This window comes from Calidris pugnax, unplaced genomic scaffold (genome assembly GCF_001431845.1).
Source record: "Calidris pugnax isolate Ruff unplaced genomic scaffold, ASM143184v1 scaffold13, whole genome shotgun sequence".
NCBI lineage: Eukaryota > Metazoa > Chordata > Aves > Charadriiformes > Scolopacidae > Calidris > Calidris pugnax.
This window is the reverse complement of record NW_015090810.1, coordinates 22262016-22333013: the sequence shown is the minus strand read 5'-3', so window position 1 is coordinate 22333013 and position 70998 is coordinate 22262016. Positions and strand designations below refer to the sequence as shown.

General features: G+C 40.1%; 3 protein-coding genes across 6 annotated transcripts in view; 2 read left to right on the top strand and 1 right to left on the bottom strand.

Moving 5' to 3' along the window:
- ROCK1 (Rho-associated, coiled-coil containing protein kinase 1) overlaps positions 1–19907 on the top strand; it is an 84703-nt gene extending 64796 nt beyond the window's left edge. For 2 of the 3 annotated variants that reach the window (XM_014938600.1, XM_014938601.1), the window contains 9 exons: positions 124–212; positions 537–725; positions 1214–1379; positions 7814–7884; positions 11186–11274; positions 12619–12697; positions 12817–13078; positions 13834–14041; positions 18377–19907. In XM_014938600.1, the coding sequence (XP_014794086.1) occupies positions 124–212; positions 537–725; positions 1214–1379; positions 7814–7884; positions 11186–11274; positions 12619–12697; positions 12817–13078; positions 13834–14041; positions 18377–18380 (1157 nt within the window). In that variant the 3' untranslated portion in view covers positions 18381–19907. Of the gene's footprint in view, positions 1–123; positions 213–536; positions 726–1213; positions 1380–7252; positions 7302–7813; positions 7885–11185; positions 11275–12618; positions 12698–12816; positions 13079–13833; positions 14042–18376 lie in introns of those variants that run through there. The other variant, XR_001411552.1, reaches the window with a different exon arrangement.
- A 5258-nt stretch (positions 19908–25165) lies between these two features.
- USP14 (ubiquitin specific peptidase 14 (tRNA-guanine transglycosylase)) lies at positions 25166–45302 on the top strand. The gene is made up of 16 exons (XM_014938706.1): positions 25166–25370; positions 27660–27805; positions 28449–28481; positions 30339–30443; positions 32089–32192; positions 34389–34447; positions 36348–36478; positions 36779–36859; positions 37573–37652; positions 38753–38867; positions 40211–40276; positions 41147–41239; positions 42181–42309; positions 43386–43446; positions 44332–44439; positions 44568–45302. Exons 1-16 carry the CDS (start codon positions 25355–25357, stop codon positions 44717–44719), a joined length of 1479 nt encoding a protein of 492 aa, XP_014794192.1. The 5' UTR covers positions 25166–25354; the 3' UTR covers positions 44720–45302.
- A 1951-nt stretch (positions 45303–47253) lies between these two features.
- THOC1 (THO complex 1) lies at positions 47254–68846 on the bottom strand. 2 transcript variants are annotated; one of them, XM_014938754.1, is made up of 22 exons: positions 68753–68846; positions 67812–67885; positions 67647–67707; positions 66927–66993; positions 65741–65859; positions 65038–65086; positions 64430–64525; positions 64053–64135; positions 63482–63555; positions 62777–62885; positions 61440–61571; positions 60429–60529; positions 58461–58527; positions 58241–58291; positions 57469–57539; positions 56581–56604; positions 56067–56162; positions 55084–55149; positions 51607–51690; positions 51244–51391; positions 49666–49744; positions 47254–47702 (listed from the first exon to the last, which is right to left on the bottom strand). In XM_014938754.1, exons 1-22 carry the CDS (start codon positions 68798–68800, stop codon positions 47407–47409), a joined length of 1995 nt encoding a protein of 664 aa, XP_014794240.1. In that variant the 5' UTR covers positions 68801–68846; the 3' UTR covers positions 47254–47406. The 2 variants fall into 2 exon arrangements, with proteins under 2 accessions (XP_014794240.1, XP_014794241.1); XM_014938755.1 differs by lacking the exon at positions 56581–56604.
- Between the last annotated feature and the right edge of the window lie 2152 nt (positions 68847–70998).

Here is a 70998-nt window from a genome sequence, read left to right as displayed (position 1 = left end):
ATATAGTGACACATCAGGAATAGAAAGAAAAAAACCACAAATTATGCAATTGTAGAAGTGATTAAGCTTAGAAATATTTACCTTGTCCTAAAATATCTCAAAGTTGAATATTTTTTTTAACAGAATACAAAATTAAAAAAGAGGAGGAAATCAATAATATTAGAATGCATTATGAGAAGAGCATTAACACTGAAAGAACTCTGAAGACCCAGGTATAACCTTTTATGCAATTTAGTAACAAGAATTACTTTGCATATCAGATATATTTTTGGTTTATTGTTTTTTGTGCAACTAACTCTTAGTTCCTTTAAATTTATATTAACCATGATGTATAATATGCATTGTTGATATTTACCGTTAAATGAGTAAGTTTTGATGCTGTAATTTTTCAGTATTACTTCTACTGCGAGTAAGGGCCATTGATGTTGGTGAAGATTTTTTTTGATTGAATCCTGTCACTAGAGGAGCTTAGAAGATTTGTATGAAACTTGCTGAAATATATAATTTTTCTTACTGGTTTTCCTTTTTCTTATCAGGCTGTCAACAAACTGGCTGAGATAATGAATCGGAAAGATTTTAAAATAGACAAAAAGAAAGCTAATACGCAAGATTTGAGGAAGAAAGAGAAGGAAAACCGAAAGCTCCAATTAGAGCTTAATCAAGAAAAAGAGAAATTCAATCAGATGGTAGTGAAATACCAAAAGGAGCTCAATGAAATGCAAGCGGTAAAATAATCTTATTTTTTGGTCACATTGTGCAATTCGCTCAGCAGGAAAAATGTGTAGCTCTTGGTCTAATTGAAAAAATAACAAGTTCTGTTTCTGAATTTTAGTGAGGCAGACAATCTGATAAGCGGGCAGCTGCGCTGCTTCTCATTCATTTCCCCTTTCTAAATTCTTAACTGTGGAAGTTACTAATATATGAAGGCTACTTACTACTTACACAGTTTATTTCACTGGTAGGTCGTCTCCTTTTCAAAACAGATGGTAATTTACTAGGTTAGTCAGACTGTTTTGTACTTGAATGTATTGCTGGATCTTTGCTATTTAACTTCTTTCCAAGGCTGAACCAACACTTCTACTATAACAATTTATGCTGACACAATCAAAAGTATCTAGAAATATAAAAAAAAAAGTAATGAGTTTTGTTTTCAGAATACTTTGCTGCCATATTTTTGGTGTCACAGTAACTTTGTATGTGTATATAAATACAGCAACTAGCAGAAGAATCTACATACAGGAATGAACTCCAGATGCAGCTGGATAGTAAAGAGAGTGACATAGAACAACTACGAAGGAAAATTTTGGACCTCCAGCAAGGAATGGATTCTACCAGTGTTGCTAGTCTCCCAACAGATGAAACAGATGGAAATCTTTCAGGTAAGAGGAAAAGCATATTTGAACTACTTGATTTTGTGATACACATAGTTTTGGAAGGTATCGTTTCAAACAAGTTACTTGGAAAATCTTCTGGCTGTCTCTTTCTATATCACATCTCCACTTCCTTTTTTTGGGGGGGTGGGGTGGTATTTCATAGCTTAGCTGCTTATATTTAAGTCTTAATTTCTTCTCACATCACTCCTCCCACTGTATAGCTTGGCATAATTTTTAGCTACTTTCATAGGAAGGGTATCTTTACAATTGCTGCTGTTTGAGTATAACAAATACAATGTGCAGTACCCAGTGAATAGAATACAGGGTCAGCACTTCCACAGCATCATGATCATATCTTGAATGCAAAATTGATCTTGTCTGTTCTTACCCACAGTTATATAGCACCTTTGTGACAAATGGCAATAATGGCTGATGTGAAAAATAATTGTAGGAATTTCCATAATCAGGTACTCTGATTTGGCAGATTAAAATAAGAACACAGTAATACAGTGTAGTTAGCCATTTCCATGTAGTGTCAGTTCTATAGGCACTGTATTTTGAGACCGTTACCCTGGTCAGTGATTCCCTCCTCCCCTCAGTGTTTGAAAAGTGTAACCAGTCAGTGCTTTCATGTGATCCACTTCTGTATCTCTAGATAAAGGAAAAAACCCCACCATTTAGTGGTAGTAAGTTGTGCGTTAACAATTTTCATGTGTTGGAGTTAGGTTTATTTCTTGTATTGTGAAGTAATTTTTATAATTCATCATGAAATTCTTAATAAGTGCTGGTATTACAGATTTATGGACTGATTTTTATTGTAAAAAAATATATTCAAACATATGAAATAGAATACTATTTAGGGTATTTTAAGACCTCAGTGTAATCAGATAAAAGTAAATAGAATCATTTTAGGTTTCTCTTTTCCTATTAATGCACTTCATGCTGCTCAGATTGACACATTCTAGAGTTTTTCCAGGGGTCTTAGAGTGATTTGAAATTTCAGGTATGTTATGAGACTTAGTATATGTTTTTCTGTAGTTGTTCCTTTCTGTGTCTGTTTTTGTGTCCTGTCTTTTCCTAGTATTAACTGCAAATGAAAATCTAAAAATATATTCCGATGAATTCTGTTCTAGAATAGATTTTCATTTGGATAATGACACAGTCTTTTCTTCACAACTTCTAGTCTGTCTAAGAAACCTTTTGCCCTCTGAAGTTTGATCCATAAAACCCTGAGGCAATTGCCATCTTGTAAAGTAAATGTCTCTTCTGCTTCTTTCCAAAACATCTTCTGGGTCAAAGTTCCATTGAAACTCAATATTGGGAATTCTTAAAGGTATTAGATTGTTGAAAGAAATTTTATTTTTCCTTAGCTGTCACCTGCTAGGAACTCCCTCTGGTATTTCTTAACTGGCAGTAGTCCTCAGGAGTTTTTCTCTTGGATACAAATTATCAAAGTATTCCATTTAAATGAGGTAAAAAAGAAATCAGAGGTGTTTTACTTATTAAAATGTTTTCTTTTTCTCCCCTCAAATTACGATTTGGAATCAAGCCTGGTGTTTGATAGTGTCTCCTAAAGGAAGAACGCTGTAGTTGATAATTTTGTATTAAAAATTTCTGAACTCCTGTAAATTGAGAGCTTTATTTTTTCTACAAGAAAACAGGCTAGATTTATTCTACATAAATGGGTAGTTTTGAACTTCCTTACTTTCCTTCTCTGCCATTTTCAGCGTAATGGCTTGTCTATTAGACTGAAAGCACCCGGTGCCTCCATCTGGCCATAGGCACCTCCCCTGTTTTGCTCTTAAGGGTAATAGCATGTAATTGTGACCCTGGTGTCTCTTAGATCTTGGAAAGACTGTAGGAGTAAACTCTTTCTTTGTCTGCCTTGTGAAGGTAGGGTACTTTTCAATTGTACCTGTGGAGATGTGTGCAGTCAGACTTCTGCCTGTGTGACCTGCCACTTCAGTTTTGGGGCAAGCATATCAGTATGTGCAGGATCTTTTCAAGACAGCTGTAACATTTCCATTGTTAATTAGAACATCACAATTACTGGAAGTTCTTATGGTCTTCCCCTTTGTCTTCTGTACTCGTGACCCCCTCTAACTATTTCTTTTTTACCAGACTTTCATTTCTCTTATCTTCTTTTTTGCCCTTTTCTCTATACATGCCTCTGATTTTTACTGCAGTTGTGATGCTGGTGTTACTGTTTCATACAGGTAGGACCTCTAATACATATCATTAGGACTTCTCTCAATTTGGATCATGTCCCTACATGCTGCTTTTTTTTTTTTTTTGGAGCAAGGCTCTGAGTTGATCGGGGTCTGAATAAGAAGCAATTTAGGTAATTAAAAGAGATTAAGTGACATTAGTATAGTCAGATTTCACGCATTTGTCAAGGAGCCAAGTAGAGGGCAGAGGAGTGCACTGGCCTAATAAGAGGGAAAGAAAAAAGCCAGTCTTCAAAGCAGAAATACCCCATGCCACAGAAGAGGAAATTATTCAGCGCGTGGTTATTTTTCTGCAAACCAAGTAATTAGTCTTCAAAACAGAAGGTGGCATACCACAGCAGTTCATTTGCTACAATTTAGTTGTATATGAAGTTGTTTGTCTTCAACTGTCATCACTTCTGCAGCCCAAACATAGACATTCCTTCAGAGCACCTTGAATAGCATCTTGTTTAAGAGATGGATCTGATGAGGAGTCAATAGGATTCTCTAGCAGATGCATCTGTTCTTAAGGCAATGGCATTCCTTAAAAATATTTAAGGCAAATAAATGGCAGAATTACTAAATAAGCAGATACAGAGAAATCATGTAGTAACACAGCTACATCTTAGTTGAAGGTTTTTGTTTGCATTGAGCAAGTTCTGGTAGCTCTCAGGGCAACGCTGCTCCCAAGGTAGGGACTGGCTTGTTTACTCTCAGTCTTCTGCTTCACCAGATGGGAAAGATCATGCCTTGGAGGAAGATTTTCCTTGTATTCAGTTCTAGGCATTTTTTGTAACTCTGGCTCCAAATTATTGATTCAGCTGGTAGCTCATGGCTCATTTCATGTCTCCGATGTTAATAGAGTCCTTGGTGAAACAGCTGAACTTTTTAATGATTTGCTTTTTAATGATGCCTTTGGAATTTCTCTTCCTCCTGGCTGGACTTAGGAAATCTTAATACCTACATGATTGTAAACAGATTTCTTTGTCAAGACAAAACATAATCAGGAACTTAAGGGGCTTTTTTTCCTAATTGTTAGAGGGCACTTAACCTGTTGTGAATTAATTATTTTCATCTGATTGGCAAGATAATTCAAGCAGTCGAGCTGTCCTACAAGTTTAACTGCAGCACATAATGTTTTCAGTGTATGTTTTAAATCATGTTTTACACAAAGATAGGATGGAATAGTAAATGTGGACTATTTAAGCCAACGTTTCTTGTGGGATATGGGACACAGGTAGGACTTTCTGAAATACCTGCTGTTAGCCATCACCTGAATAAACCTCAAAGCAAGATCCAGCCAGCAATCCTTGGTGAGATCCACAGGAAATTATAGTAAGACAGTCTGAGGAAGGAAAGAATCAAATGGGAAGGGCGGACTGGAAAGAATTAGCAAGGTGGTATCTCCAGGTTTTTGGTTACTATGGAAGAGCCTGAGGAGTTGGAATTTTTGAACATTGGAAAGAGCTGATCTACTGCTTGTGAAGGCGCCAGTATTACTTTGCTCCAAAACAACACAGTGTCTTATAAATCAGTACGGTCATGGTTGTCTCCTGTGATTTTATTGAAAACTTACTCTTAGAACTCACATTTATTATACTGAATCCTGGCAGTAAGAATGCTAACCATGAAGATGTTTAGAATGCAAATCTACATTTAAAAATATATTTGGAGATAACTATAAGATCTGTAGCCTTCATGGAATTCTTTCTTCAAACTCTATCCAGGTCCAGCTAGCCATCAGATATTTTGGGGGCCTATCTTGGATTTTCTGGATTGGAAATATGAAGTATCAATTCTGGGATTATTTCCAAAATACAGGGAAGTTGTCAGGCAATACTTTTGTGCCTATTTTTAAAGACAGGAACGGAAGATTGTTTTTCATAGTCTAGATATCCCATATTTTCTTAATTACTTAATCAGAACACTCATAAATATTATTCTTCTGGATCAAATCTTTATGAAATGGCCAGATGAGCATTTTGGGTTGTGCTAGCTAACTCTGTCAAGGGAAATTAAAATACGTTATAAATATTGTTTGAGACAAACCTTTGTGGCAAGGCTGGAATGAAAGGGCTCATCTACCCTTTCAAGAGTACATTTGGTTCCAGACAAACGTTAGGTTTGTTGAAAAGGAGTACATTCAGAAACTATTATTTTCAACTGCAAGACGTTATTCACAGTTCAGAAATCATCTCTCATGCAAATAGAATTTGCTCACTAAAATAGGTTTGTAGTAGACAGAAAAGAATGTCAACCAATTCATTTGTAATAGCTCATCCACTTTCTACTTCCTTTGGAATTTCTTTCAGAACGTGCTGAAATAGAAGTGAACTTAGAAAAACTCCAAGTTAAACTGTCTCTATAAGCAGCATAATACATGCTGCATCTTTTTAAAGTTTATCATTATTGGATCTTTCCAGATGCCACAATTTCCACAGATGCTTGCTTACTTCTTTTAAACCACAGTTGCCCATACTATTAGCAGTTAATGACTTTGTTTTGCAATGGAGGTCTTGAGTTGTAGGATATTTCTAAAATTTCTAAAAATATAAGAATCTTTTCTTCATGTAAAAATTAATCAAAGTATTCAAAATAGAGTAAGCATTCTCTGTGACACCTGTAGACATGAAGGAAATAGGATTCCTTGTCCAAAGTTACTGAATATCAAGAACTGGGGAGAGGTGTGGGGAGACAACCCCCAGCCCATGCAATTCTTATGCACATCAGAGAGAGAGAGAGATGAGAGAGGCAGAGAAATACAAATGATTTCTGCTAACATGCCTTTCTTCCAATTAGAATTCCAGTATTTCAGTGGTCCCCCAGTATTTTGAAGTTGTTCTGTGTGGAGAAACGTTAGGAAATGATTTTATATTTTTAAGTGTAGTCCACTTCTAAATATTGTATGCAGTAAGGCTAAGGTGCAAAGAAGGGTGTTTATGTCTAATTTTAATGTTTGTAGAAGACTAGGCTGTCAGTCTCATTATGATTTTAGATAACGAAGTGTATAGACAACGTGTTTTCTGTGTTTGGATGTATTTTCAGAGCGTGCTGGGCTGCACCACACAGAGAGTTATCCCTAAAGGATAAAAGGGACCAGTAGCTCCTCCTTACATAAATACTTGTGGAGAATGTGTCAGCAAATTTTAACTTAATGTTTTGGAAGGTTTCAGTGCTGTCAGTTAAGTTTATTGTAAAGAATACATACATTAGCTATTGGCTATACTTCTGTACTCTGAAACTTCTTTTACAAATCACATTTTTATGATTATTTAAAAAAAAAACCACAGATTTTTTTTTTCTCAATTGTAAAATAGATTTATAATTATGGAATGAAATTTTGATTACCTCATTCTCACATTTACAAAATCCTGAGACTTTTTACTGTGTCATTTCAGAGTAATGGAATCATGATAGCTTTTCACTGCTATTACCTGGCTTCATAATTAAAAAAAAAATCTCTCAAAAACCAGTATCAGTTAGCTGGAAAGGTTTTTTTTAATGTATGATTCACATTAGACAGAATGCTAATTTTCTTGTGATGCTTCTTTGTATCGTTATTAAATTACTTCAGTAGTTTCATGGTAGGAAAATACAGTAGTACGTTACTCTTTGGAAAATTGTCCCCTGAAATTTTGAATAAAACATATGTCTCTTATTCTTTATATCTAGTTGATTCTTCCTGCATTCCTTATTTATTTATCTCCTATGCTTATCTTCTGTGAGTAATGGGACACCTGTGTAGCTTTGCTTGCTGTTGTGCGCTCTCCATTTTTTGTTTCCCTTGGAAAATGTGGATCTGATTTGTTTTACTTGCTGCATCTTCCTGCTGGGTATTTTCATATAGTGTCCTATGAATGTTAAATTTTATTTATATTGAAAATCTCTTAATGATCCTCTGTTTAAGCTGTAACACATTTTCAAAGCAAAGTCTTTCCTGCCTGGCTCTTTGCAAACTATTTACATACAGTGATAGATGTTGGCATCAAGGAAAACGGCTTCACTTTATTTTGCAGTAGTTGTATCATGAAGCGTTAGCTTGTGGTGAAGCATGCAGTAAATGCTTATCTCTTCATTTTATTTAGCTGTGCTTTTTATTCTGCTTTGCTAAATAGGTAATTGCCTACTACTGCATGTAGTACATCTTCTTTTCTAGTAATAGTTTGGTTTTGTGCTATTCTGCTTGATTATTACAAATATATAAAATTATTTAATATTCATTTTTTAAACCAGAATCAAGACTTGAAGGTTGGCTTTCAGTACCAAACAAAGGAAATATAAAGCGACATGGCTGGAAGAAACAGGTACAAATAAATTTATTTTTATTATTTCCTCAACTCTCTTGGCAAGTTTTTTAGACGTTCAGTGAATTGGTTTTACAGCTCACATTTAAGAAACAAACAAAATAATTAGAGTAATTTAGTGTGGATACATTACTGAAGAGAAAAAGAAACCAATAAGAAAATTAAAGTTCAGTGTGAAATCTGTAATAAGAACATTGTGCAAATTTATGACAGGTGGATGGGAAAATGCTTTACAATGGGCATCTTGGAACAATTAAAAATCCCATTTCTCCTTCGAGTGAGCTTCTTTATAATCCTGTAACTGCAAAATAAGCTCTTTGTGCAACTTGACGGTGGAGAGTAGGGAATAGCACACATGTCCTGCAGACCTTGGAAGACTGTGTCACACTCTAACTTGTCGCACACGATTTCCAAGGACACTTCTCTCTCCCTGACTTTTCAAATGGTTGGTCTCTCTTGAAAAGTACTGGTTTAGTCTCAAACTGGACCTCTGTGCTGGAATTCCCACTCTAAACAAAGTGTTAAGCTCTGCCCTATTTCAAATAACGGTTGCTTAGAGTATTCTCCCAGACCTGCAGATAAGAGGCAACGTGAACAAGTGCCATATTGAAAATGCTTATCACGGTTTAGAACCTGGGTTTGCTACAGGTACCTCAAGTGCTTTTCAGTTGGTTTCTCTTTATTTGCATTTGACTTTGTCTCCCTATTAGCAGAACTGCAGGAAATTACAGGACAAGGTCAAGAATGTTCTTGGTGCGCCGTATTTGAGTCAAACACCTGCAGTGTTTGCATGTTGTTCAAGTGTCTTATGACACATAGCTATTTGTAAATGTATTCCACAGCTTGTTCTGTTCTATAGCTTCTCCAGGTTCCTCTCAGACTTTTGGCAGTGTCCTTGAACAGAAGTCACTGTACCTAGGCACAAGTCATACAGCTTTATTCTGCTCTGGATTATCTAAAATACTGGGTCATTTCCCTGTTGCAGTACCTCCAGCAGCCTTTTCTGCTTGTCTCGTAGAAATGGTGATCCTCTGATGATTAAAATTTTAAACTTTTCATGATTGCAGCTTTTCCAGTGAAAGACTGTATCGTAGCCCATTTAGGCATGCCCGTTATAGGCTTACATAGTTCCCTCAAGATATTTTAGGTGGTTACTCCATTCATACTTCCCTAGTTTGAATAATAGTTCTTGCGCTTTCAAGGAATTTGATGTACAGATGGATGCCTCTCATAAAATGGGTCATGCTGGGAAGATTCTTTAAACTAGCAGAGGTTTAATCCGGTGAGACACAGTAGTGAGGGGCCGTGTTGACTTAGGTGTGCATTCTGTTGGCTGCACTGTAGTGCATCTGAAACAAGCTGCCTTGTACTCGGCCTCCCCGGTGCTTCTGTTCCAAATTCTCCTGCGCTTTCAGTTTTGGGGTTGGTGGGAGTTATCCAGTCTCCAATACAGGCATGCCCAGATGAATTTAAATTAAAGGGAAAGCAAAATTGCATTAGTGGTGCAATTGGGTTGATCCCTGAGTTGTTATAACTTCATCTGCTGCATTTCTGACTCAAACGTCCGTAGCACTGATGGTTTTTCCCCGTGCCCTCCAAGTCGTTTAGCTTAAATTAGAAGGGGGTGAGTATGGAAAAACTCATTTTAGAAGAAACAGTTGGGTTATACCTCAAGATAACTCTAAAATGGGTTAGCTATATTTTTGGCTGGAACTTCATTTCATCCCAATGGAGATAATAAAAATATCATTCAAAAGCCACTGTAGAACAGAACTACTGGTAGGAGATTTTTTTGTATGTTCGCAACAGGATCTTGAGGCTGTTGGAGGTAACTTTTCTTTTGCGAGGTTAAATTGTTCTGTCACCAAGCTTATATACAGTGTGATAACTGAATTCCATTGCGGTCAGAATTTGCATTTGTTATAGTAGTCATCTTAAGCCTTGCTTTTTGAAGGCAGAGGTGCATCCTTCAAAGACAGAGAAGGCATTAGCTTTCTGTTGAAGTAGATCAAAGGAATTCAAGCACACTCTTTCTTCTTCCGTGGGGAAAATCACAAGAGGCTCACACCATTACAATGTAGTACCTCTTCCAGTTAATCGGGCTTTCTATTGAAGAATCCTCACTGAGGGGCTGAAGACACCAAAGACATTGGCAGCTCCTGGTGAAGAGCAACAGGCAATGAATTCTACAGGCTTGAACTCACTGGGAAGTGCTTAGGTTTGAGGTGTTTGATCTTAACTGACCTATGGGCCACCAAACTTTTTCTGAGCAGCTTGCTTTGTTGTTCCTGTCATATGAACAAATGTTTATAATTCTGTGTGATTGTGAGCAGCACTGGAAGGGCATCTGTGTACTTCAGGTTGAGGAAAACATCCTTGGGCTTTTTGGGGCAGATGGGCAGGAACTGCAGGTATACTCAGCGTTTGGGAATTCTCTTGGAAATGGGACCTCCAGTACACTCCTGCTCTAAAACTCACAGTGCCTTCCCAGTAGCTCTTGCTTGTTCCCCAGAATCCCATGTATTCTGGAGTACTCCACTTTTTCAGTGGCATGGGATATGTGTAATATATTAATGTGCAGATTTTGAGCAAGAACTTTTAAAACACTCAGGTAAGAAACTAATCAACGCATTACCAAATGTTTCTGTTCTTTAACATCTTTACCATTCTGTAAAAAACTGTGTGGTTTGACCTTTAAAGTGATACATAGCAAAAGAGCGGCCGTTTCTTTTCTCCTCCTCTGCAAACCTTTCCCTTACTGTCTCAGTGTGTTCCTAGATTTGGACTGTACGTCAGACCTCTGTTTCTGCTGATTCATTTTGGCTCTTTGTTTTACCAGTCCATTAAATTGAAAGTGTAGGGAATAGTTGGCTGGAGCTATGAAGAATCTCTCTGAGCCTACCAGTAGTTTGGTGCAAACTACCAGTGAGTCCTGCAGGTCTCTAGAGAAGTTATTTACAACTTTATCAGTAAGTGATTGATTCTGCACTCCAGGATTTTTCTTGGTGATACACTACATTTCATAGTGATATGCCAGAAACAACTGAAGTTTGTGAGTTTGTGTACAGGTAGACTTCCAGAGTCGTCACACACACTTTAGGGTGCTCAGTGACAATACAGACACAGCAGCTTGTAGCATTGCACAGCTGTCAGTAGTATAGCAGCCTCCATGATGATTTAAATATCTCCTGATATTAGTTTAAAAACTCAGGTTTTCTATGTGCATATGGGAGAGTACAGTAGGATAAATGTTGCTTTTTAAAATGCAATTTTAACTTGGTTTTACCCTTTCTTTCCCCAGTATGTTGTGGTGAGCAGTAAAAAGATACTGTTCTACAATGATGAGAAGGACAAGGACCAGTCTAATCCATCCATGGTACTAGATATAGAGTAAGTAAATTTACTGCTGGTTTTGAATACAATTTGGCAAGAACACGTTGTGTGTGAGATAATTGATAATGAATCTAGAAGCTTGGAATCAAGATTCCATAAATAATTTTTAATTTCCTGTACTAGTTTGAAAATGTCTGTTCATCTGTATTTCAGGGAGCTGATGTCCTACTGTTGCTAAAAGTTAAAGTGAAATATACAAGAGCGTGGCACAATCTGTAGTCACTAGTCTGAATTTACAGAAAGGAGGAGCCTCATCTCCTTATGCCAGAGAGGGGTCAGAGACAGTGGAACCTACATATTTTGCTATCTCTTTTGTAATGACTTGTTTTTCCAGTTGCTTCAACAGCTGATTCCTAAAGCAGGGCATGATAGTTGTGGGATAGGTAGGGAACTGGCTGTCTTATTTTAGGTTTCGTCCCTTGCTTTGTGCCTTTTTTCTTGCTGTCTGAGAAAGGATCAGCGTTGATCAAGCCCGAAGCATTTTTAACTTTTCCAGGTGGTTTCTGTTTAGAGTGACAAAATAAATTAATTGTGATCTCTTTACATTGGTTATACATGAGGAGAATTGTGTCAAATATCACTGCAGCCCATCGCTGATACATGACTGAGGGTGATGTTTGAACAGCTGATCGACATTATGGGACCTTGTTGAGTAGTAATTGAAAAAATTACTGTGAGTAACAAATACAGTGGTCTGGAAGGAATCTCAAACTCAGGAAGTGCTTAAGCTGCCAATTGCTCGTAACCAGGAAAAGAGTTATTTTCTCTTTGAGCTGTTTCTTATTCTCTTTTCATAAACATCTGTGACGGCAACTGTTGAAAACAGGATGTTGGGATAGATGGACTTAATCTTGACCCAATATAAGATGAAGTTTGCTCCAATTTTAATAGCATTTTCAACAGCTGGTGCCCCAGATTGTCTTTGTGATGTTCTGGCATTGTTTACCAACTGATAACATGATTTAGCAAAAAAAAGTAGTGAGTAGGACTGTACTTCATGATTACTTCCACCCAGGATTATCAGTGAGCTTTTCTAGCAATAGTCAGTCAGTGTTCTGAGGAAGAACTTGAAAGCCTTTTTCACAAGGAAGTTTGGCATGATGGGTCTTGAACCCATTGTAAGGGAACCCTCTTTCCATGCTATGAAATGTTTTGGTTTTACTTGAGTAGACAAAATCTATATGGTTTATGAATTAATTCCTAAAATCATATTGCAGCCTCAAAGTATATGGTTTTGCTTGTATAAACAAGATTTATAAGAACTTCAAAGCACTTTAATAGCTGTCTTAAAAGCACACATAGCCTTTTAGCATTTCCTGATTCATGTTTCTTCTAATCTAGTAAGCTGTTCCATGTCCGGCCTGTAACTCAAGGAGATGTATATAGAGCTGAAACTGAAGAAATTCCTAAAATATTCCAGGTAAAAATATGTGCATTCCCATTTCTATTTAACTGTCTTGAAAAAGTTTGTTGGCTTCTTTGAAAAGTATATAAAAAGATGTGGTGCTTCAGCAATAACACAGCAGTATTCTTTTTCAGATTCTCTATGCTAATGAGGGGGAATGCAGGAAGGATTTGGAGGTAGAACCAGTCCAGCCGGCAGAGAAGACGAATTTTCTAAATCACAAAGGCCATGAATTTATTCCAACGTTATACCACTTCCCAGCCAACTGCGAGGCCTGTGCCAAACCGCTGTGGCATGTCTTTAAACCCCCTGCTGCCCTAGAGTGTCGAAGATGCCACGTGAAGTGCCATAGAGACCACCTGGATAAAAAGGAGGAATTAATTGCACCATGCAAAGGTATCCTTGTGGGTTTTTTGCGTTCTGTGTTCTCTGCGTGTTTAGCCAAACCTGCTAAACTATCAAAGTCAAATTAAAGCACTTTAGTTTAAAAGTTTTCTACTCCTTAGTTTCATGATTTTAGATGTGAAAGGTGCTATTAAAATAATTAGCTGTTAACACTGCTTATGAACTGGCAGCTGTGACCAGCTTCTGTAGAGAGGCCCTTGGTGGTGTAACTGATGTGTCTCTGCTGAGGGTCCTGAGAGCACAAGGGTCCCTAGAGGTCTGTGCCCCAGTACTGGGCAGCTCCTTGGTTCCCAGAGCGTTCTCTGTCCTACACATGGCCCCTGCTAGGGACAGTGCAGTGGCTGCATCACCAAGCTGTGCTTGGAATGTGAGGAATGGTTCAGCCACTTCACAGATTGGAAAAAAAGGCATCCTCTCTGTGCTCTTGTGGAGTATTTGGGGTATATACTCTGGAATTTAGCCACAAGGCAGCCGCAGCCCTCTTACTAAGACTGCAATTAGTTTTCTCATTTCTCCTATATTAGTGATTAGAATCAAGAATTTTAATGCACAGTGACAAATACTGAAAGAAACTGTGTTCATAATTTCCCCTGCTTTTTGTTGTCTTCCAAAAATACGTAAACAATTCCTATACAAGTAGGTATATAGGTGCCATTGTTCTTTCCAGTGGCACACCTGGTGTGTCATAATCCTTATTTTGATAACAAGTCCTAGCTTTCACTTAATCATCTTCCTTTTACTTATAGTGAGTTATGACGTAACTTCAGCAAGAGATATGTTGTTATTGGCATCCTGTCAAGATGAACAGAAGAAGTGGGTGACTCATTTAGTAAAGAAGATCCCTAAGACACCACCATCTACTTTTGTTCGTGCTTCTCCTAGAACTATGTCTACAAGATCGTCAGGAAATCAGTCACTCCGAAAAGTTGTTAAAAATACTTCTGGAAAAACTAGGTGAGAAACTACAAAAGTTACAGAACTTGTTAACTAAAGAAAAAGTCTGTTTGTAAATCTTATTTAATGTGAAATCATTCCATAGTTATGACTGTTGAACTGCTGATGTAAATCTTTGCTCAAATCCTGAAGGAAGGAACAGACAGAATTCTCCTGCTATTGTGGTAAATTTATCAGTTCTTAGGATTTGGAAAGGCCCTGTAGTGCTGGCAGGGCCTGGCCTGGCAATGTGTGGGAAGGAGCTGGTTGCATTTTTTCCTGTTTAAAGGCAGGACTCAGTAGATACATCAGCAGTGGCATTTAGCTGCAAGGATGATCTGCAGAGTCATTCATGGATTCACACATGGAGCTTGCATAAGCTAGAAGTCTTCTGCACACGGGGGTGAAAGAGGAAGCTTACAGATGCTCAGCCTGTTGTTATGCCATATCTTTTGGTGTGAGGCAGTTTAAGTGTTAATTCCACTCTTTCTCCCTGCTTGCTTATTCCCTGTCGTCTTCTATCCCCCCAGTTGTTTTTGGAAGCTGTTGGTGCCCCTGTGAATTAACTAGGGCCAGATTCAAAATCCACTTTGTTAATGCTAAGTTACTCTAAGCTGATGTTTTTTAACCTGCATTAGCTTCCTCATACAGTTTGTGTGTGTGTTTCCCCCCAAAATAACAGTTTGGGTCAACAGTATGAAGTGGAAACTAGTGTCTCAGTAGGAAAAGCCCTCCTAGATTGGCAGTGCTACCAAAATAAATTTCCTGTAAACGTTCCTTGCATAAAGTGCAATAAAAGCAAACTTTTGCATGTAAAGAGACACTGGGTACATCATGAAACATCCTTCTGCAGAGGAGAGTAGGGAAAAATCATCCTGTTACCGAGTATACAGATTCTTCCCTCCCCCTGCCAAACCTTACTGGTGTAGAGTTCACTTTGTAAAGTTAGTACATACTTCTTTATTTCACATGTAGATATTTAGAGTTGTAGACTTGCTTTTCCAAAAGACCGTTTGAATTGTGTTCTGAGTATGCTTTCCTTTCCATTTCTCCTTGAGAGGTCCTCTGGAAGCTGTAATAACCAGTTGGTTTTTTTAAGTTGTGTTGCAATGTTTGTTTCCAGTTTTTGGAAGGCTCTTCAGAGGAGCTGTACTGCAGTCACTGTAATATACCTCATGCTAGGGTGTGAAGGGGGAGTTTGCATGTGCACACACAGAGGGGGGAAGGTTAAAAACCTACTGTAGGTGGAACAGTTTTGGTATTCGGATGTCTCAGAGCTGTTAGCTTTTCAATAGGTTGGGTTTTTTTTTCAGCATGATCATGTGATTTCTCAGTTTTTTCATTTCAAAATCTTAACTTTTTGTCCAGCTGTTTTAGAGCTAATTGGAAAAGCAGAGGAGCTTTCATCCATGCTCTCTTAGGGGAGCAAATCCATTTTCTTAAATCAATTAATTGATTCTTTTTCAGTCTGTCTCAATAGATATGCTGGTTTGGGGTTGCCTTTAGCAAGAACATGTTTGTAGCTAATCTCTTATAGAATGAACAGATTTGAAATATATTTGAAGCTTTACAGTAGCTTTTAAAGGAATGGGTTTGTTTGGGGAAATCAGTTATTCAGACAATTTCTGTTATTAATCCTAATGGCATTTGTCACATGAGAGTGTTAGAGAATCACAGAAATATGCAAGTAGTGAATGGGAACTTTTTTAAAAAATGAGCAACACCATCTTTAAAGCTCTTTCTTAAGATCCTAGAGATAGAGTGAGCCCAATATCTCACCAGCACCAGAAGGAGGAGAGCTGCACATTCTTGCTCTTTATCTTGTGTCAGCTCATGCTTCACAGATTACCACAGTAAACTGATCTGTTTTTCAGCAGAGAATTATTCCAGGAATGTTTACATTAAAGAAACACCAAAAAACCCAAAGCAGAACAATAAAAAAACCCAACCCTAACCCAACACAAGCAAAGCATGTGGTTTTCTGTTGGGTTAGGCAGTTGCATTGGTTCATGGAAGAGTCCAGAAAGCACTAGATGTGTCTCAAAAATGGAAGGAGGAAGGGTGAAGATAGTCTTCTTGCACTTAGAAGTATCAGGTTGGACCAGCTGTTGAGAATACTGCAACCTTACACTTCCTCCATCTGCTCTAGTGTACGGTCTCTGTTCATGCCTTTCTCCATCACCCAACGTTTCTTGGGAAGAAATAAAGCTCTTAAGTTTTCTGGCAATTGAGAAGTTAATACCTGCATGGTATCTTCTCTCTTTAACTGCTTGAATGTTTCTAACAGACTGGGATGTGAATCAAACAGTTAATGTTTATATTACTCTTCTAAGAAGACTGAGCCCAAATCCATCAGTGAATTTGATGACATAATAGATATTTGACGTTAGAAATCTTGCTTCTTAATGTTGAATACTGACATAGCCTTTTAGAACATACAATCGATTTCCAGCAAACTCTATTGTAACACTACATACTGTAGGCACTGGGTGTGGTGGAGGAAGCACGTTCAGCATAAGCCATTAAGAGGCACAGTGCTTGACCAGCAAGTGCTCGGTATGTGTGTGCTGCCAGCCTGGGGTGCTGCACGGAGACGTGTGCAGGGGGCAGGTGGGGAGCCCCCGCACCTCACTGGGGCTTGAGGAGCTTTTGAGGGGTGCTCTGTCCTCATCAGACAGCTGCCACTGGGTGGACTGGAATGTAGTGGGGCTTGTGTGGTACCTGCAGAACAGTGCAAGCCAACACTGGAAAGATTCCCCGTAACACTGAGCAAATAAGTGTTAGAAAAAGGTCAGAAAGGAACTTCTGTTCCAAGTTCCACTGTGGACGTTTTTGTGACTTTCTCAGGTAAATATGATGTTAGTTGTGTCTATGAACTAGACCATCACTGCTGCAATGTGATGGCCAAGCTGTGCCCCGATACCACTGCATGTTCCAGCCTGTATGTTTAGAAAGAAGCACTGGATCTATTTTAGGAAAATTTACTTCTCATGTACCAGATGTTAAAATTTAGATTATTAAATATATTTACAATGGATCTCATATACTGAAAACTTAACTAGTGATTGCACAGTAGCTGAGCTAATCTGACAGCCTGTTGCTTATTTAAGGGGGAGGGTTTTCCCTCTGTCTTCCTTCCCTGCTTTTCTGTTATTGGATCCTTGGTAAGTGATTGTCTATTTTGGACCCCTCCTTGAAGGTCCACAATTCAGTTTCCTGACTGTCAAAGAATGTAGACTTATTTTGCTAAGTCTAGTGAGTGGAATGAGCCCGCTGATAAGTGTGGTGATTGCCAAATCTGAGGACAGGTAAGTAGGAGGGGTGGAGGAACAGCGAGCCCTTTTCCTTTCAGGAGGCAGCGAGTTGGTAGATCAGCTTCTCTTGAACTCAAGACACTGCACCCTGCAGTTCTCATCCTGACCTCTCTACCTAGACGTGGGAGTACGAGAAGCAGTGATGATTTTTATGGGATATATGTGGGACATGTGTAGCTTTTACTAAGTATCTGAATGTTGTTCTCTTGTCAGACAGTATAGCAGAACTCGATCTCGGTGTTGGAGTCCTACCATGTAAGCAGGCATTAACTATGTTGTCAAATGGATACGGATGTTAACACGTGCTTTAAGAAATTTTTAGTACCTTTCATTTAGGGTCTGATCCACCTTTCTTTGCAGTTGGGTGGCAGCACTTCATTGACTTCATGGAGAGGTGTATCAGACCCATTAAAAGGAGCTTCACGTAAAAGTTCATCTTAAGTTCTATTCTTCATTTTGAGAATTTATCGCTAGTAAATGTGAATCAGAACTTCATGATGAACTTGCTAGCATTTGCAGTACTGCTTCGAGACCTGAAATTACACTTCAGAGTTGATAGTATGCTCATTTGTACACATTGTTATCAGCACAGTTGGGATGTTGTGTTTTAATATATTTGGACTTGGGCACCTGATCAAATTAATGCATGTTCAAAACCAAACCAACCGACCTCCCATGTATCAGATGAGCTCTGGCAACTGCATGTGCGTGCTCTTAGGCCTGTAAAGAGCCTTTTCTTGTCCCACAAGTGAAGGAGGGTCACCTTGCATTTGCCATGAATACACTCATGATTGTTTACTCGTAAAGCTGCAGTAATATTATCATCTATCTGATCTCTGTGTTCATTTAATGTTGTTTGAAATTAAGAACGGTTTGTGGAATGTTGTTTAAGTATGATCTTAGTATTGTACCATGTCAGTGGAAAAAATATTCTGTCAACGTAAAATATTTTCTTCACTGAAGCGCTTGGCAAACATGCACTAGTGTTATGAAGCTAATTTTTCTATCTGTTATTAATTGTCTGGTTTCTTCTTTGTTGCAGCTAACCACACGTCCAGTGCTTAATGGGATCTCATGGGATGCGGTCTGAGAAACAGGGCTTTTTTTAACCACACAGAGCAGTGCAGACGGGCTGTTGTTCCTTTCAACATAACTATCACAGGCTTCAGGGTTAAGATTGCTATTACTGTCTCCTCCTTGCTTTGGCACAAAAGCACGCTGAGGGTGTTTAATTGCGGGTTTGCCTAAAGGTAGATTAGATTAATTATTACTATGTAATGCAAGTTAAAGCAAATAAAGCTTAGCTAGGTGTATAAAAAAAAAAAAAAAGGTGCTGCCTTTTTGGATTTAAAAAAAAAAAGCCTGTCAATCGTTATGAAATGCAGCCAACTTTCTTCGTATCAGTGAAAGAAAAGGACTGTTTTACCCTGTGAAGGGGATATTTATGTCAAGATGAGCATATGAAACGGAGTAGAGGAGGAAGGTTTCTCAATGAGAAGGACTGCAATTGCTTTCAAGACTCAAAGTTGTGCTCTTGAAGACTGCAGAACTAGCTTAAAAATGAAGCCTTATCACTTGAACTTCAGTGCCTTCACTGCAGAGTTCTTAACAGCCTTAATGCTAACCACCCACTATGGAATGGATCAAAGTGTTAAATATTTTGCATTATGCTTTACAAAATACTGATTCAGCAGGTTTGTAAAGGGGGGAAAACAAGTAATTACCTTTAATCTATGCATTTTTGCCAAGCCATACCGAATTATTTTACTATTAGAGGCATTAGAAACTAACAGTAAAAAGAACCACCAACTTTGGAAGCATATTTTGGGGTACATCATTTCTATAACTGTATAGTGTATTGCCTTACAATTTTAAGTGATAACATACATTAAGTTAACAAACATTTAAGAAATATATGCACTGTTTGAAATGTAAATTATTCTTAGAACACTTTTACTGGGTTTTACATTGTCCTTTTAGTGCCTTAATTTGAGATAATTGTATTATTGCCATGTCAATAAATGTAGAAATCTAAAACTAAACAAAGGAAACCTCTAAACTGTTGCATATCAGTGGATTTTACTGAATTTTAATTGGTTGAAGTATTGTAGATGCTAGATGCATTTTCTAAATTAAGTACAATCTTTGAATGATGACAATTCCTCTTACAAAGAAAGACTGATTCTGTTTCATAAGCCAAGAGATGTGTAGGCAATGCAAAAAAAAGAAAAGCATATAACACAAAAGCTCCGGGTAATTCAGGAATTTCAGTAAATGCTGTCAGACTCTTGCTTTGTAGCAGGAATACATTCATGGTATGGGCAGTATGGTTTTATTTTATTTTATTTCTTAACCAAATACCTCCTCAGTAATTTATAATGGCTTTGCAGTTGTGTATTAAATAAGAAGCACTGGAAAACTGATTCGTCCTTAGGACGATTTGCATGTTTCAAGTGGTATTGAAAGCCGCACTGATGGATATGTAATAATAAACATATCTGTTATTAATATGGTAATGACTCTGTGCTCATTTAATGAGAAATAAAGTAATTTATGGAAAGACCTTTTGAAAATGACTGGCATGGTGTTTTCTCCTGATGCAGCTTACACATCTTTCCAAGCATTCCGACATTGCAATAGCTTCTAGTACAAGGTGCATTTGCAATGTAACGCCTAGGGGACTCTGAAACATTTTTTTTATTGTCCGACGTGAATAAGTAATACCACATTAAATATTTTTTTTTTCATTCCCTTATTTTCATGACCTGCTGTAGTAGCTTAATTCTAATGTATTATTCAACCACCACCCTGAGCTTGCCTGGTGATTGCTTCATCTTTCATGACGCAGGTTTGGAGCTGCAGAAATCCCACTGATTTGTGGGGAGAGAACCCTGTTCAAAAGATGAAAAACTCTGGGGTGGTTTTTGTTGGTGGTGTTTTGGGGGTTTGTTTTGATTTATTTTGTTTGGGAACAGCCTGTGTGCACTATGAAGTCGGGTGTCCCTATATCTCCCTGGTTAATCCTCCAAGGCCTGTAGGACAATGAAGTAAGGACAAATTACATGTGAATGATTTTATGTCCTTAGAAGGTCACAGAGCTGGGAAGTATAAATAAATAGAAGTAGGTGATGTGGTAATTTCAGAAAGTTCCTCTGCCTTGAGCTTGCTGTATCAGAAATGTCAGCAACTTTCAAATCTGTGGCCAGAATACACTACAGACTCCCATCCAGATTGCCAGTCACGGTGACTGTTAGCTTGCAAAGCAATACAAGGGATAATTATGGCCTGCTTTAATCTTATATCACATACCCCCAGGGGAAGTAATATAGTAAGATGATTAAACATATCTTACTTAAATGTGCACATTATTATAGGAAATTTAGAGTAATAGAAAGGCATCTGGTCAGGTCATTCTCCAGAGCCAGATTAGATTTTAGATTGCTTTTCTGCTTTCCTTTATGTGTAACTGGCTATGACTACAGGCTCAAGAACTTTTGCTTGGATAATTTCTTAATCAAAAAATGTCGTATCTTGTAGTTCTGTATTTTATGAGTCTGAAAAATAGTATAAAACCTGTTATGACTAGATGATTAGTAGGAAGAGGGAAGGATTGTGGAAAATTGGGTTTGCTCTACAGATTGGGACATACTACCATTTCCATAGCTTTTTTAGCATTGCTGAAATTCTGCAATTCTTTTTAAATGCTGATTCTGCTTGGGAAAGAAGCAGCAGACATAATGAAGTGTAAAATTACATTGACTTATATGTGTGGGATAAGTTGCAACTAAAATGCTGTAATAATAAAGTCTAGACATGCAAATTACAGTTTGTGTGCTCTGGTATACTGATGTTAGCACTTGTTTACTGTAAGCAAGGTGCTTATCTACAGGAATAGCTACATTTTGCATAACAAATTCAGCCAAAGGTTTCTACTGGTAGGAAGAGTAATGCCTACAATCTCAACCGTGCAAACAGATTGTTCCAGGGGAAAAAATAATTGGTATTAAATCTTTAGCAATCATCTGCTTTACCATCCAGAAAAAACCATCAGCATGTTCTCTACAGCTGCACTCTTTTTCTGGCTCTTGCCTTTTAATTTTGTTTAGCTTTTACCCTTGTCAGTAATGATCCCGCTTACAGGAATATTTTGCCTGCACTCATCAAGAGATGGGAATGTGTAAGCTGTGAAGAGCTAGTGTAAATCTACCTGTCTTGTTCATGTCAGTGGAGCTGTAGCTTTAGGCAGTTTGAGAAATCAGGAAGTCTAGATTCTTATGTGATCATTTTTTGTTGATTTGCTTCCACTTTTTTCACCACTTTCTATTACTGTATTAGGTTGAAGGTTCATTAACGTTGGTAGAAAGCCAAAATTGCTTTTTTCCATCCCCTCTTTAAGGCTCCCTGTTCCCACTGAAGGAAACAGGAAAAGAAAATGGCAAGAGTAGCTAACTGTAGCAAAACAGCCTGGGTAATAAGAAAAGGATTCTGCCTCTCCCACAGGCAGGATTAGCAGCATCCACTGAGATTGTAGCCAGCAGCAAGTCAGCAACCATGCGGTTCCTGTGACGGGCAGCAGGTGCTCAGCTTCCCTCTGAGATGGTGAAACTCCACTGGGAATTTTTTATGTACTAGTTACCAACAAAAAAAAAAAAAGGCAAATAGAGTTTTGTTATTTTTCTGTGACCCAGATGTACATTCATAATGACCCAGAACACACAGAGTTTGAAAACTGCTGAAATGGAATGGGTATCACTGAACCAGGGGATAGCATGTGTGTTAAACATCTCCTGGATCGCTATGTTTTTCTTTACCTGACGTTATATTTTCAATATTATCTGTTATTGGGAGTCACACCTCATGGACACTGCATTTTTCAGTTCGTAGTTGCTGTGGGATAGGGATGAAAAGTAGCAGTGGCTTCCAGGCTGGGCTGTGCCATACCCAGGCCCCTCAGTCAGCTCTAGGAGCCAGCACTGCTCAGGGCAGCCATGGGGATCTCCATCTGGGCCTCACTCAGCCCTGGGCAGGGCTGGGGAGATCCTGTACGCCAGACTTTTCTTCAAGGATCTCATTTCTATTCCTCCTTTTCTAGGTGCTCATTTGGAGACAGCCAAGGTTAGCAGTGCAGGAAAGCAGAATGCTTACCTTTATCATGAGAAACAGTACTTTACATATTTAAAGAAAAGTTCTAACATACCAGGACACTGGAAAAATTGGACTTAAAACGAGGATTAATTTAAGTGCTTTAAGTTCAATATGCATGCCAATTATCTGGAAGACAGGAGTTAATAATGTGATTTGATCCTGCCTGTGCTGTGAATACATGCTCATTAAAGTGTTTAACACCTGGAGATACACAGGAAGGTTCCAAAGAACATTATGTTCCCCATAGAAAACAAAATGTTTAAATACACTTGTCAATATATTGGATAACACATCTTGCCCTTTAAAGAAATAAGGAATGTAAATGCAGTATTTTAATCCCTGAGACACTGATTATTTAAGACTACCACCTCTGTTCTCTGGCAGGTTTCACACACGTGCCTAAAGCGTGCCTTGCAAAGGGGCTTGCCTGGCTTCCCCACGCCTTTCATTGTGTCACAGCACCTGCTTGTGCTGTCTGAGGGTACACCTACAGCTTGTGCTCCTCAGAACTGAGCCACGGGAGATTTCACAGAGTAAAAGCCTTTTGTAAACAGATCTGGACTTGCTCCGACCCATCTTCCAGCATTAATAAATCCTGCTGGGCCTGTTGGCCTGCACGCAGTATTGTGCTAACGACAGCCCCAGCTTTTGGATCCAAGCTGGCTTACATCTGGCCAGCTCAGGATGGGAAGCAGCTGTGCTCAGGTGGCCTGGCAAAAGGCTACAGAAACACAGCTGGGGCAGGAAGTTCTGCCGTCCCCATGTCCCTGCAACCCAGCCTGGGGTCCCCTCAGGACTCGTCTGCACTAAGAAAAAAAGATGCATTTAATAACATTCAACCGATCTTTCACAATTTTAATGTAGTCAAGGTAATCTGTACTTCATAGTTATACATCAGGTTGCACTCTCTGTCTCTATACTCCTCATGTCAGTTTGTGTAAGATCAAGGAAACCACCATCTGTCTACTGATCCTCTCCTTAAGGAAAAAGGCCCAAAGCTGTTACAGCAGGAAGAGGCCTGTCTGACCTCGGAGGAAAGAACAGCAAGGTAGTGGTTCTTCATCTGGAGGTCGGGAAGAGTTTTCCTGCAAGACACAAACCCGGATTCTTCTCTTTCAGCACAGCACCCTCTAGTGCCTCTGCCAGCCCTGGAAACAAACAGCCTGTGATTGCTCTAGACCTGATCCTAAGGGTTACTCTAAAGGGGAGAATGCATTCAGTGCAGCTTCAGGCTGTAGAGCATTCAATTTTCATTTAGAAGCCTCATTAAATGCCCTCACTATAGGTCACTGTCAGTATCAAGAACAAATGGGTAGACTGGAGATACCCTGCACTTAAGACTCATGGGCAGGCAGCTGGGATCTGCTCTCACTTGAATAGATGGTCCACAGGATCTCACCCTAGAACTGGATCAAAGCTTTTCCAGAAAACTCCTTTAAGCAAGTCTAAGTAAGAAGATTCATCAACCTTGCTGGTAAACTTTAACAACAATCACCTTAGTAATTGGAAACTCCATCTCAAATCACAATCCAGTTTAATTTCAGCATATCACTCATTGGAGCTTCTCTGCGAAATGTAATCCTTGTTCCATAAAACTTCCTTTTCCACATCTAAAAGCCTACACTGGACAATAAAATCAACTTTCATTCTTCTACTCCATGACAAACTGAAAAGACTGAAATTTCTCAGCCTTCCCTCTTAAGGCTTACTTTCAAGACCTGGATTATTTTTATGGCCATTTTGTATACCCTTCTTTGACTGTTTGGAATTAAGAATCACATTTAGTGAGCACGTTTATCAAGAAATATCTTTCTTGCTTTAGGTATCACTTCTATAGCAAAAGCAGGGCCAGAAGTGCAAACACAGACAACAAAACATGGGCAGAAACTCTTAGGCTGCAGCTGGCAGAAGGGCTGGTGAAGGTAGGAGTGCTGGGTTTCTACAGCTGGTAGCTGGGAGTCTGAGGAAGGGGTGTTTTTTTCTGGCTCTCTCTTCCTTTTTATATATTTAAGTGCTACTTTAGTTTCTTTAATCACAACCTCATACCGAGAGCTTCTGTAGAAGCAGTCGAGACTCATCCCTCCATGCCTACAGCTTTCAGCATTTTCAAAACCGTTTTTATTGTCCCGAAGTCTCCTGGCCAATGGTATCACACTCATCTTTTGGCACGCCTTATCCGTTATCTCTGACTGAGTCTTAAAAAGCATAACTGCTGGTAGACTAGTTATCCCCTCTCCTCTTAATATAGTTCTTCTGTTGACAATTTAATCTCTTACCCCACGGTTTCCTATAACCCGACGGCCTTTTATCCACAACAGCCTTTTCTTTTTAATTCCCCACCACCACCTTCTTCGTGCAACCACAGCCTCTGGGCGCGGCACGGCACCCCCCCGCCCACAGGCCCACCTCAGCTCTCCGCCAGCCGCTACTCCCTGCCCTTGGCCCCTACGGCGGCTTCTGCCCGCGGGAGGAGACCGGGCTCTTCCCAGGCTCCGACAAACTACCGTTCGTCGGTGAGCAGCCCCCGGCCGGAGCCGTTCCTCCGCTCCGGCCCGAAGCCCAGCGCCTCAGGCCCAGCCGACTACAGCCGTTGCTCCGCCGAGCAGCCGTTAACGGCCGCCCCAGCGCCCTCCTCCCGCCGCCCCGCCCTTCCGGCGCTGCGCGCGCAGCCCGCCCCGCTTCCGGCGAGCGGGCCCCGCTTGCAGCGTCATCCTGAGGGGCCGGTTTGAATGAGACCCCGAAGGAGGGAGGGACGCGCCGCCGCCATCGCCCGCCCGCTCCCTCCCCGCTAACGCCGCTCCCCCGCCGCCTCTGCGCTTCTCCCGTCGCCACCGTCACCCTCCCGGGACACGGCGCGCCGCCCGTCCCCTCCGCCATGCCGCTCTTCTCAGGTGAGCCGGCCCCGCCGCCCGAGACGGGCCTGCTCTGGCCCGGCCCGGCCCGATCGCAGCGTGGGGCTGGGGGAGGACAGCGCCTGCGGTGGCGGGTGCCGTTGCCTCAGCGACGAGCCCTCCTCGTTGGCCCCGCCGCCCCCCGCCCGCGTCTTTCCCGCCGTCGGGTTGGGGAGAGGCGGGCGGTGCCTCCCGAGGGGCAACGGGAGGATCCTCCGGCCGCCCCGCCGCCCCCCACACGTGTCCGCCGCGCCCAGTCCAGGGCAGCACCGGGAGTTCCCCGGGGCGTGCGGGAGGCGGCCTGGGCGGCTGAGGAGGAAGCGGCCTGGCCCGGCTGGGGCGAGGGGCGAGCGCTGTTGGTGGCCGGGAGGGCCCCTTCGGCAAGGCTCGGCCGAGCGAGCGGGTGTCAGATGTGTGGGGCTTGGGATCGGCTGTCACACGTGTGTGGCGTGCGATCGTGCCCTCGGTATTGCCCCTTCGTGCTTTATTTTTGTTTTTTACTAGGGTCTGTCAAGTGAGACACGATTCTGTGTCCGTGCCTCCAAATTTGTTTAGGTACATCAGCCTCCGCTCTTGTGAGTCCATGATTTCCTAGTTAAAACCAGAGGAGTTAAAATTTTCCTAAATTGTATCGCATTCCACTTGCCCTCCCTGTCGGGAAGGAAAGTTTCTGGTGAAGACTGCAAGAGCAAAACCTCTGGTGATAGGGCTTTCTAGGGCTGGTTACCGGCTTGTTCATGTTTTGCAGGTTTGGCCCCTCGCGGCTTCTTAGTACGTGAGGAAAGGTCTGTAGAAGGCCTCAGTACACAGTTGTGTCCCTGTTTCTCCACTATTTTAATTGTGGTTGACAAACTGGGATCCTGATGTCAGTACAACGTGACATTTCTAAAGCCTAGCACATCTGTATAAGCTGTGTTTTCTGTTCAGCGGGGCAAATATCTCCTTCCTTTTTCTTAGTTTCCATTAATTTTCAAATTAACAAATTTCTTTCCTTATTTTGGAAACTTTTGGTGAGATTTCCGTTGCCATCTCTGAAGAGAAGACGCTCACGCTCTTCAGTTTCCTCCTCTTGAGTGCTGAGTTGTCAAAACCGGTAACACTACAGATTAATAATTGCTAAGGTCTGCATATTTAGCGGTGGATGCATGACTGTTCAAAAATGCAAAACTTAAAAGACTCTGCGAGTTGCTGTAGTATATGTACTTAAAGCCAAAGCCCAGGTAGAAAGAAGAATATGGCTTTCTTAAAGTATGGTATTTCAGCCACTTGCTGTGCACGTAGGATGTTACCATGTCCTATATTTTGCAGATTTTCAGCAAAACTGCAGCTTGCTAAAGTAGCCTTTTGCACCTATGATAGTGATTGGAAGTGATCAAAGACGTGACCATTCTTTAGAAACATGCTGTTTATTCCAGGCATTTTTGTCTTCTCTGGTTAGTCCTGGCTTTACCGAAGCGAAAGTGCCTTTGCGTTGTTCTGCTTAACGCTTCTGCTGGTAATCCCAGTTCCAGCATCAAGAGTTACACTTTGCATGACCAAATTTCCCTTCGCTTCTTAATTCCAGTCCTGCACCTTTACTGGGGTCAGGGCTTCTGGAGCTGCAACCTGTGCTGGGTTCTAGTCTGTATTTGCACGCAGGTTTGTGTGAACGCTGTCAAAACTGGAGAGGGTAACAGTGACGGTGGTGTAAATGGCCCTGAGGTTCACCTCCTATTGAAAGGCAGCAGGAGGTGTGCTTATTTCATGGGTCTTGTCTTGACACGCACTTACCTTCTCACGTAGCTCCACGTGAACGATACTGGTAGGCAAAATCATGGCTGTCAAACAGTTGCTTTGCTTTTGAAGAACATGGTATTGTTTGCCATTGAAGGACGATGGAAATGCTATGGAAAACTGAACTGGAATTGCACGTCCAAACTTCCTTCAGGAATTTGTTTGCAATGGACAGTGCTAAGAGATTGGGAGAGTTGCTCTTGAGCCGCTTCTGTGAAGATTTGCCCAAAGAATTTCTGATGTTGTTATACACACGTATTGCTTGCAAAGTTTCTCAGTATGTGTGTTGCTTGCAATTGTTTTGTAGGATGTTTTTAGACTTGTTGGAAATGGTATGTTCTGATGGCTGAGACACCTTGTAGAAAAGGTGTCCTTTAGCTATTGACAAGTTTTAGAGTTAAAAACTGAGTGTTTTGAGATGGTATAACATCTGGAATTTGAAATACTGGGTTAACCTTGGTAATTGCATTCTTGTATATTGGGAAATAATCTAGTTTCAAAACATTTTATTTGCAGTTAATGTGAAATGGGGAAAAGAGAAATTCGATGGTGTGGAACTTAACACTGACGAACCTCCAATGGTCTTCAAAGCCCAGTTGTTTGCACTGACTGGAGTTCAGCCAGCTAGACAGAAGGTTATGGTTAAAGGAGGAACCCTGAAGGTAGAAATATGCGGGTTTTTGTATTCTTTCTAACTTTATTAAATTATAATGTAATGAGCAATGACCATATTTCTGAGTGTTTCTTCAGAAGATCTTTCATTGTATGTATTAAACTGACTACACTTTTCAGAAATAATTCTATTTGGTTCATTGCCTACTATTGTAGAATACTGGTGAAAGTTGGTTGCTAAATGGTTGGGAGGTTCACTGCTGTTTTAAAACACTTCTTTACTCTTTCATACCAAACACTACTCTGCTTGGTGGGTTTTTTTTTCTGTTCCTTTCCAAATGTTCAGAACATGAATGCAGCTTTTTTTGCTTTTTAGCTTGTTTAAGAAAAGTTTATCTGGCACTTCTTTGCTGGAGACTTATGGGTGTAATGTGATATAAGTGATTTTCCTACAAAAAGTTGGTTACATCTCAGCAGTGTTGAACAACAGATACAGAACCTTATTGAAGAGATGACTTGGCTGCTTTTTATTTTAGTCAGACAGGACTTGATGATGTGTAAATAGTTAATATTGTGGAATCTTGGATGAAACACAATTGTATATTTAGAAATAGGTGATTAATATTAATGAAATACTTGCTTGTCTTTTGCTGCAAGATAATTAACCTGTCTTTTATTTCATTTCAAATACAGGATGATGACTGGGGGAACATAAAAATAAAGAATGTAAGTTCTGAGGAATAATCAAATTGTACTAGTTTGATTTTTGTTTTGGCATTTAAAGAAAGATTTAAAGTTCTTGCTGTTGCTGTTTGAATGTTTAGCTCATTCTTAAAATTATTTTTTGTGAAGGTCTGATTTTTATAGTTATCATACCTAAGCATTCTTAAAAAGTTCTCACCATTTATTTGTAAAAATCTTTTTTGGGGTAGGGAAATAATCCTGTCTTCCTGAAGTACTTGGGAACATATCTTTCTTTCTTACAAGAAATGTTCTGGGTCAGACCAGTGGTGCTTCTGTGTTGTCTATCCGTGACCATAATAATAAGTGATGTTATTTAGAGAGAGCTTGTGAACCTGGGCAGTCTCTGTGGTCCGTTGTGCTTGTGCATCCCCAGCATGGAAAACTCTTGCATTACAAATGCTGAAGTTAAAGCTCTGCCTATTTCCTTTTTTATCAAGCTGCTGAAATTTGTTCTCCTGTACTAAATAGCTGCTGTTTAAAGACAAAGCCTTTAGTAATGGTTATTCATACCTTTGACTAGTTCAAAAAGAAAAACAGAAAGTGAATGTATTTATGTTTCTTACCTGTATAATATTGTAATGGGGAATTCCAAAGATTTTTGTTCAGGGTTTTTTTTATTTTTTGGGGTCATTTTCATTTCTGTAGGTGTCTTGTAACACCTGTTTGGTACAGGTTATACTCCAGTTCTTTGCTGAGCAGATTGAACTAGGTAGCGTTCCTCTTACCCTTGTAATTACTTTGCAAGCATCTATTAGTAGCCTATAGCTGCAGCTATTGTAGTAAAGTTGTTCACCAAGACCCCCAGTACATCATATTCTTGTCCTTTTCTGCACCACTGTTAGGCTAATAGCTGCCTTGTTATATACAAGTTCTAGGGATTTATTTACACTGTCAGAGCAGTTTCTTTCCATTCTATTGTCCATCCTTTTCCTTAGAAATGTATTTTTCAATGCCCCAGATAGCCATTTTCTTCCCCTCTGATAGATCTTATCATGCAGATGTACTGCTGTTGAATGCTGAAAAACTGCTTTTATTTATGCTAATCCAGCAAGCATGGAAACCTGATTGCTTTTTTTCTCCCCCTTGCATGTGAGTCCTTATGCCTAAACTTATGGGGTCATTGTGGTTATTTTTAACTTCTCAATCAGTTTAACGTCCTCAGAACTTCCCAGACCAAAGGGTGGCACTTCCCTTTCCTGCTTGCTCTTCAGGTGAAAAAAACCAATTCTGAACCCAGAGCCATGGTCCACGTTATTACCTTACGTGTCTGAAGTGTTTCCCAGGATTCAAGGCTAAAGATGAGGGTCGTTTTTGTTGTTGTTTAGAGAAGTCTGAATTTGAGAACTTGAGACTGTCAAGCTCAAATATTGCATCTTCTTTCAAATTGGAATTTAGCTGCTCAGTCATCCTTGGTTCTAAGGTATTTGCTAAAGCTTAAGGGAAAGAGAAATATTTGCACTGAAGTGTTGAAGATGCTTGATCCCTCAGTGATCCATCAGGAAGGGAGCTTTTCTGAACACTTCGCATTGGGGTATTTCATGAATGTTAAATTAAGTCCCCATTGGAATCTTGCATTGTCAACTGCTGGCAAGCTCACCAGGCACAGTGGAAACATCTACCAAGGATAGTGCTGTGGAACTGTTCTCAATAAGTACTTTCTAGGTAATGGGAAAGTTAAGAAACAACAGTGCAGTATCAGCTCTGTAAACTAAGAGAAAGACTGTGCTTATTTTTGGGGAGATAGCTGAAATATGTCAAGAGCTTAATGATTTTATTTTATTTTTTTAAGTGGAAATAACTGCCCTTAAATACTTACTACTATTTTTGCTGTGTTTCAAGGGGATGACCTTATTAATGATGGGTTCTGCAGATGCACTTCCAGAAGAGCCAATTGCTCGACCCGTCTTTGTAGAAGACATGACAGAGGAACAGTTGGCTTCAGCTGTAAGCATATTTCAAACTTTTTCTTGTAAACCTTTGAATAATTGCAAGTTTTTAAATCCTTGCACTTGCTTTAAAGTGGATGTTGAAATTGGTATGTCTGTTTAGCACTTATAGCTTCTCAAAGAAACGCAAACTTATGTTGATAATCCAATTGGTTGCAGTGATGAGAAGTCTGGAATTTAATTGTAATAGTTATATAAATAGTGCTGTCTTTTCTTTAAGCAGACAGCTTAGTAAATTTTCTAAAAATAGCATTGATGTTCTTAAAAGACAAAATTGATGTGCAAAATGGTTTCCTGTCTTCGTAGCTGTGAAGGGAAACCAGGGTTTGTTTGGGGTGGAGCGTGTTTGGGGTTTTGTTTGTCCTCATTAGTACTATTATCTAAACTTTCTAAAAAAAATGAAAATGAGTTTGACATTAGTGGAATAGATTATATGTTTTCCTTGATGGGAGTAAAGTCTGGAAGAGCATAATCTCTTTTTTTTTTTTTTTTTTTGTTTAAATGAAGTACCTTCTGTTTGTTTCCGTTTTTTTACAATTTGAAAGGCTTGATTTTCTCATCATCCATTTGAAGTAGGAGCTCTTCATCATACTTAAAACAGTTGCCTGACTGTTGTCAACCACACATGCAGAATGATAATACTTTAGTGCGTGTCTGTATCAAAACAGATCTGTAGTTTAGGACTGGTTTCATGCTTCAGTATTTAATGGTTTCCACGGCACCAGCTATTTATGTATTTTTGAGACTAACCCTATACACAGACTTTGAGATAACGGAGAGGCAAGCAAGGAGATGATTCAGTGTCAGATAACATTTTGAAAAAGTTGGTCACGTTGCATTTCCCTGATTGAAATTTTATTATACATCAAAATTCAGTTGTCCGTACTGCATGTATTCATTAAAAATGGAATGCACAGCTAAATGAATTCTCTCTTCCTAAAATAATGAAGTGATATTGGTATGCAGTACTACTTTAGTTTCATTAAACTACGTGCTTTTCCCTGACAACTACTCAAATATGCAGGATTAAAAAAAAAAAAAGAAGAAAAATGCTATTATATTGTGATTTATAGTTGTTTCTGAAACTAGTTAGTTTAATTATTGGTTGGCCTTCACATTTGTCAGAACTTCAGAAATTCACAAGTTGTCTGAAAGGATCAAATTAACGATCTGTTGCAGACTTCTGGAGGAGTTTAAATAATGCTTTTGTTTATAATGCTATGAACTTCATCACATTCAGAGTTTTACCGAAAACTGATTTTAATTAAAACATCAGTGTTTTGTGCAAATGTATTCATGTGGAAATTCCACGGAAATAGAATTTTAAGGTCAAAACTTGAATGAGATTATCATTGAACTTTCTGAATGACTGCCTGCTTGAAGAATATGTTCATTAAACTAAACATGCACAGAAAAAAAGCCCAAAGCATTCCTGAATCCTAAAAGCACTGAAAGGTGAAATTATTAATATTATCAGAAAATGGATCTGGAGAACTTCATACCGTTTCATGGAATATTCCAGGTTTTACTCATCTTTGGTCATTCCTTTTCTTAGAAGTTGATGTCAAATTACAGCATTTATACAAAAATGGTTGCACGTCTCTCTCAGACCTTCAAGCACCCTTGTAAATTTTTTTTGGTAGATGGAATTGCCATGTGGATTGACAAACCTTGGCAACACTTGCTACATGAATGCTACGGTTCAGTGTATCCGCTCGGTGCCAGAAGTGAAAGAGGCCCTTAAAAGGTAAGATTCAGTACAAAAATACCTCGACCAAAATATTTTCTTTAGCTTATGAAATAGGTATTTTGTGGAATGGTCGTCTTAATACTGGTATGGATTATCATAACAATCTGTTATTCTTTAAATATATTCAAGGTTAACATAATGATCGATTAAAGTTTATCCTATGGCTATGTTAGTCTGTATTTTTTAAAGAACTTAAGACTATTTATTTGTTGGAACTGGCTTTTAGTGGAGAGAATGTGTTTTGCCTAGCTAACAAATTGTTCCTATCAAGACTTGTTTAAACAGCTTAAACAAGCTACTGATCTCCTAACCCTGTTTTCTGGTGTTTGCATAGTCTTGGTCTGTAGAAGGGAATTGTACGGAAGTCCTGCTCCTATGAGGAATATGTTTTTCAGTGGCTTTATTGCACAATATGTTTTCACCTATGAAACTGATGTTACTGACAGTTGGTACTTGAAGGCAGAGCAGGAAGCTCCAGGATAGAACCATGGGTGTTTCTGTGGTGGCAAACTGGAATAAGCTGGAGTTACTGCCATGTGGATGTGTAGGGAACAGAATGCCCTTATGGAATTTGTTCCATTCATTCTGATTGTAGAATAACTTTTCTGGGTGGGGTTTGTGGTTTTTGTTTTGGGATCTTTTTTTTTGTTGTCACTCTGGACTAAAATGTGAAAATGGTCGTTTTGTTTTTTTGGTGAGGCATCTACAAGAAACTTGAAAATTCAGAAAATCAGAGGGGAAAAAAAAGAATACATGGCAATGGGAACCTGAATTTGTCCTCCAGATGAATCATAATGAGAAAACCATCAGTTTTTTTTAAAAATGTGTGCATTAGATAGAGCACTGCCATTTTAAGAATCATAATGAGAAAACCATCAGTTTTTTTAAAAATGTGGGGATTAGATAGAGCACTGCCATTTTAGGGTTAAGATAATTCCTTAAAATTACACTGCTTTCTTGATACCTTGGTACCCAACTGGATAATCTAGATTACTGTAATCATGCATTACTTCAGTACTTAAAATTTTTCTTCATTCTGTTAGGAGGTGAACCTTAATTATTTAGCACTGGGAACTATTTGTGAAGTACAGAAACTATATTTTTCATGTTTTTCATTGTAGGAAAGTCTGTTTATTTCCATGTAAAGGACTCTGTGAGTTACCGCACTGAATCAGAGTATTTGACAAATTTAACATACCAAATGTCAAAACGTACCCTCTAACACTGGCAGATTGCAATACAAGATGTGGCCTTATTGTCTGTGGGAAGTCAGATTCACAGGCAGCCACTCTGTTTTCCCCTGGAGACTTAGCCTTTATTTGGTCTTCCCTGTTTAACAACAACGTTGAAGGGTATATGGCAGTGGGAGAGAGGTGAAAGGACTCAAATGGGAAAGCTTACTATTATGGCTTCATTTCTCACCAGCTGCTCTGGTATCTGCAAGGGTGCTCCCTGTTTTGTAGTGTGATGGGGGCAAGTTTCCTGCTCATCATCTAGCAGTGGACAGAATTCTTGAAAGTTGAGTCTGAGACTAAAGAATGCATGAGACCTTCCTTTTGCTTGAGGGCTTACATGCTTCGAGGAGGCCATCTGTTCCTCTGGCAGGTGGTAAATTGAGAAATCATTCAAAGAAGAGTGGCAAGTTCTAGTAATATGAGTAGACTCCCATACTTTTTCAGCGTAGGAAATGCCTCCTCAAGAAAAATGTCTTGTTTCTCACTGTTTTGCATCTGCTGTGGAGGTTGGAAGCAAGCCTGCCTTCCGTCTCTGTGCTTTTTATCTGCCCTCTAACCTTGAAGGTGGTTTTTTCCACGTATCTGAAGAAACTGTGGCAAATGTTTCAGGAATGGGGTAGCTTCTATTCAGAATTTTTCTCAGTTTCTTTAAAAATAGATTGAGTCTTTGAGGCGAGTGGATTAGGTGTGCAGCAGTGATGGATCCAGACTTCTCAGTCTGCGTTTATTTATTCTCTCAAGGATGCCGGTTTTCCTTTGCTTCCATGCTGTGCTTGCATGGAAGAGACTTTGAGGTGGGTGTGAGTAGATCTTATCTCCAGTGACTTCTGTTTTGGTGATTGATTTCTTTTGATACATTTAAATAAATTTAACTGCTGCCTGCTTTGTGATTTTGAAAAACTGACTGCTCTTCTTGATTGTGTTTAATTGCATACAAATTATTTTTCTTCTGTTTTAGGTATGGTGGTGCCTTAAGAGCTTCAGGAGAAATGGCCTCTGCTCAATACATTACTGCAGGTTGGTGTTTAGAGTAGAACACAGAGTTTGAGGCTAGTGTGTGATTTCCTGCTAACTGCACATGAAAATTGCAGTTAGAGCACCGCGTGTTTTTCTTTAGGGCATATGCCTTAGGCATTTCAGATCTGCTAGCACTGGAGGATTCATTTTGCTCTATTGTTAATATCTTTAAAGGTTATTCTGACTGTGACTTCAAAGCATACATCTCTGTGTATTACCTAGCTGAACGCTAGGAAAAATATATTCAGTTGTGCTCTAGGCTTAGATAGAAATCATTTGTATCACTTAACTGTTTTGCATGTAGGCATAAAGTAATTAGAACTTCCTAAAGCAGACTCCATCCATCTGTTGGTTTCATCATTTTGTGTAGAAATATTTTAGTGTACAGTTCTGTGTTTCACTTAATGGTAGGCTAACGCCATACTCCTAGAATATATATTTCGTCGATATTTTTAAATATGATTTATTGGCTAAGCGTTATTGTTAAGGTGGTAGTTGATACTTTATCAGTGGTCTTAGCCTTTACCCTAGAGATCCAGATTTCCTAGCTGAAATAGAAAGTAGTGTCTTCAGAAGGAAAGTTACTCTTTGTTGTGGTGATCTGGGTGCTCACAATGTGAGAGCTCACGATGGCCCCGTATCTCCAAGTTCTAACTAGAATTCTAGTTAGACCCCTTACACTTGAACAAGGGTACTACTTGTCCACTTTTTCTTTTTTTACTCTATTTCATTGCCCCACTAAGATGCTGGGCCAGGACACTGGGATTTCTACCAGTCCATTTAAGGAAAAACAAAACAATATAAGGAAGGAAAGGTCCAGTTTGTGGGTATGCCTGCTGATCGAATTTTGGGGTGGTAAGTTCAATGGTTACTCTATACAACCATGCCTGCCCCTCCCCTTTTCACTGCCTTTACTTCGTGTCCCTTGTTTTCTTTTTAAGGTGACAGCTCTGCTTTTTAGGAATCGTAATAGTTTAAGTAATTCATAGCTAATTCTTTGGTGCTGAGCTGGTCAAGAACTCCTGCATGACACTTGTGGCATTTTTTTTAATTGCTGTGTCATATCAGTTGTCCCTCTTATCAAGGTCAGTGAAGATATTTCTTAAAGTGAAGAAGCATCTGACCTTGGTTCTTATAATCTTGCCTATAGTCACTTACTCAAGAGTATCATTCATTAGTCTCTCCACTTGTAAATTAGCGACCATGCAGACTGTTGCCTACCTCACAGGGTTGTTGTGAGGATTAACAGGTATCTCTGAAGTGATTTGTGTATTTAAAATGTTGTAACCTGAGTAGATAAGATATATATATAGTAGTGTGTCTGGAGCAAAAAAAGAAAGCCATGTGTATTGTCATGCAATCAGTAGCATCCATCAAATTGCACATAGTTATGAACTGTCTGCACGAGTGCATACACATATTTGTTTTCCTGGGTCTTAAATTAAGCATGAGTATTTTCTAGATATTTTCATTGAAAAATGAAAGTTTTTTTCCCAGTAGTTGGAGAAACTTAAGCTCCTTTAGAGGATAGATCGTGAAAGCCTTCTGGTTTTTCTAGTCATTTTGTGAGAATACTGTTCCTCAGATGTGTTTCAAATGAAATCTTAACTGCTTTAAAATGTTTTTTTCTTCTGTTAGCAGCCAGGAAAGGCAAGGCACTGTGTGCCAAACTCTCAGAGTTGTCATCTTTACACTTGCAAAGTCACGTTCACAAATGAGATCTTAGGTGCACGTGTTATACCACCTGGAAAACTTGGTCCTGCTTTGAAAAGTTCAAATTGGATACTGTTAAATGATTGATCTTAAAATGTTGCTGCTGTTTTACTATTCTTTTTAAACTTCTTGCCATGTTTTAATTGTTTTTCCACTTCTCAAAGCATTCACTTACTTTTTCTTCAAGCTCTTAGAGACTTGTTTGATTCCATGGATAAAACTTCCACCAGTATCCCACCTATCATTCTCCTGCAGTTTTTACATATGGCCTTCCCACAGTTTGCAGAGAAGGGCGACCAAGGCCAGTACCTTCAACAGGTAAAGACTGATTATTAGCTTTTTGTTTGAAAATTCTTTAGCGTGTTGGAAGTTGAGAACAAGAATATTTTAAAACTTTCCTTCTCTTGTGAAGATAATTTATCCCAGTAAAGTGCTTGCTTTTGTATCATGTAGAAAAGTTGGATGTAATATCAAGTGCTAGAAAATGTATGGCGGAATAGGGAGAAATTCTTAGTTGAGGAACCCTTACATTTGGTTTTATAGCATAAAGATTGATGGATTTAATATTACAAAATTATAATACGACTAGTCAGATTGAATGTTCTGTTCCCTTCCTAGGATGCCAATGAGTGCTGGGTGCAGATGATGAGGGTACTACAGCAGAAGCTGGAAGGCATAGAAGGTGATACAGTTATGGAGGTAATTGTAATCTTACTCTAACCAGAGTTAGGATTTATAATGTCGTACTTGTGATTCACGTGTTTTTGGTAAGGATTATCTGTTTTGTGAGTTCTTTAGTCTATAGTCCAGGAAGTGAAGTTGCTTTCTGATCAGCATAACGCTACCTATATCCTGTCAGTCATGCTATGGACTCTACTGTAGCAACGCTTTCCCTTTGGGCTTTGTAAGGCATGTGTTGGGCCAGGGGGGTGGTGACTGCGTATGCAGCAGCTGGCCCTCATAACCTGTCAATTTAGCACATAAGAACTTTTTTTTTTTTCATTGGCTACAAGAACGCCATTTCAAACAGACAACTAGCCTAATCAACCTGATGAGAAAAGCTTTAAGTAATTTGTAAAGACTTTACCAGACCAACTCTTCTTTCTCTGGAGAGTCTTGGCAGTGGCAAAAATCTGATAGACTTCTATAAATTTTAAGATAGATTTAAGTTGGGGGGCAGGGAGGTGTGACTTTCTGATTTAAATCTTGCTTGCTAATATGTTAGAGGTGGTTTTAACAGCATGCTATAAATGCATTTGTTCTGAAACTTTTACACTGTGTAAGGAGATTGACTAGAAGAAAATGCACCTGTAGAATGGTGAAGGAATAGGCTTTAAAGAAATAAATGGGGTTATTTTTGACTGTTGTTACATGTTCTTTAAAGTTGCATCATAAGAGAATTTGTTTTACAGACAGATTCTGGAGCTACAGCAGCATCTTCTAAAAAGAAGAGTTTAATCGATCAGTTCTTCAGTATTGAATTTGAAACAGCGTATCCTAAAGACTAAGGCAAGACATAAAGAATGATAATAATTTCACGCTTTAGGAGTTGAGTGTAGGGAGCACAAAAAGCATTGTTCAGAAGAGTATAGAAAATAAAGGTGTGTGTTGGGAAAGAGAGGGAGTTCTGTACTTCAGGAGTACACAGAAGTTAAAGTTAAGACTGGATGTACTTTGACAGAGAGGATGATGTGGGGCAGAAGCATGGTAACGGATAAATACCAGATTTCCTCCACAGAGAAGATTGCCAGGTATCTATTTCATGGATGCTGACATGTTTTATCCAAATAAAAGTAATTATTGCCCTAAATAGCCTTTTTTTTGGTCTTGTAAGGGAGTGTTGCTGATATACTTGGCATACTAAATGTGCACAAAAGATAGCTTGATGGATTTTTTTTTTTTTTAAGAAATAAATTAGATGCACGCTGTTAGACGAGTAAGAAACTAATGCAGCTGACAACTTTCTGGAAGCTTTTTTTTATAGCAAGAATAAAAAGCATATGACCACACGTGGCACACATCTTATGCCAAGTATTATTCTTTTCTCACTTCACCTCAAAATCCTGGCCATCATGAAACTGACCACCCCTTTTTAAAAGAACTATTCTGTGTTTTGCTTGTCTGAAATAAGGAAACATCCCCTTAGATGAGGTACTGTATCTCATAGCTTGGTAGTGATAAGAGGAAAGGCCTTTGTTAAGGCATGCATCTCTCTCCCTGTGTTGTAATGTTTGTTATCCCTGGAATGGTTGGGAGGAGAGGAACAAGTAGGTAAGAGGAATGAGGCATAGGCTAATGGCAGGAGGAAGATAACTTGCTAGAAAAGTTGTGTTGCAAGCCTTCAAAGTGTGGTTATGGCAGCGTGTGTAGAATAGGTGCATTCAGAGCAGTCAGAAGGAAGTGGATGAGAGAAAAGGATTCGGGTGAAAGTATGAAGAGGTTGGACAGAATGATAAGAAGAATGTGTAGAAAATAATGAAGAAATGCACAAGAACGGGATTATCTTAAATTCCGATGCTGTTCAGCGTGTTGTTTTCACTAGGGCAGTAGTTCAGCTCTTGGTGCATGATGGTTTTCCTTAATTTTGTGAAGCATGAAATGTACAGAAGCTGAAGAAGAGGAGGTAACTAAAGGAAAAGAGAATCTGCTTCAGCTTAGCTGCTTTATCAATCAAGAAGTGAAATATCTGTTTACAGGACTAAAATTGGTAAGCCATTACAACTTTTATTTCACTGAAATTCTAAATGATCTGTGTTTTTAATTTATGACTTGGAATAGACATCTGCTGCCCAAGCTTTATAAAGTTCCAAGATTTTTTTTTTTTTTTGTGTTCAATGGGAAGATGGCAATGAAAATGAATAATTGCACGTTAAAGCAAAGCAAACTTCAACAGAGGTTGTTTTTTTTTTTTTTCTTTTTTGACTCCGACATGGCCTTCCCCGTGCAGGTAGCCAAGTGCAAGCCAATTTGCTACTTGATTGTTCAGCTGGCTTTCTCTGCAGACTGAGCAGTAGCATGATTTAAGCATGGTGTCAATGGTTCCCAAAATGTTCAAAAGTCAATTTTAAAATAGGATGGCATTTGGGATGCTAAGAAAAAAACCAGATGCTGGAACAACTAAACTTAAATTTAATTTTGCAGATTTTGAAGGGGGGGGTGTTATTTTCCATGACACAGCATCATCTTTAAACTTTTTATTTAAGTAGAACTTCTTAAAGTAGACTTGTGCTTTTTCTTTACTTATTTCTAAGTTTTCAGGATTATTTGGGCAGTTGGAAGGAGCAAGGAGAGGACTTACTACAAAATCTTTGTAGTAACTGCTCTTGCAGAGTATTTGTATAAGAGCAGGGATGGAAGGCAATGATCTGGTTTGTACAGGACTGGACCAAGTTGCATGGCTCTCAGATAACCTTGGTGCCTGTTTTTTCTTTTTTGACGTAATTTAGAAGGAAAAATAAGATAAAATAAATTAACACAAATTAAAAAGATTATGAAAAAAGAAACCTCGCTTTTCAGGCCTAAAAAGGACTTCTAGAATTCTTAGGCTGGATTGCCTGTAGCAGGAGAGTCACAGCACTAACAACCAGGCCACTTTTTCCCTGAATTTGGAAAGGTCCCTGGAAGCAGAGTATCCCAGCCTGTCTCCTTAGATGCAGCTCTCTCTGTTCTAGACTGAGAGTTGAGAAATGTGCAAATATTCCCATCAAAAGAAACTTCAGATTTTGCTCAGTTGTGTTCCAAGCATGAAATGACACATTCGTAACCAAATGCAGTTGCTAGTTTTACTCATGTAGAATAAAATTTTCTGCTGAGAGAAACTCCATGTTGTCAGGGCTGAGGAATGAGGCTGGAGCTGAACAAATGAATGGGGATGGTCTTTCTGCCAAGGCGTTTCGAAATGATGTGTGTTGTAATGGCTGATAGCAGCAGAACAGATTGGCAGAACAAGATTTAGTTAATGACTTGTTTATCCACGCTCTGCTTTTCTGTAAGCTGTGTGTTATGATGAATGTATGTGTTATTACCTTTTTTTCTTTGTCTTTTCAACAGCGTCTTCAAGAGGAAATTACCAAACTTTCTCCAACGCTGCAGAGAAATGCACTCTATATCAAATCTGTGAGTGGTGCTTCTGTTGCTCTCTTTATGATTCTTTTAATTGTTGTCAATTTTCTGTCCCAAAACACAAAGTGTCTGCTGCAACAGCATAAAATCAGAATGGTTAGATTTGGAAGGGACCTTAAAGATCATCCAGTTCCAACCCCCCTGCCATGGGCAGGGACACCTCCCACCAGACCAGGTTGCTCAAAGCCCCATCCAGCCTGGTCTTGAACACTTCCAGGGATGGGGCATCCACAGCTTCTCTGGGCAACCTGTTCCAGTGCCTCACCACCCTCACAGTGAAGAATTTCTTCACTGAAATCTAATCTAAATCTCCCCTCTTTCAATTTAAAACTGTTACCCCTCGTCCTGTCGCTCCACTCCCCTCCCCACCTCTCCTGTAGCCCCCTTCAGGTACTGGAAGGCCTCTGTAAGGTCTCCCCAGTGCCTTCTCTTCTCCAGGCTGAACAATCCCAATTCTCTCAGCCTGGCTTCATGTGGAGAAGGTGCTCCATCCCTCTGATCATATTTGTGGCCCTCCTCTGGACCCGTTCCAACAGGTCCATGTCCTTCCTGTGTTGAGGATTCCAGAGCTGGACACAGTGCTCCAGGTGGGCTCTCACCAGAGCAGAGCAGAGGGGTGGAATCAATCAATCATGTGATGTGTTTATAAAGCATCTGAATATCCAGTACCAAGAAGTTGAAAGACAAGTTGAGAATTATTTCTTTGAGTACACTACTATACAGAGCTTCAAAAATAGGAAGCCTTGTTATGCTCCTATGTGTCTGTTCCCAGAATAGCCTGTAATTTAGGATGAGCAGTGTTTAAGGTGTAAAACATCTGTGAATATCTGAAGTAACAACTTTTTCTAAATTTTTTTTTTATAGTCTAAAATTAGTCGCTTGCCAGCGTACCTGACTATTCAGATGGTTAGATTTTTTTACAAAGAGAAAGAATCTGTGAATGCCAAAGTTCTTAAGGTAAGTTTTCTGCATATCAATGTTTAATTCCTCTTTATGCATCTCAGTGATTTTTTTATTACAGGTGACAGCTAATACTTGAAGGCCGTTTGCTGAGTTGTTTGCTTTTACATTGCATTTAAAAATATTAACAGGGCAGTTTCTTTGCTTAAGGTCAGAGTAGCTTTGCTCCCAGCTGTGATGACGTGTCACAAGCTATACCTCCAAAACAGGTGGGGGGAGGAGGCAAAGGGACAGCAGTGAATTTGCTCCAATACTGTTAGGATGTTTTTTTGGACTCTTCACCAGTGAAGAATGTTTAATTAAGGCGAGAGCCGTGCTTTTAGTCACTGCACAGTGTTCTAAAGGTGATGAGAAATGTTAATGCTAACAAACACTTCCTGTATTAGCTATTTTAATTGTCTGGCTTTCTGATTGACAAATGCAAACAGCTAAATGTTCCCATTCTGCTCTCTCTTGCCTTGGCTGGTAGACCCCCAGGCTGCCTGGGGAGCAGCATCACAACAGGTGATGCCTGTTCCTTACAAGAGAAGCTGGGAAAGAAAGATTGAAGGCACATGTTAATTATTTTAGAAGATTGTTTGTATAACAAGAGTTGACATTTTTACAAGTGTTCAGTCATTCTACATGCATTTTTTTTCCTTAGGCCTGTAGAGGTATTTCCACAGTATAAAAATATAACAGGTGATAATAAAAAAATCTAAATATTTATACTGAATGTACTAATTTATGGTGGTTTGTTTATACTGAATCAGACATTCTTCTGTGAGAGTGTTGTGGCCCTTCAGGTAAGCACCGTCAGCAACATTTCGGTAGATCAAGTTGTCATAAATGTGATGAGAGTTGCATTTAATTGGACTTAGTGTTGTCTTCCCATGGGAGAATGCTTTAATTTGGAGTACCAAATTATGCTAATGATTTTTATACTTTTTACTTTCTAGGATGTTAAATTTCCTCTTATGTTGGATGTCTATGAGCTGTGTACTCCAGACCTTCAGGAAAAAATGGTTTCTTACCGATCAAAATTCAAAGATCTAGAAGACAAAAAAGTAAATCAACAGCCAAAGAATGTAAGTCTGCTGGCAATTTCATGGATGTTTTAATTAAATAAGTCACCCATCTGAAATTGGGGTACAAATAAGGACTAGAGAAGACTTGACTTCCTTAAATACATTGTTTTTCTTATTTACCATTCAAACTCCTTGGTATTGAGTTTTAGATCTTCTTTGGGTGTTTTCATGAAAATACAGTATCTGCTTTGGTGCGACTGATGAGAAGTGTGAAATGCTGTAGACACACATGTTGCTTAATTTTTATTTCAAAATGTATTAAAGCGTAGTGCTTCAGCTTACTAGTTTTTTGTGAATTACACAAAATTCTTCTCTTCAGAGGTTATTGCTGGCTGGTGGTCACTCGTTCAGTGGAGGACAGGGAGCTATTTCAGGTCACCAGCCAGGAGGGGTTTTATGTGTTCTGGGAGTTCTACGTGTCTGACTGATAAAGTTTAGAATACGTGTACTAGTGAGCTAAAAGACTGCACTCTTAAAGATTTGGTAAATACTGTAGTCTCACCCTGTGTACAGATTCTAAAACTGACTTGCCTTTCTTTAGTGAAGAAATGAAGTAAATGAGCTAAAACTGTAGTAGTTTAGCCAATTATTTTTTTTAAAGTTTGCTGCTGTTCCTGGCCTAACTCCTGGCAGCTTCATTTAAACATTTGACTTGGGCTTGCATCTCTCTTTACAGTCAGGAGCAAGGAAATAATGCTATTTTAAACCAGAATGTATTGGCACTTAAGAGTGAGTCTGTGGTATTTTCTTGTTACCGCTTCTGCTGCTTGCAAGTCCTCAACAGGGAATAAAATCTTCAACTGCAGAATTCTTTTCTTGCTCCAAACCTGTAAATCTGGTGGGTGAGCAGTCTAGGCAACGTGCTGAAATGGCTATAGACTTGCTTTAAAAAGTGGTCTAGATTAGGCTTTTGGATGTTCAGCTGGAAACACAGTAATGGAACTTCTTTCAAGGTGAACAAAAAAAGTTTAGGCTTATAAATGTCTCTAAATGAATGGAGAGTTGGTATTTCATGTGATTGTGCTAAAGCTTTCTCAAAACCATTCCACACTAATTCAGTGTATTCTGTTCTTTAGTCCACTAAAAGTGACGGTGCACAGAAAGAAGTTAAATATGAACCATTTTCTTTTCCTGATGGTGAGTACATTTCTATTTACTCATGTTTAAGGGGACTTGATGGTAGGAATATTTTGAGAACCCTGGTTATTTTTAATACCTTTGAAAATTAATCTTCAGAAACTGACAGAAATTTAAGGAATGGAAAGATTTGGCAAATTAAAAAGCTGTTGAGATAGTCAAAGACGTAGTTGTCATCCATCTGACAAGCTGATGATACACAGAAAACACACAAGTCAAAAGGCATTTGTGTGTCACATCCAGTTGTTCTGTACAGTTCCTTGTCAGTGGGAGGTAGGAAGCTGAAACTAAAACAAAAGCTTAAATTGGGCTTTTAAACCTGCTGTGGTGGTGTTGGGTGTTCCCTAGTTTTGTGGGGCTTGGAGCTTGAATGTCCTAAGCATTCACCCTTCTGTTGAGGATGCTGTGCAGAAGGTATTTTGGAGGTGTTATTTACCCAAACTGTCACCATTTGGTGCTTCCTGAGGCTCGTGTGTGATGAAGATGAGAAGTGGGGGGGATGCTGACTAGTTGGAGAGTGCAGGAGAGTCTGGAGTGCTGTGAAATGCAGTAGAGATGCTGTTTGAAGGAGGCATTGGCTGAGCCTGTCCGAAAGGTCTCCTGACCACACATCATCACTTTGTGCTCTAATCTTACTGCCTTTGTGTTACACCCAGGACACATATTGATGGCACGAAAATGGACAACATTCCCAGTTTCCCCTGGGGCCGTCCTGGTTGAAAGCCCCTGCTTTTAGTTCCTGATGACTCAGAACCAGGCTGTAGCTGGGGTGTGGTGGCGGTGCAGCACTGCACTGGGCTCTGCCTGCTGTCAAAAACACCCTGTTAAAAACCCTTTACGTTAAGACTTGTCTAACCTTTTTTTTTTCCCTGCTTCTTTCTTCAGATATTGGTTCCAATAACTGCGGCTATTACGACCTGCAGGCAGTGCTAACACATCAAGGCCGATCAAGTTCCTCTGGGCATTACGTGTCTTGGGTTAAAAGGAAACAAGGTAAAAAGAAATACAAAATTATAGCACCGTTACCCACCCCTCAAAGCTTGTTTTACTTTACTTAAGGGGCTGTTAAGCAGGTAGATTTTTTTTTTTCTAATTACAAATAATTCTCATTTTTCTTTCAGATGAATGGATTAAATTTGATGATGACAAAGTCAGCATTGTTACACCTGAAGATATTTTGAGGTTATCTGGGGGTGGAGACTGGCATATAGCTTATGTTCTACTCTACGGGCCTCGCAGAATTGAAGTAATTGAAGATGAAGCTGAGCAGTAGTCTTCAGTTGTAGTCATTCTGCCTAGGTGTGAAATAAATGTTGATTACTGATCACTTCTTTTAACCCCAGAGCTTTAGCAAGTGGAGAAATAATTCGTTCAAACCTTTTCACGTGAAGAGGGATATTGTTTTAAAACTGATCCATGTACCAATTAGTCACTACTGGACTGGATGCCCACTGTGGTGGTGACGATACTTAAAATAGCTTTAATGTCTTGCAGAAGATAATTTTTTTTTTTAATGAGCCTCTCCCCCCCGGCCCTTCCTCTCTGATGTCATCAAGTATTTATTACACACCTATTCTCACATTTGTTACTCTTGCATGGTTTATACCACAGTTCCGTAGCTCTCCATCCTTTGCCTTTCCTGGCAGTTCTGTCGGGAAGGGAGCAGAGAAACTGTTGCCTTGTTGCGTAACTCCGTGCTGCTGCCCAGAGCCACCCCCATGGCTACAGTCAATCAAGTTCTTGTCCAGCCTGACCTGCTGACTCAGTCTGTTCTGTTGCTGGCATCTCATGATTTCAAAATAAATTGTGATCAATAACGTGTCTCCATTAAACAAAGTTCATGTCTTGGTAGTGTAGTTTAGTATGTCTTTGGTTTCACTTCTTGGGCCACCACCCATGGATGTCTCAAAGCAGCCATGTAATAAAGCCACTTTTTTTTTTTTTTTTTTTTTTAAGCTGTAGGTATTTCTCTCCTGTCCTGCTCCTCTTTACTCCACAGATAAGCTCACATGGTGACTGCAAAATTGGGGCTTGCCCACAGTAACTTCTGTTCCTGTCCCCCAGGAATGGATGCAGGAGCTGTGTGCTAACAGGAGGCTGCCATAGAAAGAGTACTTCAGGACTGGGCACAGCCTGAAAAGCACCAGTCCATGTTCCTATGAAGTACCTTCCCTTTGTCCTCATTAACAGTGGCTGGGGGTGAGTTTAACTGTGCCTCACCTGCTCAGAAGGGACCCCTCCTTTACCTGCTGGTGCTGGTTATTGCGCTGCTGCTTCACCACACACCTTCCCCTGGGAGCACCCCAGAAGGCCTTAAGGGCCAATTTTAAAGAAGTTGCAGGATGCTTAAAGGCAAGTGCCACCCCCCACAGACACCCCAGGGCCCCACGCAGACAGTACCGGCTCCTCTGGGTTTAAAGACTCTGCCTGGGTGCTGCTTCATGGAACTGTGTCCTCCCAGCTGTGGCTCTCTGATCAACATTTCCTCTCCTAAAGCTGCTGTCAACAGGGGAAAAGAGCCTTCTTCTGAAGAATTGCATGAACCCTACACCTATAAAATAATTAGTCTTCTATTACTGGTCACAGGCTGATAGTTACATATATAAAAAAAGTTAAGCTATTTTTCCTTCCCATAAAGTATTCTGCTGCTTTTGCTTTTTCCTGATGTTGCGATGTGTGTGTTTATCACACCTGACAGCTGGGCTGCAAGTTGTCTCACTGGCACAAGACACACCTCAGTAATTAACACATGGGATGCTGAAAACCTTGTAGAAGCCGCAGTTGGTACCTGGGTCTAGAAGGCTCCATTTCTAGTGGAGGTCCTTCATATCAAAGTGACACAAGACTGCGCTTGCGCTGCTGCCCTGTCAGAGAAGGGGATCAAAGCTAAACCAGTTGAAATTGGTCCATTTTGTAGCTTTTACCCAACCGTACCTGCAGCAGGAGCACACCTCTATTGTTTCCAACTACTCTCTGTATCTCAGTACATACCAACTCTCACTGAAGCACCCAACAACCAAATGGCTGCTCCCATTAAATCCAAGGGTTGGGGGAGGAGCACAAAGCAGTTTGGTGATACCTAGTTTTCCAAACACTCAGAGATTTCACCGAATGACACAAATTCTACAAGAAATAGCCACAAAGCAAGCTGTAGGTAGCTACACCCCCACTAACATCTCTCACAACAGCTTGTACCCATCGACACAAGAGCCCTATCCCTAAAATAAAACCAATTCACACTGAACCGGGACAAAAAAAATTATCTTGTTTTATCAAGAGTCAGGGGAGTTCCTACACAGCCAAACCAAGAGACTAAAGTTAATAATTACTAACAAGCATAGAAAGCCCCTAGATTATTGATTGTCAATGCCCAGAGGGAACCAGTGCTTCAGCAGAAGAGCAGACTGACCACAGAGCCCCTCCCAGGACACGCGTTCTTCACTGACAGGGACCAGGACTTGGAGGTCCATCACAACCCTATTATTTTCTCAAAGCTGAATCACCTGCAAACAGGTAGGTTTCGATGGGCTACAGCTCCCCACCACCCCAAACAATGACTTGGAAGGTCCTTCACACCTGGCCCTGCTCTGAGAAACCACAGAGAGAGGGGGCAGTCGCAGAGACCATCGACCACTCTGTCCAAGGGCAGCGACCTGAGCTCTGCAGATGCCAAACCCTCCTCCTGCACCTGCGCAGGGAGCTGCCTTCACCCTCCACCCTCCCTCTTACCTTCCCGCCAGCCACGATGAAGCTTCTGGACCAGGATGAGTAATCCTTTTCTCCGAAAATCTGGAGAACTGAACAATATCATTAAAAAAAAGTCACCATTTATTGAACATAAAATACCTATCAAAATCCTGCTACCTAGCAACAAGAGTAACGATGAACAACAACAACAGAGAGTCACAATGAACAGCAGCTACCACCCAGCCCCAGGGAGGAGCTGGCCCCCGGGTGGAGTTAGCTGCTGCTGTCGGTGTCGTTGGTCAGGCTCTCCGCCAGCTCACCCAGCCCCGCTTTGCTCAGGGCAGCCATCAGATTCTCAGGGGTGGCGTGTGCCCCTTCCTGGTCCTGCCAGGCCACCAGCAGCTGCTTCGCCCTCATCTTCAGGTCCTCGCTGTCCAGCTCGATCTGCCGGATGTCCGAGTCCTTCATTTCCAGGTAGGGGGCCAGGACCTTCCACTGCTCCCCGAGCCTGAGGGCAAATGACTCGATCTGTTCGCCCGTCATGGCTTTGTCCCGTTGTACCTCTGGACCTGGGGGGGGGAAAAGAAGAAAAGAAACAAAGAAAGAATCAGTGAGACAGTGGGAACCTCTCCAGGTCCTGCAAATAAATCTGCAAAACCTATTTATTCACTAACAGAGTGGCTTACACCTTCCCTTTAGCTGTTAACACCTACTCAAGAGCTCTGAGAGCAGATGGTTTCTACAAGTGCGTTACCTGCATTTCAAGAGGAATGTCCCCTATCGCTCACGATAAAGAAAATCTTGGGTTTTATGTCACTTTATCTCCTCTTTGAGTGAGAGAGAATTGCTAAAGCCTTAAGTACACCAGAACTGCCTCCTCCAAATGAAAACAAGGATGTTGACAAGCAGCCTGCAATTTTCAATACACGAGTCAACTATAATATTTAAATAAAGTTTAGTTTAATTGTCTTTCAGACTTAATTACTTTACTCAGAGTTAGCCCAGGTGAAAAATAGTTTCCTTCCCTTTTACTGAATTACTAAAGCCTCATGTTCCTATCAGCAGCAGGAGCGTGGACAGGACAGTAATTTTAATATGTAAAGGAATTTTCTGTCAGTCTGACATCCGGATAAAAAAAAAAAAATACCCCAGAGGGAATAGTGTGCCCTGCTGAGAAGCCAAGCGCTACATTGATGACACAGGTGGGTTTGCACATTTATAGCTTATCACAATCTATGGCTTACCACCCAAGTTTATTTCACATTTTTAAAGAAAAATCCCTAAAGACCAAATTACTTCAGAATTTAATCATGTTCTTAATTTTTAATAAACGGCTCGCCCTCATGCCACCTCAAGTTGGCATGGAGTGGGTTTCAACTCTCTCCAGCACTGATCAGTACCCTTATCTGAGTTAAACTCACTACATTAAGGGGAAAGAATGGAAGATCATGAACCACAAAACAACAAAAAGCACCGAGATCACTTCCCTTATTTCTAAGCACAACTAGGGGACCACAGCTCTGCCTTCTTTGCTTTAAGACAAGATTGAAAGGAAGACGTAAATTCAACACCACGAAACCTCAAAGGCTGTTTCAGACAGCGTTAAGCTGAAGAGGAGAGAACTTCTCCACAGCTGGCAAGGAGACTGTGGAAAAGGTCAGGTGCTGGATGGAAAAGGGCAACAGAAGAGAGAGATTCACAGAGGCTCACAGGTAGCTTTCCACTAACAGAAACATCTTCCAACAAAATTACCAGGGGTACCTGGTGTGAGATTCCAGGCCCTGCACATCCCGTGCTGGATCCCAGCCTGCACACAGATACAACTGGGGAGGGAGAAGGGGCTGTGAGATGAGGCACGAACGAGGACGGGAGAAGGCAGTCACAGACACAGGAGACAGGGAAGGACACTCAGGAGCAGGAAACACCAGGGTTACAGGCAAGAGACAAAAATGGAAGGACTGGTTCATGGAGAGGAATGAGCAAGAGATGATGTTTATCAGGAAGGCTGCTCTTCTCACAGAGAAGCTTTAGTTTTTAAGATATTTTAAATGAAGATGGAGATCCCAGAGCTGGAATACATTCATTTCTGGAAGTCTCACAACTACCCACCCCAGCAGGGGCTACAGGGAAGCACTAACCCATGGCAACTATGGAACAGAAAGAACAGGAAAGCAGGGCGAGGAACCTCGGGCAGGTTTTTACACAGCAACGCTGGCATTTTAGCTCTAAACACCTACTAACACTGTGACCATACCCCACAGAGCAGAAAAGGTGGCAGAGGCTTCTAATGGAAGTGCTAATCCAACTTCAGCAAGTTGGGCACTGTGAGCACTGCGGGTCCCAAGACTGAGAGGCTGCTGCCCGTGCCCTGTGTCCTGAAAGGGCTGCACTTTGTGGTACGAATGTGGGTTCAAGTCAGAAGCAGTGGGGTAACCAGGACTGGTGACCCTCAGCAGGAACTATGTTAAAACACAGCTTCTATAATACACATTAAAAGAGAAACTGAAGGGACTGAGAACATGCAAACCTTACTTTCATTGTTTTCCTTTAATAAAGCATCATTATCTTCCTCATCTTCATCTTCGCCTGTTTTTATTTCTTCAGAAGGAGGCTACAATGAGAGAACTAAACATCACTGGATGAATTTGTGGTTTAAAGAGAAATTTTACAGCTCTGCGATGGCCCCTGGAATGAGTTTTAGAATGGAAAACCTGACATGATCCCGTATGAGAGTTAAAAATCCTCTACTGTCTCCTGTATCCAAAACACCTGTAACAAGTGTTCAATTAAAACACAGTATTAACTAAAAAGCCTAATGGAAGTACCCACTGACTTTGCAGGATTCTCTCCTTTTCAACAACAACTAAGCATTACATCTCTAGCTTTATTACTTCTTTAAAAAAAACCCAACTCAAACCCAAAACCAACCAACCAACTTTCTGTGAGACCACTACTGATGAACATGTTTTTAAAATTATTAGTATTTTTCACTAATTTTATTCCTCACTTGGGAATTCCTCAAAATTTTCTGCACTTTCAAACTTCTTAAAGGTGGCAAACAAATATGCAAACAACAGACTTTTCACTCTCTGATTTAGCTACTGATCAGCCAAGATGAACAAAAGGCTTCCTTTTTTCCTACGTTTCAACCACAGGCCTTATCTACGTATGCGTTTCTTGCCATAACATTTGGCTGATGACAGCAGCACCATCAGGGATATAGCATAAAGTGACAATTTCATATATTAAACAGCTTTCCCCCTCCCAGTATTTTTTCTAGAACAGCTACTAGCATCTAGTTAACTCTGATGGCCGAACAAACAAAAAGCTCTGTATTACAATCCAACCTTTACACCTCAGTGGTTTCACGTTACAGACACGGAAGGTCTCACAAACAGCAGCCTGGGTTCATAGCCACAGTAAATTCCTGGGTTGTGTGTGCACTCAAAGGCTTAGAAAAACGCTCCCTTCCCCAACTCTTAGTCTCTCATATCGTTGTGTATAAAGTGATCTGAAAAACCCCTCCCTGGCCTCAAATTTCTACTGTTGAACATGCAAATTCAACAGTGCAATCGCCTTAAATTTACAGCTCCACAAGGTCTATTTTGCTTTACAAATTTAAAAGTCAGGGAGACGACAGAAAAGCTCTGGTAACTCTTGCTGTAAAGCTCTGGTAACACTTATCACAGTATCTTCAGCTGCACACCCTGCCCCTTTCACTGCCACCCCAGTACCCACAGCCACTGAGATTCCAGAGCCATCACACCAGCCTACACCTCCGATAAAAGCTGTTTGCATCACAACACAGAACCCAGGAAGCTGGGTACAAATATATTCCTGCCTACCAAGGGGCCTGCCACAGCTGCTTCTGCACAGAACACAAGGCAGAGCTCAGCACTTGCTTGGTTAGTCAGTGTTATTCAGTTTAGCCTTACTGGGATCTTCATATATTAGACCAATATTATTTCTAATTTTTACTTTACTGTACAATGGTTTTTTCCCCCCCCCTTTTTTTTTTCCTTCCTCCCTCCCTCCCCAAATGGACTGCAGAGAGACGAGCAGGAAGTCAAATGAATTCACAATTTATTATTATACAATAATATTACTTACAGGCAGCTCCTTGGCTAATTTGATTACCATGTTTTCTAGATATTCAGGTAAACTCTTGAACTGTTGGTTTGTTGGCTGGAAGAAGTGGGGACTTCTGCGTGCTAGAAGTCTCAGTGCTCTCCAGCCATAGTTAGAATTGTTCACGGCCCTGTAATAAAATACAAGTTTTGTTTGTAGCAGTCTGGCATCTCTAAAAGCACAAAAAAAAGATCTGAGGCATTTACTAATTAAAGTAATTCTGTCCAAACTTATAAATTTGTTGTCTATTACCGCAGTCCTGCACAGGTATTAGTGATGCACAGAACAGTCTGTTTTCTTTAACAATCCAAACATGAAAGAGTGAAAACACAAATATTGACATACTTATACTTATTTTCAACCATGTTTTCAGGGTCTGCCTGTTCAATAGCTTCTTCAAAAAATTCCTCCAACGTTGGCATGTATTCCCTAAAAAATAAAATATAAGGAGCTTAATATTCCCCACAATCTACTCTAAAATAGCTGGTTTTCAGTTCCTTTATACACATCTCAAGCTTATCTACTGAAGAAAAAAAAAAAGGAACCCAAACCCAACCTACTCAAATTTAACAACTGCAAAGAAACAAAGAATCTGATACATGTTGCTATAAAATTATATGAAATTATTTACTGCGTAACCACTGAAGTGTACCAGTAGTTGCTAGCACTAAGTATTATATGCATTTAAACCTTCTGCCATATCAAAAGGTGACATGAACATCCATCAACAGCATCCAGTGAGAAAGGACCATGGGACACAAGATAAGAATTCTGGCAATAAGGAAATGAGACTTTCATAAAAATACCTGTAACAACTGCCTGCTTGTGCCAGAAACACACTGTCACTCACACAGCTCACAAGCTCTCAGGAGTCTAAAATGGTTGTTAGTTTTGTGCAATTTGACAGTACAAGAAAAGTAACACATGACCTCTTTACTCCCCCCGCCCCCCAACCCCATTTTAGTTTCACCTGCTACCAGAGAAAGCCAAACCACTATTACTCCCCCATTTCAATTATTTACGACCACTAATTTTAGAGGGGGGAAATATTAGGCAGCTTAACGTTGTACTTAACGATCCCATCTTTGTGGCTCCCTGACTTGCTCAAGAAAACATGTTCATTTCACCCCCACGTTGGCGAAGGCACTTCAGTAAAGTCCATTCAATACAGCTCCAAAGGCTACAGGCTGCGATAGATCAGGAGACACTGATCTATTTGAAGTGGACCCAAAAGTAACTGACCTCCTGGTCTCACAGAGATGTGATCAGTGGCAGGAAGTCCCACAGTCACTAGTGTAAGCCAGGGCACAATACCAGGGCCAATACTATTTAACACCTTCATTACTGACCTACTAATGAGGGGACAGAGTGCACTCCCTGCAAGTTTGCAGACAACATAAAACCAGGAGTGGCAGCTGACAGAACAGGGGGTGGTGCTGCCGTTCAGAGGGACCTCAACAGACCGGAGGAATTGGATGACAGGAACCTCATGAAGTTCAGGAAGGGGAAATGTCCTGCCCCTGGGGAGGAACAACCCCAGGCACCAGTACAGGCTGGGGACTGACTGGCTGGAGAGCAGCTTTGCAGAAAAGGTCGTGGGGAACAATACCAGGAACGTGAGCCAGCAATGCACCCTTCTGGCAAAGAAGGCCAGCAGCATCCTGGGCTGCATTAGAAAGAGGGTTGCCCACAGGTCAAGGGAGAAGATCCTTCCCTTCTGCTCAGCACTGGCAAGGCACATCTGGAGTGCTGGGTCCAGTTTTGGGCTCCCCAGCACATGAGACACGGGTCCGTGCAAAAAGCTGTGCATAGATAGGAGTATCTGACATTCCAGGAGAGGCAGAGGGAACTAGGACTGCTCACCCTGGAGAAGAGAGAGCTCAGGGGCAGTGAACCCCTGATGGGGACAGTAAGAAAGAGTCAGACTTAATGCTACTCAGTGAAAGTACAAGCAGCAGCTGCCACAAACTGAAATATACCAAATTCCACTTAAGCATCAGAAAAAAAGTCCAAACTTTTCTGTGAAGGACATCAAACACTGGAACAGGTTGCCCAGGAAGGCTGTGGAACTTCCACTCTTGAAGAGACATTCAAAACCTGACTGGGAAGGTCTGTGACAACTTGCTCTAGTTGACCCTGCTTTGAGCAAGGAGGTGAACTAGGTGATCTCTAGTGGTCCCTTTCAACCTCAGCTCTTCTGCGACCACATTTGTGGTTGATAGGGTACATATTAAAAAGGTAATTGATATTACTGCTCTTAGAGCAGCTAGTCGTTGCTTCTGAAAGGTATTCAAACCAGTACATAAGGAACCATGACTTGAAAAATAACAGAAATAATATTCACAATAAGGACAGTTTGCTGCTTTGAAGACTACAAGCAAGAAATATAGATTACTTCAGAGCTGTAGGTTACTGTGAGCCAAAACTATCTGTGGTGCAAAGCAAGCTCATAATGACCTGCATTTCTCCTACCTAATGTTTGACACAGACACATCTGCTTCCACAAGAGAACCTAGTAATCTGTTGGGGCAGAAAGGGAAGCACATTGGTCTATAAACTCACTTTAATTTTGTTTTGAAAAAATATATTTTGCTCAGGAAAGCTGCGCCCTATGCATGTATAAGTGTAGTATTATCACTGACTACTAGAACCAAAGCCAACATCTTGAAAACCCATTTGATTTGAATCCTGCTATATTATCCCAAGAACAGCTACCCAAAAAGACAACAGGTAAGGAAGTATTACTCCATGTGAATGAAGACACCAGGAACCAAAGAAAAAGTTACAGTCACTCGACCACGTTCAGTCACAAAGTTGGAACTGAACCCAGATCTCCCAGGATCTTCTCTTTCTTGTTCACCATGGCATGCATTCTCTCAGTTTATCTCCATTTGTTTAGCATCAGGGTGGTTTTTTATTTAAAGAAGTTGCAGCACAATACAGTCACGCACAGGGAATCAAAAAAGCTTTGCTTCCAAACAGAACTCCACCTTTAGCCCTTGGCCTAGTAAAGGCAAGTATCCTGTCAGAGGCCCTGCTACACACCCCAGCCTCACAAGAAAGGAGGGCACTTCCCCTGCAGAGCTCTCAACCTCTGGAGAAGCAGTTCCTCCACTCAGGACATCTGCACAGCCAGCGCTTCCCCCCAGGCACCCAGCCTTGACAGCTGCTACCAGCAAAGTTCTCTTTGGGAACTCTCCCATTCCTTTACCAAATTTTTCATACTGGGTAACGTGTCTGCACAAAAGGGGATTATGCTATTTTTAACAAACACAAAGTTATGTAGCAAAGTACATTTTCGGTATTTCCTACAATTGTGCAAGCAGAAGGGATAACCAATAATTGTATTTTTCTACATCAGCACCACTAGCAGATCCGGTGTGCATGAAACAATGCCTGAGAGCCAACTGCCTCTTATCTAGTACTGTCCAAAGCACATAACCTGCCTCAAAACCATAGCCAAACAGCATGCTAACTTCATTAGAGACAGACCTGGCAATCTTCCTTTATTATATAAGGTAATTAATTATACAATCACGGCCTACAAAATTGGAGTTTCCATCTGGTTTTTAGCTTAGATTTTACTTTCTTAAGCAATGAAAGCTACCAGCAGCATAAACACTAGTGAAGAAAACTGTAAGGAGATTTCAAGACAGAGATTCACACAACCAACCTCTCCCTCGAGACACAGAGTGAAATGGCATGACATAAAAGAACATCTTACACACTTTCCTTATGCCAATTTTCTAATAATTGTAATTTTGTGTGTGATTAAGAATGCTGAAAGTTAGCTCTAGACAACGTATACCATTTTTCACCTACCTACTCTCAGATTTACAAGCCTCCATGTTATCAGGACACAGATTCCAAAGGCGGGTCAGTTCCTCACTGAAAAGAGAAGCATAAACATGTATCAAACTCTGCATTCATCGTTCTATCATTCCAAATTGCATCATTCAAAGACAGACACATGAAGTAATGCTACAGAAATTATCACCCCAGAGCCTTTACAATAAAGCATACCATATAAACTTTATGCCACATACATACTAAGATTTCTGTCACTTCTGCTAAATCCTATCCAATGTTGCAAATTAGCAAAATTATGTACTAAATTTCTACTATAATCTCTTACTGGTCTTTGGTCAGAAACTAATAAACTCTCACTTTCCAAACTAGCTAAAGTCAGGCCACTTCATTTTGATAAATGAAATAGTTTATCACTTTCTTTTTCAGAAGGGACATTTTGCTAAACACGTGGTACAAAGTCTGGAAGCTCAGGACAAAGTCAAAATTTCCACATCTCGGTTAGGTGAATAGTTACAATGAAAAGACTATCATTTCTCCCAAAGAAAGAAGTGGAAAAATGCAGCCCTTAGTACCATGTCAAATATGGCACTTTTATTGGAGATGACATATCAAGAAGAATTCTTTGCCCCAGGAATAAAATACCAGTGGGTGTTACTTTAACACTCATGGCACAGATACATTTTAAGTATAAAAATAAAGAGGACAAAAGTACAAAAACTGATCCAACAAGTACAAAACATTGATTTTCAGCCTGTAACTTACAGATTATTTAAAAGGGATCTACAAGAGATGCCTAGAAGGAAAGGAAGCCTACTGCAGGTTTTAAAAGAATGACATGGCCCTCAGCTGTTTTTTCCTGGCAGTTCCAAAGTGAGGAAGTTTGAAAATTACTGACTAGAAAAGCAGTGAGTAGCAAAAAAACCACCCAAAAACTCCCCAAATCAACTAACCAACCAAAACCCAAAAACCTTGTAATGAAAAAGAATCCAACATACTTCCCCATAAGGATTTTTTTGTTTGGTCCTTTTCCTAAGAAGTCCTCTGGAGCTGGCCTCTTTCTCACAGGCCTCATTGGCTTAGAATCAGGAGGTCTGAAAAATAAAAGAAAAAAGATACTCTTTAGTACCAAACCTATTTAGAGGACAAAATCAAGGCATTTTGCTTCAGATGGTGTCAAGTTAAATCATAATGGAAGTATTCAGAAGGACAGGGATTCTAGGAGTGGAAGGAGGCAGGGGGGTAAGAGGAAAGAGAAGGTTAAGTAAGGGTAAGGAAAGGGATTTGCCAGACACCAGAATTAGTTCACTCACAAACTGAAAGGTCCATCAGAGTCCCCATATAGAAAAAGAAGGAAATCCCATGGGTGCCAGCAGCGCATACTAAGTGTTATCTACCCTGCTGCTGCCATCACCTGCTCTATGATTGCAAGATCCCTTTCCCCAGGTGCACCTGATTGCATGGGATCAGAGAATGGCGATCCCAGACCACTGAGGTTAGGGTAAGACCTACCCAAGCTGAAACTCTGGCTGAGATCTAAAGGAGAAGACAGAACATTTACAAAAGTCAAATTTCATAATTTTACTTTCCTACACCCCCAAAATTGTCATTTCTCTCTTCTCACAGCCCCCCTCCCCTTTTTTTGCAAACAGCTGAAGTCATGAAGAGGTGGCTCCACCTGATCTCTCCATAAAAGAAAATCTGCAGAGAGATAACAACCCAGATGTTCCTCACCACGAAGAGGCTATGGTCTGTGAGCAGAATGGAGAAGGATGGAAGAGGAATGTTTGGTAACCAACTCAAGATAGTCAAAAAGCCACATGGAGTCTTGTTCAAGTTTTGCCACTAGCTAGTAACTAGTTATAAAGGAAACCTTTCAATGGCAAAAGCTGCCAAATTATAATTTCCTTTCAGGTAACTGATCATCGCCAAGCAGCAAACCTCATAAATGAAGTGCATAAGAGAACTGTTATACTAAACTGCCCCTCCAAAGCCATATGGCCAAAGGCTCCATTAGAGGCAATCTAAAGTGGTATATAGTCAGGCACTAACTTCTTCAACCTAGGGTCTGCTGAAGAAAGGAGGGGAGACAACTTGCTCCAGTCTCCTCATCACTGGACCCTTGCTATTAAGGGAACAAAACTTCACCACAAGACAGCGAGGAACGCTCTCCTGACACCCTGCACATCCATAACCACCTCTTCACTGACATAATGAAACCTTATGACTTTTTGCAGAAATCTAAAAGCCTCTGCACACATAGGAGGGACATCTGACATATGAATCCCAAAGTTGTGTGAATCATTAATGTTCATATTCATATACACCACGGGCACATATTCTGAAGTTGAACCATCATTTTGAACAAGCAGCAGCAAACTTCTACTTCATGATAGTTACCTTTCCTTCACAAAGCTTGGGCAGCCCTCATTTTTCCATGAGTTCCAGTTTTCTTCAGTATTTAATATATGCTGGAGAAACATAACATTGCACATTATTAGGGTTATAATCACCTTCAGAGTTGATCCCAGTTTTTAACTGAGCTATTACAATTAAAGGGAAAACTTTGTTACTCTATTTCAGCCACTATTTTGAAGGTCATCAATATAATCTTAGTCAGCTGGTTTAGTTTATTCAAAAGCAGTGTATCTCCTCTCTTCAATAATTGTGGGAAAGACTTTATTTCTCCTCCTTTAAACAAGAAAATAGACGCAGCCAAAGGAAAGGAAAAAAGGAAAGCAAGATGACAGCTTTTATTTAATTCCACTGGCATCTTATCCCTATGCTTTTGGGCACAGCACTCCTTTATGCAAAGGCTTCTATTATTTTTAATTATATTGTTTATTAAATTATATATTATTATAATTGACAATATTATTATAATAATATATCATTATATTCTTTATTAAATTTTTCAATAACCAATGTCTCTTGTACGCACACATGCACATTTCCATTTCTCCCCAGAGGAAGAAAAGCATATTAATGAAAACATGGGAAAAACATGGCTACAAAATAAAAAGACATTATAGGACCTTTTTCATTTTTTAGTGAGATGAAATACAAGTTCTCTCAGATGTTACATCTGTGTTCCAAAAGCTAGTTTAAACCAATAGTGCTCTTTTATGCTCTAATATGTAGACTTTGTTCAGACCAGCACCGAACTACTTACCTCTACCATTTTTGAGAATCTTTCCCCATCGGGAGGATTTTCTGAAAGAAGCTGTGATTGGGAGGGAGAAAAAAGTTAACTTTTTGCATTACATTTGTCAGAGAATACATAGAAAAAAAACTAAAGAAAGCAGTGGTTACTGCTTCAAAGGTAGTTGATACAATATCACACAATAAATACTTTTCCAAGTAATTTTTAGAGAAATATCTACTGTACCAACCTGGTAAACCGCTTTTGTAGTATCTTCAATCCAAAGAGACTGTTCATCGGTTAGAACATAGTTTGAACTAGAATTAAAAAAAAAAAAAAAAAAAAGGCAAAAAGTCAACAGAGTCATTAAATCAGTCCGCTTTTTTTTTTTTTTTAAAGTAAATTTGAAGAGGTTACTACACCTCAAAATATTGCTGAGGACACATCATTTACACTACATACTTTTTGAGAGGTGTTAGAGGGGATCTGATGAAAGTACTATGGATGTGCTCTAGTCCCATGGACTAGCCACTTGGTATTTGTGGAGTTAACTAGATGTGCTTGTGGACTATACTTTCAGGTTTAACTTTATCCAACAGGAAGTCCATTTGCATGATTCAAGATCACAACTTGATGTTGGACCCAAAGCACAGCGAGTGGGCACAATGAAAAGACTTCAAAAAAAACCCCACCACCCTCTCCTAACCCCAGCTAAAGCACTACTGTACACAAACCATAGTAAAAGAAACAATTAATCTACCAGCTGTATACAGAACACAGACCTTGAATATCTCAAAACATGAACTATATATAACATAATCTGAAGTCATTAAACAAATTGCTTGGTACATCCAGAATTATAATGAAATCACTAAGTTGAAGTGAAAAGGAAAGAACACAGAAATAAATACAACACAGACCACTTCATTCCTAAGCAAAGACTGGAACTTTTTAAAACACATTAAAAATCAGGTGAGAATCTAGTTTCGTTTTTCACTGGTTCAAGAATCCATTTGAAGCATAACCATTAACATTCTATTTACATGGGTCAAAAGCACTGTAACACAAACCAGCTTTTAATGAAGCACGAGGTACCAAAAATAGCAAATATAAACATGATTATGACCAAGTCAATAACATGAGCAACCTTCAGAACTAGCTTCTCTTAGTTAATAGGATATAAAAGAACTCATCCTTTTTAAGGAAGGGAACAATTAGTGTTATTTTACAACTGCACCAGGTGTTACACTACACCATTTATATGTCATACCATCCTTAACAAGTGATAAATGAGTAGTGCTTTTAATGAGCACTTTAATTAATTGTCATTGAAATGACTAACTATGACCTCTACAGGACTGAACTGCAATTCAGAAGACAAGAATTCTATTCCTTCTCTGCCACTGCATTGCCTTGGTAAATAATCTCTAGAATGAAGATAATGATCCTAATCTAGTTTGCGAAGTTCTTTGAGATCTGCTTGTAAAAAGCAGCTTATTGCAGACGAAAGACAGCTGCCTTAAATGTTAATCATTATGCACACATTTGATCAAGGGCACAAGAAATGAACTGAGAGGGAGGGGTTTTTTCAGCATAACATTAGAGTACAGAGTATGAAAAGATAGGGGTTTGTTCTGTCCCATAATTTATAAAAGCAATAATCACCACTGTTACTTCTTTCTATTTTAGACAGAAATCTGTAGCACACCAGGAAAAAATAAATCAGCAACCAGTGATACATCGTGAAGTCAATATAAATTCAAAATGATGCCACACACAAGGGGCTTGCACGAGTCTAACAACTTGCTGCTGCCAAAGAGAGCCTCCTTCCCTCGGATGGCTGGCACTCACCCTAAGCAAGCTTTAGGGGCCTCTAATTCTCTCAGACTCCACTCGACTCACCAGTTTGGCAGAAAAATAATTCTGCAGAGATGAGCAGACTTTTTTTTGCTGGTTTATTCAACTGCCCAAATTTGAGTAAATTTAATGAACACTATGGCAAATACAAGGGTGGGCAGAGAATCACACACAAAGGAGCAGAGAAAGGCAAGAATGCAATCTCCTCTTTCCTGCTGTAAAATAACTTCAGTCACAGCCTGTATTTACCGATCCAAGGCTCTGCCGGTTTCACAAGAACAAGCAGAAAATGTACAATTTATTGGTTTATCTCCAAGTACTTAGCTCCCCGTCTCCAAAACACAAGACATTTCCACGTTACCTTTTAAATTTGACCTGTCCCTTTAGATACTGAAATAGTATTAGGTACTGCAACAAGATGTGACGGCGAAAGTTACTGTCACTCAGCTGTAAATCCATCAGCTAAACAAAAAAAAGCCAAACAAAAAAAAGAATTAAACATATTTTAAAAACACGAAACATGCATATTTGAAAAAAAATATAAATCTAACAAACAGTTTCAGATAAACTAGATGGGAACTATTTTTATAGTAAGATAAGTCATTACAGAACCTCTATTCAGTATCACTTATGAGGACAGTGCTCCGTAAGGTACTAAGACTGGCAAACTATCATCTAGGAAAGATGTCATTTAGGAAAGACAGTTATCAAAATTTCTAATGAAATCCTTTTTTTTAAAAGCATGAGGAACTGCCTGTAAGAATAAATGGTGTAATCCTACTTTTTTCTTTAACTAGTTTCATGCTGCTGGATTTTACATCATTCACTTTGATGCAAAAAAGAATTTGGAAAAACCCAAAAATTCGACTTTTGCAGCAACTTGGAAAGCTTGCTCCCTTTTCCTACTAACTTCTGGCTATAACATAAGGGCTTGCTTAACAGAATTAAAACCTCTCAAGATGTTTTTAGAAGCAATTTTAAGTAAGACCATTATGAGGCAGAAAATATAATTAACAGATCATCAGCCAATTTTTGAAAATGTAATTCTAAAGCCAATAAAAAAGCAGCATATCTTTAAATATTTACTCTAACTTCTCTTTCTAAATGTAGTAATATATAACAAACACAATAAACAAACATCAGCTTCAGACTCCTGTTCCGGAAATAAAAGTCTCTGAATCATCAACTAACAAAGAGAACGGGACAGGATACCCAGAGAAGCTGGGGAGTCTCTGTCTGTAGAGACATGAAAAACCCAACACAGCGCTAATCAAGCTGCTCTACCTGAGAGCCTTGAGCAAGGAGGTTGAAATAGACACAGGTTCCTTCCAAACTCAACTAGTCTGTGATTCTGAGAAAAGACAGCACATACCTTTTCACTAGTTAGGAACTTTGCAAAATATACATGTTCTCCTCCTGTCTTTAGTTCTTCCAGCTTTTTTCGGGAAGCCTGAGTGTCATCCAATTTGTAACTTTTAAAGACAGCCAAAACCTCTTCCGAGTACTATAAAACAGAGTTATTTACCACATGAAATAGTACAAAAACTTTGTAACCGAAGAACTACAGTAGACTTAGTGAAAAGCAAGTAAAATCATTTGTAAACTTGCTATAAACAAGTTGAAACAAGACCCATTTGCCAGTAATATGTAGGGCTTCTCTGAACACCACCAATGACAGTGGAAGTGTTACTTATCATTTCAGAACATCTAATAATTTGGAGTATTTAAAACATACTAACAAAACCAATGTTACAGGTTGCAAACAGGGCACAGCTGCATTGTTGTTAGACCTTATGAAAAAAAGGGGATGGTAGTGCTATATTCAAACTCAATTTAAGTTGTTCAGAACTTAGCAAAGAAAGGTATGTAAGTGACAGTTAAATTTGAAGTGCTGCTCTCAAAAATCAATTCAGAGCCTTAAAGCTGTAATGAAGAAAAACTCAAAAGTTTCATCTGAAAAGCTTAAGCTTGGCCTTGTTCAGTTTCTCTGAACCATACGTGGGGGTTTTTTTTGTGTTTGTTGGGTTGGGGATTTTTTGAAAGCTGAGAATATAGACCTCATTAACTAGATTTATGTTAGAATGTCTGAGCAGATGCTACCTCCTATTACCAGAACGTAGAGAATGAAGACTGAAAAAAACCCAAAAGGCTTCTTGCTATTAAACAGTGAGTGGCAAATTGTGATTAAACAGGTAGCTTAGCAACAAATCATCCTCAACATTCACACTAAGCAAAACTGAAATAGCTGGCCAAAGGGGATGTTCAAGTCATTGCTTATATAAAGAGAATTGTTTCATTAGAAACTTATTACCTTTAGGATCCCCTCGGGATCAATGTAACTATTCAAAAAGTAAGACCTAGGATTAGGCAGAACTACTTTTCTTGTTGGGGAAAAAAACACCAAACCCACAAATTCTGCTTTTTGCAGATGATAAATCACAGAAAAGGTACTTCTGACATTGTTGCTAAACATGACGTCTTTCTGTAATTGATGTACAGAAGTTTTATTGGGGGATTTACTGTACATCTTAATATACTGTGTACCATCACAGCTTACTTTAGAAAACAGCAAAAAGCACTTCCTCATGCGTTATTACTTTTTCAATGGCATTAGTGGCTGAACTATTCTGCTTATGCAGTCACTCTTCTGCTCGTGTAAACTCTGATTTTTGCTTAGGCTGAATGGTTGAAAGCATGAACTCACATTACCTTAAGAAAAGTCTTCCATGAGACCTTCTCATAGCACTGCACAGGATTTCTAAAGTAATCTTGAAGCGACCAGAATTTTCTATACAGGTTATAATCTATTGGAATGGAACTGGGGAAAAAAATAAATAAATATAAGAAACCAATATTGATAGTGGTATATTAAATTCAAGTCCACTCAGTAATGTGCAACCTCAGTAAATAGCATACATTTTGAAAGTGAAATCATGAGTCAATAGCAAGCCCTCACAGAAAATCTGTCAATCAGAATTTGTCCCTTAAAGAGTTTTCCATCCAGTCTATAGTTACTTTCTCACCACAAAAGCAGAAATAGTAAGAGAAAGGGATCTCTGGAGTCTTTCACTACGTGGGGAATGAAGAGGAGCACAGCTTTTACTCCCAAAAGCATATCCCTGAATATGTATTACCAGAACAAGTTTTGTCAAGACAATTGGGAAAATTGTGAAAGAGACAATAACAGTGTTCTCAGACAGGGTATGCAACTTTTTCCAAATAATTTGTAGATTTCTTTCCTCTTTCAGGCACCCGCACTTACACAGATTAAGAAACTGCTAGGTTTTAGCTAATCTTGAAAGGACAGGAGATAAGTAGAATTATGAGTACGACTTTTAGTGGTATTTCCCAAACAGGTCTTTTCTTTCACTTAAAAAAATTTTGTTTCAACTTTCATAATTGCTATAAACTCACCAACTTGTTGGTGCTTCATCATCTCCCATTTCACCTTCCTCTACATCCATTCCTTCTTCTCTCTCCTCAGTGTGCTAATAGAAAAAACAACAACTTATAAAACGCCAGTATAATTTGCATACAGTTTTCAGGATGTTCTTTATTTTAAACATTCTATTACCTGTTAGATCAGAAAGCTTAAGCTGGTAATTCCAAAGATCCCTAAAGTATTATTCCAGTAAAATGCACAACAAATTTCTGTCTTACCACCTTGCTACACTTTGCAATGGTGGCCTGACTTTGCTTGAAAAAGAGCTGAAGGGATAGCTCTATCCTCTGTACGCTGTGGGAAAAAACTTCCTAGGGTAAGTGACAGTGCTTATCCTGCACAATCTAGTCATCTCTTTTCCTTCCAAAGTCTGCAGAGTTTAATGTACCAGGTAACATCCCTATTTCCTGAATCAGCAGCTTGGTCTGAAAAAGGGCAATCGAACTGTGAACATACTGTTCTGAACATTATACACGGTAGCGTATTTCTGCGCAGTCTTACACATTTCCTGCAGAACGAGTGAAAAACAACAAGAATTTTCACCTTCTGTCCCAGAGTGCTCTCATGTTCATTGGTATTAAAAACAGTGACATTTTCCAAGTTAAACTGACTCTGCAAGTTAAGTCCTGTAAAATACAAAAAGGTCAGCCTTAGAAGATGTGAAGCTCGTTAAGTCTGGTCATTCAGTTTTTTATGAGATGCTGACATTAAATTCTCAGAAATGGCATGCAAAACTTGTGTTTGAAATCACAACACATGAAAGTCACTTACAGTATCAAGCATAGAGACAAGAATTAAGATAAAAGTCCGAAGTTATTTTCTTCAACTGAATTTGATGGTCAGCAACCCCCATAAACTTAAAAGATTCACCATATTTAGTCTTTGTTAGATGTTGTGTGATGAAATGCAAAAAATCTCACCTGATTTTTCTGAAAGTGGAAATAACCTAGCCAAGAACAGCTGAATTCTTCCACAGAAGACTGTGTTTTGTGACTTAGATAATCTTCTTAGGAGATCTAAACATTGTAAAAAGTAAAGAATATTAGTATTAATCCCTCTTTCAATTTCTCATGCACTAGAATTTAAGACTTGCCAATTACATGACCTACTTAGCTAAAAAAAGGAAGCTAAGATTTGTAAATTTAAATGCTAGTAACTTCCTTAGGTCAGTCATATTTTTTCCAAACGCAATTCTCCTAACAACTTCAACTGCAATAAAAAATAAGTTCAAATGAATCCTACTCAAATACGGCCTCTGATATGGGCCTTAATCATTTCTGAAGAATAAATATATCTCAGATGTTCTGCTATAACGACCTCCATTGATGAAGAGATTTCCCTAAAGTCAGAATGATTTTTACATTAATCAGCAAGACTCCTGAGTATCTGCTCAGATGAGCGATCAGCCTTTTAACTTCAGTACTTATTGAACACACTGAATGTAAATCAAAATGTTAAACTCATTGTCATTTGCTGAGATAGGGAGTTCTTTAATTCCCCACCACCCCCCTGAAAAACTACAACTCACCATTGCACATTCGTAGCAAGTAATTTTTCCCTGCAGAGTAAAACGTATTCTGAAATGGAGTAAAGGTACTTAGATCAGTAAGAGAACACAAAACCTTCTTGAGCAGAATTTAAATCAATCACAAGCCATGAGTAAGTATGAGTCACTCCTACTGTTAATTTTAAATTTGAATTTCCCCTTAAATAAGAGGCAGGTTTCACAAAAAGGCAAAATAAAGCAAGCAGTCTCACAAATTCTAAGAAAGCATAAAACAGAATATTTAAATCCAGCCTCCATACAGACAAACTAGGTGATAATGAACTGTAAGAGCAGCATCCACCTTTTTTTCCTGGTATACACTAATTTTTACACTCAGTGCCTTTACTATTCCATGCATCCTTTATACATAAACGCAAAGAGCAGTGCACAAAAGATACAGAGCATTCACAGTACTAGTAACCCGGTAGCAGGAGAAAGAAATTGATAGGTACTTGAATTAATAATAAAGAACAGTTTGTGAATATACATAAATCAAAATTATGATTTCTTTTATTATTGATTCTCTGACCTCTGCTGCTCAGACATTATTAAGCCTTAAAACAAAATGTGCTCAATGCTACTACTTTTAACACAGATACAAAGACAGTTAAAATACATTTATAAAAATGGTTCAGGTAGACAGAAGATCTGGCACAGCTATATCACATTTTAGAAAAATACCTACCGATTTCCACGTAGCAACATTTTTCTCCACAAAAGTGAAAATTTTGTCACACTGATCCAAAGGCAGGCAATCCAGAACATCCCCCAGAAGCACAAAAGGAGTTGAGGCAGTGCAGATACCTATGAGGAACAGGAATATTTCATTCTGCAAATTTGAACTGAAATGCAATAAAGATGCATGGCAGTTGAGGGACATTATACCAGAAAAGAAGAAAAATGTTCTTTCGGGTTCCTACAAATCCTAACGAAAAGCCTGACCTAACGCACCAACTGCCATTAAAGCTATTTCTATATACACAAATATGCAGGTGAGCTTTACAAGAGCTTTGCACTAATGTAAGACAAATAATAAAGAGTAACTGTTCTAAAAACCTCAAAGCCTGAAAACGTTGCATCTCTTTTCAGACTGCAAGTAAACTCTTTCAGCCTTGTAAACCCACAGCTAGTTACACTGCACACATCCATGAAGTTTGACAGCCTTTTCCTCAAGCAAAGCACTACTAAAGCAGAGCTCCAAGTCTCTCTACCCACACTCTGTAGTTTGGTAGCGTCTGCACTCCTCATAATCACAAGTCTTGTTATTCCACAGTTCATAAAACACGTATGCAATTGAGGTATATTTACTAAAACAAACAAGCATTTGATGTGCAATGTGAACAAATGAAAAAAGGGAAGAGCAGGAAAGTCTCTTCAGAAGAGATTAACATACTGATTTCTGTCACAAAAGACAATCGTAGAAACAGATGTAAGTATCTAAAAACCAGCCGTGTACTGACAGGTCAGCACTGGGAGATGATTACAGGTGTTCAGGAAAGGTTATTTCTGCCTCTGCCAGTGAAACCTACAACTCTGCCTCAGCGGTCTCATCTCTGACATTATGATGGGAAATTTCCAAACATTTTTACAGTGGTGGACAAAGACAGAAAATGCTAATTATTTTCTGACCAAAACCGTGTATCTTCCTCCATTAAAAAATAAAAAGAATCCAACATAAAATATCACACATATAAGCAAATTTAATTATATTGTATTTCATTCCTCTCATGAAACAAGTTTCATAACCACTAGCCCAAGGGTAACATGTTATCAAAGCTAACTGCTGTAGATGACATACAAAAAATGAAGATTTTAAAATTCCCCTAAACGGTCCCTAAAACTGCCAATAGATGTGAGAGAAAGATGCTCACCTTCCGTGACTCCATTAATAGCAAGAGAAATAATTGCCAGGAGATTTTCACATGGGGCTTTGTTTATCTAAACAAACAAAAAAGTGTTAAAACGTATCTACTCTAAATATACCTAACAAAACTAAAACTCTTGTTTCCAAGTAGGCATCTATTCAATCAGAATTGTCAGTTAATTAGATGAAGTTTTTATTGGGTGAGCAATGTTTTTTGACCGCCTCCAGCTACTAAAGATCCTACAACACTTACTGCAAAGAGAGTCATTTACCTCTGAAAGTTAACATCCCACATTCAGCCTTCATTGAAAAACATTATTCGATTCATTTCATCGTTCTTTTCAGTTAACAGGCAACTCTGTTACATGCTAATAACAGACAACCCACTCCACCCTTAAATTATAGTTGGAGAATAATGTGTATTTATGAACTACAATTTTAAGAGATAGCATACTTTCACGAGCATTCCAAAGAACTGCTGGAAAAGGCTAAGTCAACACTTCGTGCTATAGTGTGGTATCTGTAAAATACTGCCATTCTGTCCTACCTACCAATCTCTTTAATAATCTATATTCAATCTTAATTAGGTAACTTTTACATAATTCAGCTTTGTAATAAACAGTATTTATTTACACTAAAGTAAGTTAATGTTAAATTAATACATTAACCTGCAAATAGAAATGTGAGCTTTATCAAGAGATAAGCTGTCACAGCTTGAAGTACTTACTATTTCTTCTTCTACAATAACTCGGAAAGCTTGATCCAAGGTACATTTCTTTTCATTTTCACTGCAAATGCAAAGATTCCACATCAGGTAATAAGAACTACTGGGGACAAGATTCCTAAAAGTTATCTGAACAGCACGTTTTAAAATCAAGCAGCATTTACTTACCTCCCAGGAATCTGGTTAAATGCATTCAACAACGGCTTGATACTTTTGTTAATCAGAGCATCTCTGGTGGACGTCTACCAAGATGTAAAGAAAGAAAAGTTACAAAGCCAGTACAAAACCAGAATGACCTCCTCCTTTATCTGACAGTGGATGGAAATACTAAGGAATCTACCTGTCACGCTTCATGTGTCAGTTTACAAGAAGAACTTTCTAACAGGAACTGCAAACAACAAGTGCCTAGCAAATTAGGCACATGACCTAGTAGAGCATCACATTTCAAATCTGGGCTAACAGTGTGGTAAAAATAGTATTTTTAAGTGAAATACACAGGAATATGCTGTTGTGACTGTTGCTGCATCTACAACAGTCTCAAGTCCCAGGCACACAACTTCACCTGCCTCACAGGTACCCTGTAACCAAAATCAATCTATCGGAGCAAGTGCCTGACAGCTTCTGTGCACACCCCATCCCCTGCTCCCACAGACTGGGCCGGGCAAACAGCCGGGCCCGGAGGCCGGGGTGCGCACCCCCAGCCCCACCTGCTCTGGCAACGGAAAAGCACCGTTCGGCAATAGACGTGCAAAAGCGATAAGCTGCGGGCGTTTAGCTGCGAGGGTTAGGCCAGAATTTAATTTCATTTCATTTTACATTCATGTCAGTTCAAACTAAACAGCGGCTCCTCCCTTCGGTGGGCCGGGCTGAGGCGGTACGAAGCCCTGTCCCCAGACTTGAACCGCTTTCTCAGCCGCGCTGAAGGCTCGTTAAAGGAGAGCCTGGGCCGCTCCTCAGGGGGAGGCTGTGGGCCCAGGGGCGGCCCGGCCCGGCGGCTCCGGCGGAAGGGGGTGGCTGTCGCGCTGAGGCAGCCTCCTGCCCGCCGGGCTCTCCCTCTGAGAGGTCCCGAGGAAAGGGAACCCCCCCCCCCCGTCCCCGGTGGGGCTCACTGTGAAGCGGATGCGGGCTTCGGGCAGGCTGAAGAGCGGCGGCGACATCGCTCCGACCGACCGGCGCTCGGCGGCGCGCACCGATGACGCCACACTCCGCTACGTACTTCCTGGAGGCGCCCCGCCCGCTCCGGAGCCTCGCTGTCGCCTCCCGCCTGTGGCGGGGCCCATGCGCGGTGGCGCCCCCCCTCGGGCGCCGGGGTGTCGCGGCGGGGAAGGCGGGAGTTGGGGTGTGGAGGGGCCCGTAGCGTTCGGGGGTGGGATGTTGTCAATGTGGAAATGACTTTGCAAGGTTAAAGTCGTTTTTAGTGACCAGACCAGGTTGCTCAAAGCCCCATCCAGCCTGGCCTTGAACACCTCCAGGGATGGGGCATCCACAGCTTCCCTGGGCAACCTGTTCCAGCGTCTCACCACCCTCAAAGGAGAGAATTTCTTCCTAATATCTAATCTAAATCTCCCCTTTTCCAATTTAAAACTGTTACCCCTTGTCGTGTCACTACAGTTCTGACAAAGAGTCCCTCTCTGGCTCTCCTGTAGACTCCCTTCAGATATTGGTAGGCTGCAATGAGGTCTCCCTGGAGCCTCCTCTTCTCCAGGCTGAACAACCCCAGCTCTCTCAGCCTGTCTTCATAGGAGAGGTGCTCCATCCCTCTGATCATCTTCGTGGCCCTCAGCTGGACCCATTTCAACAGGTCTGTGTCCTTTCTATGTTGAGGACTTCAGAGCTGGACACAATACTCCAGGTGGGGTCTCACGAGTGCAGAGTAGAGGGGCAGAATCATCTCCCGTGACCTGCTGGCCACACTTCTCTTGATGCAGCCCAGGATGCGGTTGGCTCTCTGGTCTGCCAGTGCACATTGCCAGCTCATGTTGAGCTTCTCATCCACCAACACTCCCAAGTCCTTCTCCTCCAGGCTGCTCTCCAGCCATTCTCCACCCAACCTGTATTTGTGCCTGGGATTGCCACGTCCCAGGTGCAGGACCCTGCACTTGGCCTGGAAGTAATGGTAGGACTCACCTCTCTGCCCTGTAGATATCTGAGCTTGTTCTTTGTGCTTTGTCAGAGAGGGAGGCTTAGAGTCATCTCTCAGGCGTGAGTTATCTCAGCTTAAAGCCTCTGGGATAAGGCAGAGGAGGAATATGACCCTGCCAATGCCTGTTTCTCTGCCTTCACTGCAGTGGTCTAATTTAGACAGCTAAGGTTAGGCGAGATGAATCCTACCCCAGGTGGCGTGTTTTTTTCCCTTTTTATATGATACCAGTGTATAAAGACAGCACGGGGTTGACACTGTGCAAAACACATAGGAAATATGCACAGAAAATTGTTTTGCTGAGCAGCACGGAAGATATTTTCATTTTCCTGTGTCCCTTTCTGCTTTTGCTCTCAGAAGAGGCTGTGCCTGCCCTGATTCAAATACAAATGAGCTCACCCCATAGCTTGTTCTTAGCTAAATCTCACAGTAAGCACGCTGGTCATCTGTCTTTGTCACACAGCTATGATGGTCTCCTGGGAAGGCTGGAGGAGACGCTTCTTCTTTCTGTTGACCTTGCCGTCCTCACCAGCGCATGAACAACTTGCAGAGGCCAGAGTACATAATCAATATATTTCCCCACCCGGGCATGGTACCATGTTGCAAACAGTAACAGCGTGCTGACCTAACAGCACCGAGGAAACTCCCAGTGGAGTGGGAACATTCCTTCTGAGCTTCTGAGTTACAAGTGGCCACTTCTTGTGCAGGAACATTGTTTTCAGATAAGCTACAAACGGCTGGTTTTTGAGCAAGGACATTGCTTTCAATTGAGTTACAAGTAGTCATTTTTTCGTCCCAGGAATGAGAAATATTGGCTATTTTTGTAACTCTCTTATGTTGCTGAATTGGTCTGCACTGCAGATACCTAATCAGCCAATTGCTTTTTTTTTTTTTCTCCTCTTAACCCTCCTTCTGCAGTAGCCATTTTTCTTTTAAATCACTAGGAGAGTGGAGGAATTCAATTCAGCACCGAAGCCCTCCATGGTATGGATCCTGCTCTTTTCCAGTTTTGTAACCTCAGGTTTTTGGTCAGTTGTGCCGTATGAAGCATGGCATGTGCTGGCAGTTCTCCTGCCCATCTCTGGCTCTTCACGTGGGTATTCCAGCAGTTTTCTTCCGCTGTTGTCTCCAAATCCCTGAAGGGAACACGGTTGGCTGTGGTGTCCTTGAGTTATGGCATGCACTGCTCCAGTATGTATGTGCTTTGATTTCTAT

Excerpts from the sequence above, each read along its gene's own strand:
- USP14 (XM_014938706.1), top strand. Across the intron at positions 37,653-38,752 it reads AGTATTGAATTTGAAACAGC|CATGAAATGTACAGAAGCTG; the intron begins GTATCCTAAAGA and ends AATTTTGTGAAG. Across the intron at positions 41,240-42,180 it reads TGAATGCCAAAGTTCTTAAG|GATGTTAAATTTCCTCTTAT; the intron begins GTAAGTTTTCTG and ends TTTACTTTCTAG.
- THOC1 (XM_014938754.1), bottom strand. The coding sequence starts at position 68,800 with ATGTCGCCGCCGCTCTTCAGCCTGCCCGAAGCCCGCATCCGCTTCACA. Across the intron at positions 64,526-65,037 it reads CTTGCTACGAATGTGCAATG|ATCTCCTAAGAAGATTATCT; the intron begins GTGAGTTGTAGT and ends TACAATGTTTAG. Across the intron at positions 64,136-64,429 it reads TCCACTTTCAGAAAAATCAG|GACTTAACTTGCAGAGTCAG; the intron begins GTGAGATTTTTT and ends TGTATTTTACAG.